The sequence below is a fragment of the Pinus tabuliformis genome, chromosome 4_2, assembly GCF_031772625.1.
Source record: "Pinus tabuliformis cultivar Carrire ecotype Pingquan chromosome 4_2, CPIR1, whole genome shotgun sequence".
NCBI classification, from domain to species: Eukaryota; Viridiplantae; Streptophyta; class Pinopsida; order Pinales; family Pinaceae; genus Pinus; species Pinus tabuliformis.
In genome coordinates this window covers 595,191,193-595,263,281 of record NC_142304.1, presented here as the reverse complement: position 1 = coordinate 595,263,281, position 72,089 = coordinate 595,191,193, and the positions used below count along the sequence as shown (strand labels likewise).

At 40.6% G+C, this 72,089-nt stretch overlaps 2 pseudogenes; both read left to right on the top strand.

Moving 5' to 3' along the window:
* Positions 1–11,986: 11,986 nt before the first annotated feature.
* On the top strand, positions 11,987–63,011 carry LOC149170703 (callose synthase 2-like; annotated as a pseudogene).
* Positions 63,012–64,262: 1,251 nt separating this feature from the next.
* Positions 64,263–65,483, top strand: LOC149170702 (callose synthase 5-like; annotated as a pseudogene).
* The last annotated feature ends 6,606 nt before the right edge of the window (positions 65,484–72,089 follow it).

Here is a 72,089-nt window from a genome sequence, read left to right as displayed (position 1 = left end):
GCCGGACATAAGGCTCAAAGTGAACAAAATCAAGTAATCTGCGCTTAGGCCACACCTCACCCACATTTGGTATCCCTGTAGCCTCTGAGATCACCTCAGGTGTCAATATGAAGTTCACCCCTGCAAGAGTGACATGTCCATCATGGAGGTGTAAGACAAACAAGCGGGCCAACTCTCTATGATGCTGAATCTGAGAGATCCTCTCACAAAACTGATAGCATGACATGTACCCGAAACAATTCACTGCCAAAGGACAAGCCTGTAATTCTGCCAAAGAAGTGGGCTCTTCCCGCTTATGATGGCCTCCCTTACCCCCTCTACGAGGCCTCCTCTGTTCCTCAACCTCTGTAGATGATGAACAATCATCACTTTGCTCATAAGTTTCGGTATCTGACATGGTTTTGGAGCAAAGTGGACAAACTGAAGGACAAATTGAACTGCTGCCTCTGCCTGCAAAAGTACTGAACTCTATGCTGTTTCAAGGGGAAAAAACATGAGGGGAATGTTAGGGGAGGGAACTTCTTAACAAGGAATGGGAATATATGAAAATAACAGGGAATTTCAAGGGAAACTTTACAAATTGTCATGCATATAGGAACACATTTTAACATTGGGAAATCATTTGCAAAGAACATCTCATATGGGACAAAAACATGTATGATAGTGAACATGGAAGGGGCATACATGTATCAATAGGGACATAGGGACACCATACACCAAATTTACTTATAGGAGTTCATGTGTGTCATAAGGCAGATTTTGTTTTTAAAAGGAGTACATGTACATTGTTTTAACATAGAGGGAAGGTTTTCATGTACAAGGGGATGTCAAGGGTATGTAGGGGAGTCAAGGGTATGTAGGGGTTATGTACATGACTCTAGATATACAGCAACATTTATTTTCACATGACTCTTTTCTTTATTTGCAAATACATTTTTTCTTTTTGTTCTATTTTTGCATGTGTATGGTAGAGGGAATTAGGGTTTTGTGTGCTTGGGAGAGGGGTAGGGTTTATAGATTAGGGATGGGAGAAAAGTTTACATTTTATGTACAAATAATATGGGACAGAGATAAAAGCATGACTGTGAATGAAAGGGGAAAAAAGGGAGGGAACCAAATGGGACAAAATCACTTGAAACAGTCACAAAACCCTAGCATTTTACAAACATTAACAAGCAGCCATATAAGTCTTTTCATTCGCTTGATATGAGGTTAGAATCATAGCATACAAGCTTATTTTCATCATCAACCTCCAAAACAATGAGTAAGACCCTACCTCGAGCAATGTAGATGAGTTGAAAGGAGGTTGAGGAAATTTGGTTGAAGTTTGATTGCAGACAGCTGAACGGGTCGCGTAGGCTCCCCAATGGGTCGCGCACAGCCCAACGGGTCGCGCCCGTAGTAAATTTACACTGCTGGAGTGCCCTGGACGGGTCGCGCATCGCCCAACAGGTCGCGCACGGGCTTGAACGGGTCGCGCACCTGCTAACTGCCCGAAATCACTGTGTTTTTGCCTCTTTCGCCTATCACTCTCTCACAACCTCTCTTGCAAGCTTTGAAATGCACAATGAGAGTGAAAGGAGGGAATATTACCTTTTATAATCTTCATTTGAAAAAATTTCATCCATAAACCCACTTTATAAAGTCTATTTTGACACTTTTTTAAAACACTGATTTTTTGGTTTCCTTTATCCTGAAGTTGACTTTTTGAGTGCTTTGACTTGATTCTTTTTGCAGGTAGATCATCTGAAGGACTGTGGCGAGGGGACCAGGGTTGTTGCTGCCTTTTTGAAGACTTTTTGAAAATTTATTTCTTTTTACAAAAATTTATCATGAATTTGGCTTTAAAAACAGAGTTTTTAAATCCAAGTTTAAAAATGAACTGTACATGATGAAAATTTCAAAGGAACATGTTTACCATTCTCCCTCTGGCTTGCTGGGGACTCAAGGATTTTCAGAGACATGACCGTGCAGAGACAAATGACCAAAACCCTAGACCTAGAATTCTGACATTAAGACACATCAAGACAAGCTTGAAAAACTCAATGACTGATATGACCTGATCCAGCAAAGCCAAGAGGGGTATGAATAGACCAGCTCCTCCATCAGGGTTATGGCATGCCTAACGGGATGCAAATTTTGACACTGATGAGACACCTACTAATGCAAATGCAAAGAGCTTTGATCACTGATGGAGGGCTTTCAAGACCGACACTAACATTGGCTCCAATGGGGATGGTAGCTCCTTGGAGGTACCAAGAACCTCAGACCTCTGGGAGAGCAGACCAGTGCCTTATAGTCATTGGGCAATGGAGTCATTATTTCGGCAAACAACACAAGACTTTGACTCATTTATTGACTGAAAACTGACTGAAACTTAACTAGAACTTGACTCAAACCGACTCGATGACAAATTGAAATGATGGAAAAACTTGACTCTAACAAACTAACTCAAGACCTGAACTTAAAATTTAAAACTTGATGGCAGTACATAACCGCCTATGTTTCTTACAAGACAACCTACCATCAAACTATATCATAATGCCAATGTAACCAACCAAGCAGATGCCTTCTTGATTGATTCTTCTTATCAGATCTTCTGGTCAACAGTACAAACCTATAACTGAGCATCCAAAAACATAGCTGACCATGATCTCCTTCATCACTGAACACTGCAATAAACACTATCACTGTTGGCTGCAACAAACTTGCTAGAGGATCGTGAAAAACATGAGGATTTGCCATTGCCACCTCCTGCTGAAAGAACAAGGTTTCCTTTGCTTCAAATTTTGATCTACCTTCATCATGTGCTTCAGTAAAAGTATGCTCATGGGCTTCAAAAATCTCTGAACAAATGGATGAGCAGATCTCTTCTTGGAAAAACATTTCAGCACATGAAACATATGAAGAATCTGAAAGGTAATCCTGTATGCTATGATCTTCGGTAGTCAGACAATATGGTAGGTGATCTTCATATGATATGACAGCGGGATTATCATCTTTGTGAAGGACAACATTATCGGTTTGCTGATCTACAAGACACTCATCTTCTTCAACAAAGGAAGAAGTTTCCCCAACACTTTCCTGACTATGTGTGCATTGCAAATCTGCTGTAGCTTGGGCTGTAACAAGACCTTTCAAAAGCTGATCTATCTCCTCTTCAGACAAAGGAGACAATGCCTTTTGTTTTCTTCTGCTTAAACAATAATTATCTTCATATGACAAGGCATTCAAACTATCATTTATTACTGAGCTATTGAAAGGAGATTCATCACTTACTTGCACAAAGGTCTCACCTTGCTTTTCATGAGCTGGCTGAATTACCTCCTCATGCAGGCTCTGTTCTGATGGCATAAGGACATTTGGATCAAGAACTTTGTCTATGATCTCAACAACAAAACTCTCCTTTTCAGGATTCGGCACAAGGTATGCTTGGTTATCACAATCTACAATCTGGTCTTCTTCTGTGGGCAGATCTGAAACAAGCTCTTCTCTTTCATCAATTACAGCCATATGACCATCTTCAACCTGCTGATCTTGACAAATATCCTCTAAGATTTCTGTGTGCTGCTGAAATGGATTCTCATACAAAGCCTCCATGATCTCAACATCCATAAAATTATCATCTTCATAATATTTTTCAAGGCTTTCAATAAAACCATAAGCATGCTGGCAACAGTCTTGAACCAAATTTAATGATGGATAAGATGCTAGATATCTTTCAATGAACATAGCATGAAAATCCTTTAAACAGTAAATACAAGCAGGCGGCAAACTTTCATACCATGATTGGGCTTTACCTTCCAGAGTGGCCAAGAATATCTTCATCAAGCAATCTTCAGGAAAATCCACCTTCAACTTGCGAATATGCATGTGAAATCTAACTAGATGTAAAGCAGCATCCTTCTTACCATCATCATTAAATATAGGCAAATTCCTTGACCAATCTACCTTTGGAATTTTATTTGGAAAACCAGGGATGTGATCTCGGCTCAAGGGAGCATATCTTCTTGCAATCCGATCCATCTTGAAAATCTCACAGCTACTGATCTCTCTGCAGTGAAGTCACCATGAAGCATTGATCTCTGAAGTTTTCAGTGAAGGAGTCGCCAGTGAATGATTTCAGCCTTGTCAGTGTCTGATCGTTGTCCACTATCAACAATCAGATCTGAACTTGATACATGTACTGGGGTGAAATGCAAACGAAGTGCTGTATTCACAAGCTCACGGAGATTGACTGAAGCAGCGTTTATCTACTTGCGCTGATGTAAAACAAGAGCGTTTTCGAAGGCTACCTGGCATAACTTCAGGCTCCGTCTAAGACTTATGAAACAAACACATCAACCCACAAACAAGTTTGTTCTCCCCAGTATGGTCGCCAGTATGTTAGCACTTGAAATTTCACCTCAGGCTGAAAAGGCAAATCTCAAAGCTACATCAAACCATTCAGCCTCGTAGCTAGCCCTACGGGGCAGGAGAAGGCTCTCTCCGGTCAATCTCGGTAAATTTTCAATAGGAAGAGATGACCAATCAAGGTAACACTGATATTAGGCTAGTAAACTGATTTGAAGGTTTATTTGGGGGTTTTTTTGGGTTTTTGGTGGCAATTTGAGGAACTGCAATTTAGGGTGCGGGGATTGGACACAGTTTCTACAGGGGGGTCTTTGGGGCAAGGTAGGAACCTGTATTGATGTCTTTAGCTGAAGTGAATGATTAGGAAGAAAGAAAAGAAGGCTAAAGAGAGCAAACAATGGATTTGAATTCTCTTTAGACAGCAGAAAACATAGAAATTAAACAAATTTAAAAGTAGAGCATGGCAATCATGAATTCTGACTTTATCACTTCATTTGTTTAATATGCAGCAGTATAGAAAGGAAATGAATCACATAACAAAGCTTACAATAACATGAAGAAACACACCATCAACACCTGAGTCCACAAGAATCCCAAAGATGACTGCAAAACCCTGGTCTTCCTTAGCCAAAAATTGCAGAGATACAAGTGAAATATACAATGATAGCTCCTCCCTCAAGAGTCCAACCATGAAAATGAGCAAGAAAGTACATAATATAGATGATCTAACCTCTTTCCCTGCCTCCATGGGTCGAGCTCACTATCCTAGGAGCTGTTTGAACAACTTCTAAACTAAGCACTACAAAATAGGCAGTCAAAACAACTTGCCTCTATAAACTTGGAAACCAGTTCATACAACCAATTTTTACCCTTTACATGAGAGAAACTTCTAGAAGAGTAAAACAAGAGTAAAAGTATCCAAAAAGTGCCACAAGTACAGTCAAGAGGACCACCATCGACCTCAGAAAGTCAAACTGGAGCTAAACTGCAATTTCTGGGCTGAACTGGTCAAATCTGGCACAAATTCCTCAACGAGTCGCGCACATCTTCCTCAACGGGTCGCGCACTTTGGAGCCCTGTTTGGAGGCCTTCCCGGTGTTAGAATGAGGTGCAGGATAGCTCGTTGGAAAGGTCTCTGAGTCTACTTTCCAACCCAACTAGAATTTTTGGATTTGGATGTCATTTTCCTAGTCAAAAGCCAATTCTCCCAAGACTACGTCTGCAGCTCCAAAAAGGGGCAGAAAGTCAAAATTTGGTTGTATTTTGACCTTTTGGAGGCCCAAAACTCCATGAAAACTCAAATCCATCCATAGGCATGTGTAACTTTGCATGAAAAATCTAGCAATGCTGAGTTTTCACAAAACGGAGCTACGATGACAAAGGGTCTCACCGGGGGTGAGACCCGTTGAGAAGCCAAAACCTGTAAATTTCCCAAAAATGCCAAAAATGAGCCAAAACTTCCAAATTTTTTTGTGCTTGGTGCTGTGAAGAGGCTAGTGGGTGTCATGATCCTTGAGGGATGCCTCAGCCAAGATACGGAGGGGGTTGGTCTTCTTCTTCCGCCTAAGAGCCTCGGACAACCTCCTTTGGAACATTTTCATTTTTGCCTTGCAAACATGCATCCTCGCCCAATAGTGATTCTTCATGTTCCTTAGCAGCTTTTTCTCTTGGTTGGCCTTAGCCAACAGCCTCTCCAAGTGGGCATTCTCCTGAATGAGCAGTGACTCTCGGTCAGCAGGCAATGGATCACCGGGCCTCCTACGGTTTAGGACTCGGTCACTACGAATCCTCCAAATCTCATCAAGCGCCTTCTCCTCCTCCAGCTGTGTGTTCCGCTGCTCTAGATAGGTGATGGTCCATTGGGCACCCTCAAGTCTCCGCTGCAAAACATCATTCTCGGCCCTGAGCTGCTGAATGATCTCCTTTGCCTCTTGGCTAGGAGAACTGACCTCGAGATCAATCACCGGATCCGCATGAACCATGGGCTCTTTGCCCCTCTGCAATACCTGTGCTGGTGAAGAAAGCGAGGCCCCTTCCACCTGGTGTGGAGATAACACTCGCTGATCTGAAGAAAACGAGACCCCTTCCACCTGCTGTGGAGATAGTACTCGCCTAGCTGCTGCAAATAAGGCCCTTGGGCCTTTCTGATAGGTGACCAAAGGAGTGGAGCTGACATGTCGGGTGATGGGAGCATCAGGCTGCTGAGATGGTCCTCCCTCCTCATGAATGGCCTCCTGATGTGGCTGAGGTGGCACTGTGAAAAACTCACGGGAGATGAACTCCTCCCATGAGATACCCTGCTGAGTCAACTGATGAGAGACTATGAGCTGGATCAAACCATAATGGCAAAGGCTCCTGTACTGCTGGGCCGGGGTCTTCCTCTGCAACATGGGCACCATCCTCTGAATGTTATGAAACAAGAAGACCGGGAGGTTCATCATCCTCACCCGGGTGAAATGCATCAACAGGCGAATGTGATATGAATACACCTGTGAAAATCTGCCCTCACATGTAAAATAATGCATGATAAGTCTCATGAGGGGAGCATACTCACTCTGAAGAAATCTGAATGGGAAAACACCCGTCAACAGTCTCACAAATGATGGTCGGACATAAGGCTCAAAGTGAACAAAATCAAGTAATCTGCGCTTAGGCCACACCTCACCCACATTTGGTATCCCTGTAGCCTCTGAGATCACCTCAGGTGTCAATATGAAGTTCACCCCTGCAAGAGTGACATGTCCATCATGGAGGTGTAAGACAAACAAGCGGGCCAACTCTCTATGATGCTGAATCTGAGAGATCCTCTCACAAAACTGATAGCATGACATGTACCCGAAACAATTCACTGCCAAAGGACAAGCCTGTAATTCTGCCAAAGAAGTGGGCTCTTCCCGCTTATGATGGCCTCCCTTACCCCCTCTACGAGGCCTCCTCTGTTCCTCAACCTCTGTAGATGATGAACGGTCATCACTTTGCTCATAAGTTTCGGTATCTGACATGGTTTTGGAGCAAAGTGGACAAACTGAAGGACAAATTGAACTGCTGCCTCTGCCTGCAAAAGTACTGAACTCTATGCTGTTTCAAGGGGAAAAAACATGAGGGGAATGTTAGGGGAGGGAACTTCTTAACAAGGAATGGGAATATATGAAAATAACAGGGAATTTCAAGGGAAACTTTACAAATTGTCATGCATATAGGAACACATTTTAACATTGGGAAATCATTTGCAAAGAACATCTCATATGGGACAAAAACATGTATGATAGTGAACATGGAAGGGGCATACATGTATCAATAGGGACATAGGGACACCATACACCAAATTTACTTATAGGAGTTCATGTGTGTCATAAGGCAGATTTTGTTTTTAAAAGGAGTACATGTACATTGTTTTAACATAGAGGGAAGGTTTTCATGTACAAGGGGATGTCAAGGGTATGTAGGGGTTATGTACATGACTCTAGATATACAACAACATTTATTTTCACATGACTCTTTTCTTTATTTGCAAATGCATTTTTTCTTTTTGTTCTATTTTTGCATGTGTATGGTAGAGGGAATTAGGGTTTTGTGTGCTTGGGAGAGGGGTAGGGTTTATAGATTAGGGATGGGAGAAAAGTTTACATTTTATGTACAAATAATATGGGACAGAGATAAAAGCATGACTGTGAATGAAAGGGGAAAAAAGGGAGGGAACCAAATGGGACAAAATCACTTGAAACAGTCACAAAACCCTAGCATTTTACAAACATTAACAAGCAGCCATATAAGTCTTTTCATTCGCTTGATATGAGGTTAGAATCATAGCATACAAGCTTATTTTCATCATCAACCTCCAAAACAATGAGTAAGACCCTACCTCGAGCAATGTAGATGAGTTGAAAGGAGGTTGAGGAAATTTGGTTGAAGTTTGATTGCAAACAGCTGAACGGGTCGCGTAGGCTCCCCAACGGGTCGCGCACAGCCCAACGGGTCGCGCCCGTAGTAAATTTACACTGCTGGAGTGCCCTGGACGGGTCGCGCACCGCCCAACAGGTCGCGCACAGGCTTGAACGGGTCGCGCACCTGCTAACTGCCCGAAATCACTGTGTTTTTGCCTCTTTCGCCTATCACTCTCTCACAACCTCTCTTGCAAGCTTTGAAATGCACAATGAGAGTGAAAGGAGGGAATATTACCTTTTATAATCTTCATTTGAAAAAATTTCATCCATAAACCCACTTTATAAAGTCTATTTTGACACTTTTTTAAAACACTGATTTTTTGGTTTCCTTTATCCTGAAGTTGACTTTTTGAGTGCTTTGACTTGATTCTTTTTGCAGGTAGATCATCTGAAGGACTGTGGCAAGGGGACCAGGGTTGTTGCTGCCTTTTTGAAGACTTTTTGAAAATTTATTTCTTTTTACAAAAATTTATCATGAATTTGGCTTTAAAAACAGAGTTTTTAAATCCAAGTTTAAAAATGAACTGTACATGATGAAAATTTCAAAGGAACATGTTTACCATTCTCCCTCTGGCTTGCTGGGGACTCAAGGATTTTCAGAGACATGACCGTGCAGAGACAAATGACCAAAACCCTAGACCTAGAATTCTGACATTAAGACACATCAAGACAAGCTTGAAAAACTCAATGACTGATATGACCTGATCCAGCAAAGCCAAGAGGGGTATGAATAGACCAGCTCCTCCATCAGGGTTATGGCATGCCTAACGGGATGCAAATTTTGACACTGATGAGACACCTACTAATGCAAATGCAAAGAGCTTTGATCACTGATGGAGGGCTTTCAAGACCGACACTAACAGGTTGCACAATTTCGGCCGGGAGGTCGACTGCCAAGACTGCACAAGGCACAGTCTGGGCTACTGGGAGATTGAATACCTACTGAAACTGCACAATTCACAATCCAGTCTAGCTGCTGACTGCTCGGATTGCACAATGCTCAATTCCATCTTGGAAGGACTGCTGGGCTAGGGACAAATTTGCGCAATTTCTTGGGCCAAACAACCACTGTCCCCCATAAATGCGCAAAATAGTTGTGGAGGCCAGTGTTGGGTAGGAATGCGCAAATCTAGAGAGCAAGGTGAGCCTTCCTTCCCTAGATTGCGCAATGTAGCTGTTATCACTGAAAATGCTGTAGTTAAAATTTTTTAGCCTGGCTTAAAGAGTGGGTGTTTTCGCAGCGCCTGAATTCTTTTCAGCAGTTTCGCAGCGCTACCTGTTTGAGTGGTTTCGTAGCGTGCTACGAAACTGGGGATTTGTTCGAGTTTTCATTGAAGGCTCAGACTTCAGGGGTTAAACCTTGTATTCAAATGCATGAGAAGCATGGAAGCGAATGATTAAAGTGAATTATTAACTGGAACTACATCAGCAATATAAATCAAGGTGGTAATGGAGAAGTGGCTCAAGGCTTTGCTGCCTTTTCTAATACACCGGTTGCTTATTCTGTTTCCTCTTAGTCTATCATTTCAATGTTCACATAATGGTTGAAGAATGATTTGTCACCTTAAATACTGGTATCTGTGAGATCGCTTTGGAGATTACAAATTGGGTTGTCATTAATTGTCTTCCTAATGAAAGAGTTCTTTAATTCATGGAGAATTCATTAGAGGGCCAGATGCTGCCAGCAGACTCAAAGCGGTTGTTTGAAAAGCATGTTGTTTCTTTAGTTCCTTTCATTCCAAATCTCATACTGAATGTATTCGTAGATTGGAAAGAAAGGCTATTGAAGGCTTTTACACGAGCATTTGCAGAGTGTAACTCAAGTTCGACAATGAAGCTCTTATACCTCTCGTCAATTGAAAACATGTTTTTTCATGATGTACGAGATAAGTCTTCTTCTAGTGTTTCTAAGAGAAATGGTCAATTTGTTTCCGAAGCTATTATGGAAGCTGAGGCATGACAAACCCAACGCATCCAATGCTGTATTAAGGGTTCTTCTTCATATTGGTCGTTCTGCTCCTGTAGATTCTATGCTGCTTGCAGAATATACGAAATTACAGCCAGTGTTACAAATAGGCAGCGTTGTGTTTATTTTTGCAGGGGATCACGTTTTTTTTTAAACTGAGATACACAGTACCTCCTTAATGCACGTTGGTTCATTATTAATGCACATATTGAAGACATGAAAGTGTTCTTTTGAAATGCGGTGATCAATGCCAGGTGTCAAGTAGTTTTATAATAGTTTGATTGCTACAAGACCGCCATTATTAGTGGCACAAGAGCTGGTATTAGATTAACTGGTGCCGTTAAAAGATAAGTGCGCATTAAACAAAAACAAAAGAAGGATGATGCCATTCCTAGAAAGAGAGGAGAAATCGTTGTCGTAAAGACAAGGAAGCACATGGCAGAGCTCGAAATAGAAGAATTTCCTTTGTCAAGGTGGATGGTATTATTTAGATATTGTCTTCTACAAACGTGGTAACGTGCCGGTTACATGCTCCAGCTGGCGACCAAGAAACTTCTCAAGCTCCACAGAAGTTTTGGAGTTTAAAGAATTACCAAAGCACAAGTTAAATTCAGAGGGAGATTGTAAATATTTCAAGAACCATGGCTCTCAGAAGATTTGCGCTACATTAGATTACATTCATCACACTTTTGATAAGTATGCTATTAGTTCTGCACTCTGTAGCGGAAGTGTTAGGAGGGCGATGTGTATTTTGTGGATCAGGGTGCTCACATTGCATTAGATAATGGAATTGTGCGAGTCACCATATCAAAACCAGCGGGGATAATTACAGGCATACGTTATGGAGGGCTTGACAATTTGCTCGAAATTCTCAACAAAGAAACGAACAGAGGGGATCATGTTTTGTAGTGAAGCGACCCTTCATCTCCAACCCAATGGTCAGATTGTGGATAGTCTAGTCGTGGGTTGGTTGATCAGTGGTATCTTGGAGCGCAATCTAGAGCAGTGTATCACAGAACTTGTGCAATCACGGCAAGCAAATAACAATGAAAACAAATGTAAACTAATCTCATACTGACAGTGCGATTAATGGAGCATGTTGAAGTTTCTCAGATTTTGTACTGATGTGCCAGTAATTGAGTCATAGTGATAAAGTATGCATTAAAAAAAAGTGTGACTTGATAACAGAGATCGATATATGTTGTGCATTGCAGCGAGTGGAGCTCCCTCATAAACCTGTAATATGGTGCATCTTCTCTGCAGGGAATGAGTCTATGCACATAGATAAGAGCGATTAGACTGAAGACTGAGTTCTGAGCTATCAAGGGCCGAGTTCATTACAGATTTGAGTGGCTGGGGTATCATCTTTGTGTGGCTACCCGGAGGAGATGGTCTTCACTCTGACCCTGAGTCTACACATTGTTGGTGTTGCGGCCATTTTCTGGGCTGAATGCAGCTCTGAAATCAAGCTCTGTAACCAAGGACTGAAAATACAGTTATGTTCTCTCGGAAAAATATTGATATTTAGAGAGTAAGAGCTACCAATTTTGGAGTCAAGCTGATGAGAATGGGCTTTTCTCTATAGAAAATGTTTACCCTGGTACCTACAATTTCTATGGTTGGGTGCCGGGTGTTCTTGGTGATTATATGAAAGAAGGCTTGATTAACATATATTCAGGTTCGATTCAATGATGCAAATATATATAAACCACATTTTGATACCATGCAATTTGGGAAAGATAATGCCATTGCTCGTCATGGCAACCATGGTTTGTACCATCTGTTTAACATTGATGTTTCTGGAAATTGGATCTGTCAACTTATTTGTCTTGTACCCATCCAAATAGCCCGGGCTGAAAACAATGGATTACATCCTTTGCTTAATGGGTTTCAGATACCTCCCCATCACACTTATGCAGATAGCATATCTCTAGCAAACTTGCTCTGTTTTGGCTTATATGACGCTGTGTTGAGTCAGTGGGATGGTAAAATCATGGTGGTCTCATCAATTGCAGTTGGTTCATCTGATGAAGGTTCATGTTACAGGGAATGTGATTCTGAATCTCAGCATAGCAAAGGTGAAACCGAAGATTGGCAACATCAGCTATTCAATTTTGTGAGAAGTTTAAAGGAGGACTGTGTTTTTTAAATCACACAGCAGTTTCGTAGCGCGCTACGAAACTGCTGTAGGTGATGATTTAAAGCGCAGGGCAGCTAGTGTGATACTGTGAGCAGCTAGTTTGACACGGTGAGCGGGAGTTGAGGAAGAGGAACAGCTGTCTATCAAATACCACCTACAGCACATCAGAAACCTGGCATCATTCCATACTTGGGGTTATTAAAAGATTTGGGAGCAGGCTGCTATATTTTAGGAGAATGTTGGGAGACAGAAACCGATAAATAGGAGCACACCTTCTGGTCATTAAATGAGCCATCAGCGCTTTCAAGCATCCCAAGTCAGCATTCATCGCATCTGTAAGCTCAACCATCTCAACTTAACTAAAGGAGGACAGCTGTCACAGCATTCAAGAAAGCATCAAGCCTGCGAGGAGAAAGGAATTAATGTTTTAGTTTGATTAGGATTGTGTGCAATTACATTTCAGCACTTTGTAATAAATACATTAATTAAATAGCATGTAGGAATAGTTAATAGCCACCTTCGAGGCTCCCCTCATGCTGGAGGAGGAAGCTCGAGGTGGTTTAGTTTGCTTGCCTATATAGGGATCAATGTAGGATGTAATAGGGGTTGGATACTTTATAGAAAAACAGTGTTGTTTTGGGCCATTGTAAGACCTTTTTTGACAGTAATAGTAAAACAGAGTTATTCTCTTCTCAAGATTCTCGAAGGATTGTCATGTTCAAATGTAGTGATGGTGTTTTATACTTTATGTTCTTTTATAGTCTTGTTGTAATGCAATCACTCAGAATTCATAATTATATGCTCTGACTTCCTGTGTATTCAGCAAGCTATGTTTTGGTGGAGTATGTTTGACATGTAATGCTAAGAGCCTTGATTTCCATGAGATCACTGTGTTTTCCTTGTTTACTTAATATTATAGACTCCATAGCCCAATGAGAGCCAGTTTGATGTGTTTCCAACCAGTTATGCTTTCATAAGTGAATAAAGAGTTAGCCATCTAGTGTTTGAAGGATTTTATCAAGAGTTGTGAGAGAGCCCTCTCTGATCAAAGAGGCTAATCTTTGGTCTAAAGATAGGTTGAAATAGTTACATGAAATCTTGCTTGGTTGCAGCCCTCAATAGTGATTTTGTGATAACAGTAGCCTTGGTGAAGGCAGAGTCTGTGCCAAGTTTGGCCCGACTTGCCAATGGGCAACTAAAAGCAACTAAGACAATAAATGCATGGAAACACTAAATGATAGCAGAAGTGATTGATAGTGCATGCAAAACATGAATGAAAGATTCAACAAATAGATCAACATGCATGTCGGTGAGGTAGTTCATCGGTTGGGAGAAGGTTCATGTAAAATAGTTTCATGCATGCGACAACAGTGAGAAAGCAACGAAAACTGAAACAGAGCTAGGACAAGCTAATATACATGTAAACGATAGAAAGCGCTCAAAGAAATCAAGCAAACAGTACTCCCACAAGTGAAAACACAAAAAGCGACAAAAATGCAGCATAAGGCATGGGGAGCGGGCTTACCCAAAAACAGCTAAGCTGAATGTGCTGATTGCTCCTAGATGTGAAGTGGGATGTTAGAGCTGCAAGGTTGATGTGAGGAATGAGCTCTGCAGCGTCCAGTTGATGAGTTTTTATAACATCGAGGTTGTGACGCACATGCCACAAATCCAGGGGAAGCGACACTTGGTGTGAGGTTTCAGAATTGCTCCTTGCATGTAACCTCCAACTGCTAAACATAGATCCCTGAAACAAGGGATGCCTTTGCATGCTGCCTTAGGAGAAGCAACCCATGCATGCAAGTCTGTTTTGCTCAGTCCTGGAGGGAACCGATCAACTCAACTGCACATGCAAGAGACTGCTCGATTGCTGGAGAAAAATGCGCATTTCTAGCTGGGAGCTGGACTAGTTGCCAAGAAGATTTACGTAATTATTGGGCAGAGCAGCTAACTACCGCACAGATTTGTGCAAATTCTGGGCTAAGCAGCCTTACTGGGGAAATTTGCACAAATCCCGCTGGGAGTGTTGGCAGGCAAGATTATGCAATCCTGGAGCCCAACAGGCTGCTAGAGAGGATTGCATAATTTATGGAGGGAAGGTTGGTTTCCCTCCAGAAATGCGCAATTTTTAAGGGGAAGTTGCTAAGCTTGCAACTGGACCAAGTCTGGGTGAACAGCCTGTGAGGGGTATGGATCAAGCTGTGATCGACAGGCTGCCTTTGTGCAATAAAGACATTAAATCTTGTGAACTTGACGATGCAATGCAAGCTGTTGTGAAGGTTGGAACTTGGAAGGGAGGCTCCAAAATGAGGCTAAGAAAAAATTTTGGAGGGTGGTTGTAGTCGCTACAACACTTGGCGACACACTGGTAGAACTTCAGCTCTCTAAATGGACCTTGTTCGTGAAAAGCAAGTCTAACACGTTCGGAAGTATTGTTCAGTTTTCAACTCATCTTGGTTTCACACTAACTTGATTGTAAGATGTAGCATCTTCCAAACCCTTGGTCGACTGACACACATTCCAAGCCAAGCCAACACAGTTGTTTCGATTGGGGTTGAGGGGTATATAGGTGCACAAGCACTATAGTCGTCAGAGTCTTAGTTTCATCTCTGGTGTTGCTCCACTGCTAGCAGGCTTGAATAGTACCCCGGTGGAGTCACATAGGAACACAAGCATGGCTCCGCTACTAGCGAGACTGGTCAGTACCCCGACGGAGTTACTTGCATCACCTCCCTGCACAAGAAGCCTTTCTCTTCTTTTTCCTTATTCATTTTTCATTTTTCATTTTTGACTTTTCATTTTTTCATTTTTCACTGTGCATAGCACTTATTCATTTCAGAGGCAGAAGAGGGATCCTGACTTATTGAGAGCAGAAGAGGTTGTTCCAGTAGAGAAGTAGTTTATTGTATCTTTGACGTGCCTGTTAAGGTTTCCCCCCTTACCTTACTCTACTTGACTGAGCTGACAAGGGTTAACCCAAAAACAATCGACTAGAGAAGGTGACACTAGTTAGCGCACAAGCATTGTGTTTACACCAAGGTTCACTTCGAATAATACATATTTTCCTTCGACGTATCATGGACTAAAAGTAACAATCTCATCGCACAGAGGCAAGATGATAGATAACCAACTAGTGATAGTTGTACAAGCCCACTTGTACTTTAGCGAGCTCGCTTCAAGAGTCATACATGGTTTCATGCAAAACTAACCTATGAACGAAACAAGCGAACGAACTAACAATCAACAAAGCAAAGCAAGAGCAGAAGCAAAAATGAAAGCAAAGCAAGTAAACAAACAAGAAAACAAAGCATGTAAGCAAACAAGCATGCAAGCAAACAACTGAAAGCAAACACTACTCCTACTCCTACACTAACGATACATGGGCTTGATCACATGAAGTGATACTTCCAATGTATCCACCGATGCATTGGTAGACCCATGTTGGTGAAGGCTTGGTCTGCGAGCAACCCAGTTGTGTGAACCAGCAAGTAAGAAAGATATAACAATGAAGACAACCACACTTCGTGATTCAAAGTGCCCATGGGACATAAGTGAGTGCATGTGCAGGACGGACTTATCATGGTGTTGTGACACTACGTGCAACTTTGAAACATAAGCACACTCTTTATTATGACATGCAAGCAAGCGAAAGAAACAAAGATAACTTGCATCGCGCACGAGTGCTTGCAATGTAAGGCTCCTCCAATGCATGAGCAATGGGATCATGTAGTTCGAGTGGAGGAAGTAAAATCTGAGTGTTAGATTGATCTTGAATGCATACATATGAGTGATGAGGAGCCTTGAGCGTTTGAACAATTTCCTGATCGGAAGCGAAACCAACCTCAGGACAATGAGGGCCTGACATAACCATCAACTCGGGCTGAAGTGCCTCGACGATTTGTGGGGTTTCGACTTCGTTGACAGATGGATCTTTGTAGACCAGTGGCTTAGACAGATTAACAACGAGTGAATCAACATTGTGGTCGGATGATGAGTTGAAGAGATCATGACAACCAAGATAAAAAAATTGAGGATGTTGGTCAGCATCCTAATGGTTTGATGAATCACACAGAGGGGTAGATGAGGAGGAGGGATGTTCACCCAATGAATGATTGATCCTCTCCGTTTTTTGATGATGGGCTAACATACGGTGTGTCTTGCAAAAGATCAACAATGGGTGCATCCATGGATGAAGACACACATGTGAAATCCTGGATGGCAGGTTCACCAATGATGTTAGGAAAGAATGGAGGGGCTCGGACGGAAGGGAGTCATCCTTCGCTGGGTGTTGATGCACAAGATCGCACTCATACTCTTCATGAATGACAGTGCATGTTGGTTGTGCAACACCAACTCCATCATTGGGTTGTTCCTCGTTCACAAGAAGTGAAGAGTCCAGGATGGATGAACACAAGACAACATCATCCGGAGGAACACCAAGGTGCGAAGACAGAGGTCGCAGAAAACAATGCATATGAGGACTCGAAGGTCTCACAGCCAAATCTATGCGAAAATTGAGTGAAGTGATGGTGGGAGCGTGTGAAGGATGAACAGGTGTGTGAGCATGATCCTCAACATCACTGGGCAGTAGTGGAGCCATTGAATAAGAGGAAGACGGACAGTCATTCGAGACAGTGCCCGCTTCCACATGGGATTACGCAGCTCCATCAACGAAGAATGTTGAGCGAGTCTTGATCTCAAACTTTCTCTTGGGACGGAAATACTTCTTAAGGTGGTACTCGAACCGGTCCCAAAGATAAGCAAATTTCATTTGGCTCCTCGGAGCTTGAAACTGCAAGTCATGGAAGCACTGGCAAAAATAAATAATGGATTCATGCAGAGCCCTCCATTGTTGTAACAGTTCCCGGTCAAGATGGTCTGGATCAAAATGATAGAACATGTCTTCAATAAGATCAAAAAAGTGCTCAAATGAGTGCACGGTGTCAGTCAATAGGTTGAGCACCCAATGAAATGGGGATTCGCGAAGTGTGTATGCAAGCAACAAATCAGCCTGTTCGTCAGAAAAGTCATCTTCCTGATGAATCATGGAAAGAAAGTTATGTAAGTGCTCAGGCTAGGCCACTTCACCTTCACCATCATACGTGTGAGTGGACAAGAGATCGAAAAGTTTCTCCAAGATGGAAACATCTTCACGATTCTAAAAATACCTCGGGGGAAGAAGAGTACAAGACTCCATGAAAGATATGCAAAGGTTCAAAACTGGATGAGAGGACACATGTTGTCATTAGGCCCTCCTTCTAGCACCATAAATGTTGACGATGTTGGACCCACCAACATGTCAAGGGGATCTCCTCGGTAAGAAGTCCCAATTAGACCTTAGACCATTTGGTGTAGGAGTCCCAACATTGGGTCATAAGGTAATGCCTTGACCGCGATGTCGCACAAATGCAAGTAAGACAAATCTGATAGTAACAAGGGTGTGACTGATGTAGTGAGTCAAGGAAGGTGTATGAGAGGTTCTAAGACGTCGAAGGGAGAAGGAGGTGAAGGTGATTTCCAGGTTGAAAGGGATCAGTCCCAACTTGGCTAGGAACACACAACACAAAAGGACATTCACAACTTCTGGTGGAGCAGTCCAATTGGATGCGACAGTCACATCATACAAGGTAAGATAACATGTACAACACTCACAGATCAGTCCAAGATGAGTGCGACAGTTGTTACAAAGGTTCATGTGAAAGGTCTGTCTAATGTTAGGCAGAGCTGTTGATACGAACGTTGACAACATTAAAAACTTATGCAACACATTAACAACATGATTCATATAATTGCATACAAATCAATTTATACACAAGTATGTAAGATAAAAAAACATATATCATCAAGGCAACCAAAGCAATCCAACTACAATAACAACATATGCATGAAAATGTGCTCGCTCTTATTATATAAAGAAGTGGAAGTCTCAATCATATAATACATCCATGTAAACCTGCTAGCCCCAATAGTGGAACGTTATAGCCACATCCGCCTGCTCCTGCAAAGAGGTGTACTAGCTCCGTGCAGTGGAGAAGCCAAGGCGCGTTACAATACTCCAAGATTTCTTGAAGATAATCTTAGTAGAAGCTTGGTTGACCAAAAGCCTCTACAATGAGTTATGAAGGACTATTTATAGCAAAGGGTGGGGTGACCCTTGACATTCCCCTTTGTGACAATTCAACTACCCTCATGACTCTTCACCTACTCTATGACTGTTATATCCAACTGTTGACACTTGACTTACACTTGACATGGCTCAACATTACAATGCACATGTACTCATGTGAGACAACATGGCTCGAGCAAGCCTTGCAAGACATCACTGACACTCGGTCCGTTGTGGTGAGACCAACTCTTTGACATGCTTGTGATGGTGAAGCTGGTGAGCTGATGCCAAGCTTGGTCATTCGTGATGGTGTGCATGCACCTCATGGTGCCATCTTGCTGAAGCGAACTCTTACTTCCGTTGCAACAGATGCATTGGTTCAGGCCCCTCATCCAACTCGTCTGCTAACACGCGCATGGTCTTCTTGGGTGCGGCTGAACCGACAAGACATTGATGCACAGTGTCCATGTTGATCTTCAAGTGTGTGTTGGTGGTCATGTGCATCAACTTGCCGAAGTACCCGTTCAACTCTAGTTAGACTTGCTTCTTGTCTTCGCCTAGGTGAGTGTGTTGAATGGGGTTGGATTGCATGTGTGCGCACAATGACATGCATGCTACTGAATCGCTTGCATGCGATCAACCACACTACTCACCATGTCTGCTCCATGTTAGTTGCCGGGATGGATCTTTAACTTGTACGGGTGTAGTTTCATCCGTGAGTGCATGTTGCTCCCACTGTTGTTCTTGATCCTACTGCAACTCATTTGTCTGTCTATGCAGCTTCATGTTCTTCCTTGAGTTACTGCTTCAGTACATGCAACTCCTTCTTTGTTCCATTCTTTTCCTTCGGGCGACCTTCATGTCGCGTCGTCACCTCATAGCCTGTGTCTCCAAAGTTTCTTTCATTAACAGTGGATCTGCTTGATCTTGCAACTTTGTTCCGCCTCTGTGTTGTCAACAACCTTCCTCTTGCATTCGTTTCATTCTTTGCGTTCGCTGCATTTGGTATGCTGCCTTTAGCTGTTGATCATGATGTTGCTCGCTGTGATGCTGCTGATTGATGTCCTTTTCTACGAAAAACTTGATGGCTTCGCTAGTAGGCAAGCTCATGAACACTTGATCAACTACATCTCCAAGTGTGCTCTAAATGGTGTCTTCGACTCTTCTCTCTTTGAAACCATTGTACCTGCACTACTGAGAGGCAGATGAGCACCTACAATACCTGGGGAGATGGCAACACTCATGGCAAGCAATTTGTTAGTCGAAAACCAAAATGAACTTTAAGAACAGACTTGCAACATGCTTATGTGACTGATGATGAAGGTTGCGCAATTTCGGCCAGGAGGTCGGGAGACCAACTTCCAACACTGCACAAGGCAAAGTCTGGGCTGCTGGGAGACTGACTGACTGCTGGAACTGCGTAATGCATAGTCTAGTCTAGTTGCTGACTACTCGGATTGTGCAATGAGAAATTCCATCTTAGAAGGACTGCTGGCCTAGGGACAGAGTTGCGCAATTTCTTGGGCCAAGTAGCCACTATCATCCAGAAATGTGAAAAATAGTCCTCGAGGCCAGTGTTGGGTAGGAATGTACAAATCTGGAGAGGAAGGTGAGCCTTCCTTCCCCAGATTACGCGATGCAGCCTTGATGAAGACAGAGTCCGGGCCAAGGTTGACCCGACTCACCGATGGGCAACTGAAAGAAACTAAGACAGTAAATGCATGGCAACACTAAGTGATAGTAGAAGTGATTGACAGTGCATGGAAAAAATGAATGAAAGATTAAGCAAATAGATCAACATGCATGTGGGTGAGGTAGTTCGTCAGTTGGGCGAATGTCCGTGAAAAACAACTTCATGCATGCGATAATAGTGAGAAAGCAACGAAAATTGAAATAGAGCTAGGACAAACTAATATACATGTAAACGACAGTAAGCGCTCAAAGAAATCAAGCAAACAATACTCCCATAAGCGAAAACACAAAAAGCGACAGAAATACAACACAAGGCATGGGGAGCGGGCTTATCCCAAAACAGCTGAGCTGAATGTGCCGATTACTCCTAGATGTGAAGTGGGATGTTAGAGTTGCAAGGTTGATGTGAGGAATGAGCTCTGCAACTTCTGGTTGATGAGTTTTGATAACATTGAGGTTGTGACGCGCATGCCACGAATCTAGGGGAAGCAACACTTGGTGGGAGGTTTCAAAATCACTCCTTGCATGTAACCTCCAACTGCTAAACATATATCCCTGAAACAAGGGATGCCTTTGCATGCTACCTTGGGAGAAGCAACCCATGCATGCAAGTCTGTTTTGCTCAATCCCAGAGGGAACTGGTCAACTCAACTGCACATGCAAGAGACTGCTCGACTGCTGGAGAAAAATGTGAATTTATGGCTGGGAGCTAGGCTAGATGCCCATGAGATTTTCACAATTTTTGGGTAGAGCAGCTGACTGCTGCTGTATTTGCACAGATTCTAGGCTGAGTAGCCTTGCTGGGGAAATTTGCGCAAATCCTGTTGGGAGTGTTAGCAGGCAGGATTGCGTAATCCAGGAGCCTAGCAGGCTGCCAGAGAGGATTCCGCAATTTATGGAGGTAAGGTTGGTTGCCCTCCAGAAATGTGTAATTTTCAAGGGGAAGATTCTCAGCCTGTAGCTAGACCAAGTCTGGGGGAACAGCCTGTGAGGGGAACAGATCAAGCTATGGACGACAGGCTGCCTTTGTGCAAGAAAGACATTGAAGCTTGTGAACTTGACGAAGTAAGGAAAACTGCTGTGAAGGTTGGAAGGGAGGCTCCAAAACGAGGCTAAGACAAAATTTTGGAGGGTGGTAGTAGCTGCTACAACACTTGGCGACACACTGGTAGAACTCCAGCTCTCTGAATGGACCTTGTTCGTAAAAGCAAGTCTAACTCCTCTGGAAGTATTTTTCAGTTTTCAACTCATCTTGGTTTCACACTAACTTGATTGTAAGATGTAGCATCTACCAAAACCCTGGTCTATTGACACACATTCTAAGCTAATGCAACACATTTGTTTCGATTGGGGTTGAGGGGTATATAGGTGCACAAGCACTATAGTCATCAGAGTCTTAGTTTCATCTCTGGTGTTGCTCGACTGGCAACATGCCTGGACAGTACCCTATTGGAGTCACATAGGAACACAAGCATGGCTCTACTGCCAACGAGCCTGGTCAGTACCCTGGGGGAGTTACTTGCATCACCTCCTTGTGCAGGAAGTCTTTCTCTTCTTTCACCTTATTCATTTTGAATTTTTGACTTTTCATTTTTTCATTTTTCACTGTGCATAACACTTATTCATTTCAGAGGCGAAAGAGGGATCTCGAATTATTAAGAGCAGAAGAGGTTGTTCCAGCAGAGAAGTAGTTTATTGTATCTTTGACATGCCTATTAAGGTTTCCCCCTTACCTTATTCTACTTGACTAAGCTGACAAGGGTTAACCCAAAAGCAATCGACTAGAGAAGGTGAAACTAGTTAGCGCGCAAGCGTTGTGTTTACACCAAGGTTCACTTCGTACAATACGTATTTTCCTTCGACGTATCATGGACTAAAAGTAACAAGCTCATCATATAGATGCAGTATGACAGATAAGCAAGTAGTGATAGCTATACAAGTTCTCTTGTACTTTACCCAACTTGCTTCAAGAGTCATACATGGTTTCATGCAAAACTAACCTATGAACGAAACAAGCGAACAAACTAATAATCAACAAAGCAAAGCAAGAGCAGAAGAAAAAAATGAAAGTGAAGCAAGTAAACAAACAAGCAAACAAAGCACGTAAGCAAACAAGCATTCAAGCAAACAACTGAAAGAAAACACTACTCCTACTACTACTCTAACGGTACATGGGCCTCATCATGTGAAGTGATACTTCCAACGAAACCATCGACGCATTGGTAGACCCATGTTGGTGAAGGCTTGGTCCACAAGCAACCCAGTTGTGTGAACCAACAAGCAAGAAAGATATAACATTTAAGACAACCACACTTTGTGATTGAAAGTTCCCACGGGACATAACTGAGTGCATGTGTAGGACAGGTAGTCCGCGGACTTATCATGGTGCTGTGTGACACTACGTGCAACTTTGAAGCATAAGCACACTCTTGACTGTGACATGCACACAAGCGAAAGAAACAAAGATAACTTGCATCACGCACGAGTGCTTGCAATGTAAGACTCCTCCAATGCATGAGAAATGGGAGCGTGTAGTTCAAGTGGAGGAAGTAAAATCTGAGTGTTATATTGATCTTGAGCGCACACATATGAGTGATGAGGAGACTTGAGTGTTTGAACAATCTCTTGATCAGAAGCGAAACCAACCTCAGGACAACGAGGGCCTGACATAACCATCAGCTCGCGCTGAAGTGCCTCGATGGTCTGTGGGGTTTCGACTTCGTTGAGAGACAAATCTTTGTAGCCCAGTGGCTTAGACGACTTAACAATGAGTGAATCAAGATTGTTATAAGATGATGAGGTGAAGAGATCCCGAAAACCAAGAACAGAAAATTCAGGATGTTGGTCGGCATCCTCATGGTTTGATGAATCACATAAAGGGGTAGATGAGGAGGAAGGATGTTCACCCTCTACGTTTCCGGAAAAATCAGATGAAAGATCAAGTGGATTCCTAATGAATCATTGATCCTCTCTGTTGGTGGATGATGGGATAACATACGGTGTGTCATGCGAAAGATCAACAATGGGTGCATCCGTGGATGAAGACACACATGCGAAATTCTGGATGGAAAGTTCACCAACGATGTTAGGAAAGAACAGAGGGGGCTCAGACGGAATGGAGTCATCCTTCGCCGAGTGTTGATGCTCAAGCTCCCACTCATACTCTTCATGAATGATAGCGCATGTTGGTTGTGCAACACCAACTCCGTAAGTGGGTTGTTCTTCGTTCACAACAAGTGAAGAGTTCGGGATGGATGAACACAAGATAACATCATCCAGAGGAAAACTAATCTAGACTTAAACATGAACGCAAAAGATTACAGAGATAACCATAAACACATACATGCAGTGGAAATAATACTTCATTTCATTAATGTAAAATACTGAAATATCCTTACAAACAGTAATGGAAATAAACTAGCTAGGGTGATGGTAGCTTATCTCTGAGAAGAGATGTGGTGGCTACATGCCTATGAACTCTGTTACAATGAGGCTCTAAGGCTTATTTATTGTTGAGAAACAATGGAAAACCCTTCACATCCCAAAACCTAAACCTAGAAGATGAAACGCCAAATTGTGGGCCCCGTTTGGGTAAATTGGTACATCAATTTCCCAGGGTCGTAACTTTGGCATACGATCTCTGTTTAACGCGTACAATAGCTCGTTAGAAAGATCTATCTGAGCTCTACTACTTTGGGAAGGGAAACATCGGTCCATGGACCCATGTTGCCCCCAGATTTCCGAAAAAAAAACGTCGTTTAGGGCCTCAAAACGGCTCCGGAAGTTTAGGACCCGAAAAACTGCTAAAAATAGTAAACTGTGCTACAATTTATGAAACTGAAAAAGCTGAAAGAGATAGTTGTGGGGGACCAAATGGGATAGGTGGGTGGCCACCAACATCCACCTAGATCATTCCTCCCCCTTTAGGAAGCAATGGTCCCCATTGCGTTGAGTTCCTCCATTTGCTGAACTTGGTCCCTGGTGCGTTGTTCTGCAATCTCGGATGTGTCCAGTAATGGTGGGAAGCATGGTTGACGACGGTCCACGTTGAAGACTTGGTGCAGGTGAAGGAATGGAGGAATGTTGTGCTCCAAAGCATTGTTCCTCACAACCATGGTACTGCTGTAAGGACCATGTTGGCGTGGTCGAAGCTTCTGATGGGCTCTTGTAAGGCGTTCTTTCTGCAAATGTAACCAAACTTTATTGCCCACATGAAGCTTGTGTGGTACCCCTATAGGTGAGGAGAAGTTGTTCCTGTGTTCTTTCATGACCGTATCCCTCTGTTGCTGCTGCTGCGTGGAGGAACCCTTCGCTGGGGTCATGGATGTGGCGACAATCTTCCCCTTACTTTGCGAGCGAACCAGACATACAATAAATTTCCTAGTCTGTGAGATGAGCTTGCTGCCTTTCTTAGCAGTGATCAAAGAGGTGGTGGTAGGTGGGGCTACCTCCGTATCCTATATAATGAATCACCCAAAGAAATAATGACAGTGCGAGGCCTTGACTCATACACAGCATGTCACCTCCACAAGTATGGCTGGCCTAATAGTACATCACAAACATCCAGAGGTGTAACATCACACAATACCTCGTCTGTGAAGGGCTTGATGCTGTAGGGAAGGTGGCAATGCTGGCGAACTTTGAGATCACGTCCTTCATGAAGCCACCTGATACTGTACGACTGTGGGTGTGGTGTAGTCGGTAAGCCCAACCGCTTCACGACCTCTACTGAAACGAGGTTCTTTTGGCTGCCACTGTGGACAATGAATTGCAGCGGCGAACCCTTCACCCACATCTGTGAGTGGAAAAGACGCTCCCCCTCCTCTAGGTCTTCGAGCACATTCTTCTGGATCTTGGCGGTAGCAACAATGGCGCTGGGATCCGCATCAATGATCTGCTTCCCTTTGCCATTTCCCTTGTCGGGTTCTGGCTAAGGGTCGGAACATGCATCTGATTCGGAAGCCTTCAACTCGGCCACCAGCAACTGCTTGGTCCGACACTCACTTGTGTTATGAGTGGGACTCTTGTGGAACTCACACCACTTTCTTGTGTCCTTCTTCGGCTTCATGGTGTTGTTCTTTTCTTGCGGCTTCGACGGGTTTTCTTGGGTCACCCTGCCTTGGCTTTGTCCTTTGGGCTTCGGATTTTCAGATCCAAAGTCTCGCTTCTTCTGTTTGAACTTTTGCTCGATTTTGATAGCGTATCGGTACGCTGTTCTGAGCGAGGAGATGTTCAGGAACTCCATCTCTTCCTGGATGTATCTGTGTAGGCAGCCGCGATATTTGAGTACTAGATGCAGCTCAGAATCTTTGATACCCAACTGTGTGCGAAGGGTATGAAAAATGTTTGTGAACTCTGGCACATCTTGGTCCCTTCCCTGCCGCAGTGTGGTCCACTTTATGTATTTGTCCTCGTAGCTTTTGACAGTGTAGTACTGCTCCTTGATGGCATCCCGGAATGAATCCCAAGCGGGTGCGGTCGAAAATAGTGAACCTAAGCTTTCTTCCTTCTGCTCGTAGTAGGTTTCCCACCAGTTCTTGACGTGGGGGGCTGCTTTGAGAAAAGCAAAAACAATCTTTTCTTGACTCGAAAATTCATAAACAAAAAAATACCCATCTAGCAAATTTAACCATTTATTTACGGCATCTACGTCTATTTGACCCTCAAATATGGGGATTTCAAAATTAACTTGTACCTTAAACAGTGTGGCATTTCCAGAGCACCTGTTGGAAGCCGATGCGTCGCCTCTGGGTAGCCGCTGAAGGATCTGCGCAAAGCTATCCATCATTGCGTTCCTTTGCCGCTCGAGGGCTTCTTCGAGCAAGATTTTGATAGGATCTCCTGCCCCCTCGTCTTTCTTCTCATCCGCCATGGGAGGCCGTTGGGATTTGCGGGGTTGGTCTTGCAAAGGTTCAACCAGTTCAATCCCTAACTCCTTATATCTCGACCTCGTTGGGGACATGCAAAGAAAAACAGAGAAAAAGCAAACCGCTCTGATACCACTGATTCGGATTTAAACAGGAATGCAACAAATTATAGAGATAACCATAAACACATACATGCAGTGGAAATAATACTTCATTGCATTAATGTAAAATACTGAAATATGCTTACAAACAGTAATGGAAATAAACCAGCTAGGGCGGTGGTAGCTTATCTCTAAGAAGAGATGTGGTGGCTACATGCCTCTGAACTGTGTTACAATGAGGCTCGAAGGCCTATTTATTGTTGAGAAACAATGGGAAACTCTACACATCCCAAAACCTAACCCTAGAAGATGAAAGGCCAAATTGTGGGCCCCGTTTGGATAAATTGGTACATCAATTTCCCAGGGTCGTAACTTTGGCATACGATATCCGTTTGACGCGTACAATAGCTCGTTAGAAAGATCTATCCGAGCACTACCACTTTGGAAAGGGCAACATCAGTCCATGGACCCATGTTTCCCCCAGATTTCCGAAAAAAAAAAAAAAAACGTCGTTTAGGGCCTCAAAACAGCTCCAGAAGTTCAGGACCCGAAAAAACTGCTAAAAATAGTAAACTGTGCTACAATTTAGGAAACTGAAAAAGCTGAAAGAGATAGTTGTGGGGGTCCAAATGGGATAGGTGGGTGGCCACCAACATCCACCTGGATCATTCCTCCCGTCTTAGGAAGCTATGGTCCCCGTTGCATTGACTTCCTCCATCTGATGAACTTGGTCCCTGGTGCATTGTTTTGCAATCTCGGATGTGTCCAGTAATGGTGGGAAGCATGGTTGACGACGGTCCACATTGAAGACTTGGTGCAGGTGAAGGAATGGAGGAATGTTGTGCTCCAAAGCATTGTTCCCCACAACCTTGGTACTGTTGTAAGGACCATGTTAGCGTGGTCGAAGCTTCTGATGGGCTCTTGTAAGGCATTCTTTCTACAGATGTAACCAAACTTTATTGCCCACCTGGAGCTTGTGTGGTACCCTTGTATGTGAGGAGAAATTGTTCCTATGTTCTTTCATCACCGTCTCCCTCTGTTGCTACTGCTGCGTGGTGGAACCCTTCGTGGGGGTCATGGATGTGGCGACAATCTTCCCCTTACTTCGGGAGCGAACCAGACAGACAATAAATCTCCTAGTCTGTGAGATGAGCTTGCTGCTTTTCTTAGCAGTGATCAAAGAGGTGGCGCTAGGTGGGGCTACCTCCGGTATCCTATATAATGAATCACCCAAAGAAATAATGACAGCGCGAGGTCTTGACTCATACACAGCATGTCGCCTCCACAAGTATGGCTGGCCTAATAGTACATCAAAAACATCCAGAGGTGTAATATCACACAATACCTCGCCTGTGAAGGGCTTGATGCTGTAGGGAGAGCGGCACTGCTGGAGAACTTTGAGATCTCGTCCTTCATGAAGCCACCCGATATTGTACGACTGTGGGTGTGTTGTAGTCAATAGGCCCAACCGCTTCATGACCTCTACTAAAACGAGGTTCTTTTGGCTGCCACTGTCGACAACGAATTGCAGTGGCGAACCCTTCACCCACATATGTGAGTGGAAAAGACGCTCCCCCTCCTCTGGGTCTTCGGGCTCATTCTTCTGGCCTTGGCGGTAGCATTAGTGGCGCTGGGATTCGCATCAACGATCTGCTTCCCTTTTCCATTTCCCTTGTCAGGTTCTGGCTCAGGGTCGGAACATGCATCTGATTCGGAAGCCTTCAACTTAGCCACAAGCGACTGCTTGGTCCGACACTCACTTGTGTTATGAGTGGGACTCTTGTGGAACTCACACCACTTTCTTGTGTCCTTCTTCAGCTTCATGGTGTTGTTCTTTTTTTGCGGCTTTGACAAGTTGTCTTGGGTCACCCCGCCTTGGCTTTGTCCTTTGGGCTTCGGATTTGCAAATCCAAAGTCTCGCTTCTTCTGTTTGAACTTTTGCTTGATTTTGACAGCGTATCGATACGCTGTGCCGAGCGAGGAGATGTTCAGGAACTCCATCTCTTCCTGGATGTATCTGTGTAGGCAGCCGTAGTATTTGAGTACCAGATGCAGCTCAGAATCTTTGATACCCAACTGTGTGCGAAGGGTATGAAAAATGTTTGTGAACTCTGTCACATCTTGGTCCCTTCCCTGCCGCAACGTGGTCCACTTTATGTATTTGTCCTCGTAGCTTTTGACAGGGTAGTATTGCTCCTTGATGGCATCCCGGAATGAATCCCAAGTGGGTGCAGTTGAAAATAGTGAGCCTGTGCTTTCATCCTTCTGCTCGCAGTAGGTTTCCCACCAATCCTTGACGTGGGGGGTTGCTTTGAGAAGAGCGAAAACAATCTTTTCCTGACTCGAAAATTCATGAACAGAAAAATACCCATTTAGTAGATTTAACCATTTATCTACGACATCTGCATCTATTTGACCCTCGAAGATGGGGATTTCAAAATTAACTTGTACCTTAAACGATGTGGTGTTTCTAGAGCAGCTGTTGGAAGCTGATGCGTCGCCTCTGGGTAGCCGCTGAACGATCTACGCAAAGCTATCCATCATCGCGTTCCTTTGCCGCTTGAGGGCTTCTTCGAGCGAAATTTTGATAGGATCTCCTTCCCCCTCGTCTTTCTTTTCATTCGCCATGGGAGGCCGTCGGGATTTGAGGGGCTGGTCTTGCAAAGGTTCGACCAGTTCAAGCCCTAACTCCTTATATCCCGACCTCGTTGGGGACATGCAAAGAAAAACAGAGAAAAAGCAGACCGCTCTGATACCACTGATCCGGATTTAAACAGGAACGCAACAAATTACAGAGATAACCATAAACACATACATGCAGTGGAAATAATACTTCATTTCATTAATGTAAAATACTGAAATATGCTTACAAACAGTAATGGAAATAAACCAGCTAGGGCGATGGTAGCTTATCTCTGAGAAGAGATGTGGTGGCTACATGCCTCTGAACTGTGTTACAATGAGGCTCGAAGGCCTATTTATTGTTGAGAAACAATGGAAAACCCTTCACATACCAAAACCTAACCCTAGAAGATGAAACGCCAAATTGTGGGCCCCGTTTGGGTAAATTGGTACATCAATTTCCCAAGGTCGTAACTTTGGCATACGATCTCCGTTTGATGCATACAATAGCTGGTTAGAAAGATCTATTCGAGCACTACCACTTCGGGAAGGGAAACATCGGTCAATGGACCCATGTTGACCCCATATTTCCGAAAAAAAAACCTCGTTTAGGGCCTCAAAATGGCTCTGGAAGTTCAGGACCCGAAAAACAGCTAAAAATAGTAAACTGTGCTACAATTTAGGAAACTGAAAAAGCTAAAAGAGATAGTTGTGGGGGTCGAAATGGGATAGGTGGGTGGCCACCAACATCCACCTGTATCATTCCTCCCCGCTTAGGAAGCAATGGTCCCCGTTGCGTTGACTTCCTCCATCTGCTGAACTTGGTCCTTGGTGCGTTGTTCTGCAATCTCGGATGTGTCCAGTAATGGTGGGAAGCATGGTTGACGACGTTCCACATTGAAGACTTGGTGCAGGCGAAGGAATGGAGGAATTCTGTGCTCCAAATCATTGTTACCCACAACCTTGGAACTGCTGTAAAGACCATGTAGGTGTGGTCGATGCTTCTGATGGGCTCTTGTAAGGCGTTCTTTCTACAGATGTAACCAAACTTTATTGCCCACCTGAAGCTTGTGTGGTACCCTTGTAGGTGAGGAGAAGTTGTTCCTGTGTTCTTTCATGACCGTATCCCTCTGTTGCTGCTGCTGCATGGAGGAACCCTTCGCGGGGGTCATGGATGTGGCGAGAATTTTCCCCTTACTTTGGGAGCGAATCAGACAGACAATAAATTTCCTAGTCTGTGAGATGAGCTTGCTACCTTTCTTAGCAGTGATCAAAGAGGTGGCGCTAGGTGGGGCTACCTTCGATATCCTATATAATGAATCACCCAAAGAAATAATGACAGCGCGAGGCCTTGACTCATACACCGCATGTCGCCTCCACAAGTATGGCTGGCCTAATAGTACATCACAAACATCCAGAGGTGTAACATCACACAATACCTCGTCTGTGAAGGGCTTGATGCTGTAGGGGCAGCGGCACTGCTGGCGAACTTTGAGATCTCGTCCTTCATGAAGCCACCCGATACTGTACGACTGTGGGTGTGGTGTAGTCAGTAGGCCCAACCGCTTCACGACCTCTACTGAAACGAGGTTCTTTTGGCTGCCGCTGTCGACAACGAATTGCAGCGGCGAACCCTTCACCCACATCTGTGAGTGGAAAAGATGCTCCCCCTCCTCTGGGTCTTCGGGCTCATTCTTCTAGATCTTGGCGGTAGCAACAATGGCGCTGGGATCTGCATCAATGATCTGCTTCCCTTTGCGATTTCCCTTGTCGGGTTCTGGCTCAGGGTCGGAACATGCATCTGATTCGGAAGCCTTCAAATCGGGCACCAACGACTGCTTGGTCGAACACTCACTTGTGTTATGAGTGGGACTCTTGTGGAACTCACACCACTTTCCTGTGTCCTTCTTCGGCTTCATGGTGTTGTTCTTTGCTTCCGGCTTCGACGGGTTGTATTGGTCACCCCGCCTTGGCTTTGTCCTTTGGGCTTCGGATTTGCAGATCCAAAGTCTCGCTTCTTCTGTTTGAACTTTTGCTCGATTTTGACAACGTATCGGTACGCTGTGCCGAGTGAGGAGATGTTCAGGAACTCCATCTCTTCCTGGATGTATCTGTGTAGGCAGCCGTGGTATTTGAGTACTAGATGCAGCTCAGAATCTTTGATACCCAACTGTGTGTGAAGGGTATGAAAAATGTTTGTGAACTCTGGCACATCTTGGTCCCTTCCCTGCTGCAACGTGGTCCACTTTATGTATTTGTCCTCATAACTTTTGACAGGGTAGTACTGCTCTTTGATGGCATCCCGGAATGAATCCCAAGTGGGTGTGGTTGAAAATAGTGAGCTTGTGCTTTCATCCTTCTACTCACAGTAGGTTTCCCACTAGTCCTTGACGTGGGGGGCTGCTTTGAGAAGAGCGAAAACAATCTTTTTCCCACTCGAAAATTCATGAATAGAAATATACCCATCTAGTAGATTTAACCATTTATCTACGGCATATGCGTCTATTTGACCCTCGAAGATGGGGATTTCAAAATTAACTTGTACCTTAAACGGTGTGGCGTTTCCAGAGCAGCTGTTGGAAGCCGATGAGTCGCCTCTAGGTAGCCGCTGAAGGATCTGTGCAAAGCTACCCATCATCGCGTTCGTTTGCCGCTCGAGGGCTTCTTCGAGCAAGATTTTGATAGGATCTCCTGCGCCCTCGTCTTTCTTCTCATCTGCCATGGGAGGCCGTCGAGATTTGCGGGCTGGCGTTGCAAAGGTTCGACCAGTTCAAGCCCTAACTCCTTATATCCCGACCACGTTTTGGACATGCAAAGAAAAACAGAGAAAAAACAGACCGCTCTGATACTACTGATCTAGATTTAAACAGGAACGCAACAAATTACAGAGATAACCATAAACACATACATGCAATGGAAATAATACTTCATTTCATTAATGTAAAATACTGAAATATGCTTACAAACAGTAATGGAAATAAACCAGCCAGGGCGATGGTAGCTTATCTCTAAGAAGAGATGTGGTGGCTACATGGCTCTGAACTGTGTTACAATGAGGCTCGAAGGCCTATTTATTGTTGAGAAACAATGGGAAACCCTTCACATCCCAAAACCTAACCCTAGAAGATGAAACGCCAAATTGTGGGCCCCGTTTGGGTAAATTGGTACATCAATTTCCCGGGGTCGTAACTTTGGCATACGATCTCCGTTTGACGCGTACAATAACTGGTTAGAAAGATCTATTTGAGCACTACCACTTTAGGAAGGGAAACATCGGTCAATAGACCCATGTTGCCCCCAGATTTCCGAAAAAAACCTCGTTTACGGCCTCAAAACGGCTCCTGAAGTTCAGGACCCGAAAAACTGCTAAAAATAGTAAACTATGCTACAATTTAGGAAACTGAAAAAGCTAAAAGAGATAGTTGTGGGGGTCCAAATGGGATAGGTGGGTGGCCACCAACATCCACCTGGATCATTCCTTCCCCCTTAGGAAGCAATGGTCCCCATTGCGTTGAGTTCCTCCATCTGCTGAACTTGGTCCCTGGTGCGTTGTTCTGCAATCTCAGATGTGTCCAGTAATGGTGGGAAGCATGGTTGACGATGGTCCACATTGAAGACTTGGTGCAGGCGAAGGAACGGAGGAATGCTGTGCTCCAAATCATTGTTCCCCACAACCTTGGTACTGCTGTAAGGACCATGTCGGCGTGGTCGAAGCTTCTCACGGGCTCTTGTAAGGCGTTCTTTCTGCATATGTAACCAAACTTTATTGTCCACCTGAAGCTTGTGTGGTATGCCTGTAGGTGAGGAGAAGTTGTTCCCGTGTTCTTTCATGACCGTATCCCTCTGTTGCTGCTGCTGCATTGAGGAACCCTTCGTGGGGGTCATGGATGTGGCGACAATCTTCCCCTTACTTTGGGAGCGAACGAGACAGACAATAAATTTCCTAGTCTGTGAGATGAGCTTGCTGCCTTTCTTAGCAGTGATCAAAGAGGTGGCGCTAGGTGGGGCTACCTTCGGTATCCTATATAATGAATCATCCAAAGAAATAATGACAGCGCGAGGCCTTGACTCATACACAGTATGTCGCCTCCACAAGTATGGCTGGCCTAATAGTACATCACAAACATCCAGAGGTGAAACATCACACAATACCTCGTTTGTGAAGGGCTTGATGCTGTAGGGAAGGCGGCCCTGCCGGTGAACTTTGAGATCTCGTCCCTCATGAAGCCACCCGATACTGTACGACTGTGGGTGTGGTGTAGTCGGTAGGCCCAACCGCTTCACGACCTCTACTGAAACGAGGTTCTTTTGGCTGCCACTGTCGACAATGAATTGCAGCAGCGGACCCTTCACCCACATCTGTGAGTGGAAAAGATGCTCCCCCTCCTCTGGGTCTTCAAGCTCATTCTTCTGGATCTTGGTGGTAGCAACAGTGGCACTGGGATCCGCATCAATGATCTGCTTCCCTTTGCCATTTCCCTTGTCAGGTTCTGGCTCAGGGTCAGAACATGCGTCTGATTCGGAAGCCTTCATCTCGGCCACCAGCGACTGCTTGGTCTGACACTCACTTGTGTTATGAGTGGGACTCTTGTGGAACTCACACCACTTTCCTGTGTCCTTCTTCGGCTTCATGGTGTTGTTCTTTTCTTGTGGCTTCGACGGGTTGTCTTGGGTCACTCTACCTTGGCTTTGTCCTTTGGGCTTCGGCTTTGCAGATCCAAAGTCTCACTTCTTTTGTTTGAACTTTTGCTCGATTTTGACAGTGTATCGGTATGCTGTGCCGAGTGAGGAGATGTTCAGGAACTCCATCTCTTCCTGGATGTATCTGTGTAGGCAGTTGCGGTATTTGAGTACTAGATGCAGCTCAAAATCTTTGATACCCAACTGTGTGCAAAGGGTATGAAAAATGTTTGTGAACTCTGGCACATCTTGGTCCCTTCCCTACCGCAACGTGGTCCACTTTATATATTTGTCCTCGTAGCTTTTGACAGGGTAGTACTGCTCCTTGATGTCATCCCGGAATGAATCCCAAGTGGGTGCGGTTGAAAATAGTGAGCCTGTGCTTTCATCCTTTTGCTCACAGTAGGTTTCCCACTAGTCCTTGACGTGGGGGGCTGCTTTGAGAAGAGCGAAAACAATCTTTTCCCGACTCGAAAATTCATGAATAGAAAAATACCCATCTAGCAGATTTAACCATTTATCTACGGCATATGCATCTATTTGACCCTCGAAGATGGGTATTTCAAAATTAACTTGTACCTTAAACGGTGTGGCGTTCCCAGAGCAGCTGTTGGAATCCGATGTGTCACCTCTAGGTAGCCGCTGAAGGATCTGCGTAAAGCTATCCATCATCGCGTTCCTTTGCTGCTCGAGGGCTTCTTCAAGAAAGATTTTGATAGGATCTCCTGCCCCCTCGTCTTTCTTCTCATTCGCCATGGGAGGCCGTCGGGATTTGCGGGGCTGGTCTTGCAAATGTTCGACCAGTTCAAGCCCTAACTCCTTATATCCCGACCTCGTTGGGGACATGAAAAGAAAAACAGGGAAAAAGTAGACCACTTTGATACCACTGATCTAGATTTAAACAGGAACGCAACAAATTACAAAGATAACCATAAACAGATACATGCAGTGGAAATAATACATCATTTCAATAATGTAAAATACTAAAATATGCTTACAAACAGTAATGGAAATAAACCAGCTAGGGCGATGGTAGCTTATCTATGAGAAGAGATGTGGTGGTTACATGCCTCTGAACTGTGTTACAATGAGGCTCGAAGGCCTATTTATTGTTGAAAAACAATGGAAAACCCTTCACATCCCAAAACCTAGCCCTAGAAGATGAAATGCCAAATTGTCGGCCCCGTTTGGGTAAATTGGTACAGCAATTTCATGGGGTCGTAACTTTGGCATACGATCTCCGTTTGACGCGTACAATAGCTGGTTAGAAAGATTTATCTGAGCACTACCACTTTGGGAAGAGAAACATAGGTCCATGGACCCATGTTTCTCCCAGATTTCCGAAAAAAACCTCGTTTAGGGCCTCAAAACGGCTCCGTAAGTTCAGGACCCGAAAAACTGCTAAAAATAGTAAACTGTGCTATAATTTAGGAAACTGAAAAAGCTGAAAGAGATAGTTGTGGGGGTCCAAATGGGATAGGTGGGTGGCCACCAACATCCAAATGGATCATTCCTCCCCCCTTAGGAAGCAATGGTCCCCATTGCGTTGAGTTCCTCCATCTGCTGAACTTGGTCCCTGGTGCGTTGTTCTGCAATCTCGAATGTGTCCAGTAATGGTGGGAAGCATGGTTGACGACGGTCCACATTGAAGACTTGGTGCAGGCGAAGGAATGGAGGAATGTTGCGCTCCAAAGCATTGTTCCCCACAACCTTGGTACCGCTGTAAGGACCATGTCGGCGTGGTCGAAGCTTCTGATGGGCTGTTGTAAGGCGTTCTTTTTGTAGATGTAACCAAACTTTATTGCCCACCTGAAGCTTGTGTGGTACTCCTATAGGTGAGGAGAATTTGTTCATGTGTTCTTTCATGACCATATCCCTCTATTTCTGCTACTGCATGGAGGAACTCTTCGCGGGGGTCATGGATGTGGCGACAATCTTCCCCTTACTTTGGGAGCGAACCAGACAGACAATAAATTTCCTAGTTTGTGAGATGAGCTTGCTGCCTTTCTTAGCAGTGATCAAAGAGGTGGCGCTATGTGGGGATACCTCAGGTATCCTATATAATGAATCATCCAAAGAAATAATGACAGCGCGAGGCCTTGACTCATACACAGTATGTCGCCTCCACAAGTATGGCTGGCTTAATAGTACATCACAAACATCCAGAGGTGTAACATCACACAATACCTCGTCTGTGAAGGGCTTGATGCTGTAGGGAAGGTGGCACTGCTGGCGAACTTTGAGATCTCTTCCTTCATGAAGCCACCCAATACTGTATGGCTGTGGGTGTGGTGTAGTCGGTAGGCCCAACCGCTTCACGACTTCTACTGAATCGAGGTTCTTTTGGCTGCCACTGTTGACAATGAATTGCAGCGGCGAACCCTTCACCCACATCTGTGAGTGGAAAATACGCTCCCCCTCCTCTGGGTCTTCGGGCTCATTCTTCTGGATCTTGGCGGCAGTAACAGTGGCGCTGGGATCCGCCTCAATGATCTGCTTCCCTTTGCCATTTCCCTTGTCGGGTTCTGGCTCAGGATCGGAACATGCATCTGATTCGGAAGCCTTCAACTCGGCCACCAGTGACTGCTTGGTCCGACACTCACTTGTGTTATGAGCGGGTCTCTTGTGGTACTCACACCACTTTCCTATGTCCTTCTTCGGCTTCATGGTGTTGTTCTTTTCTTGCGGCTTCAACAGGTTGTCTTGGGTCACCCTGCCTTGGCTTTGTCCTTTGGGCTTCGGATTTGCAGATCCAAAGTCTCGCTTCTTCTGTTTGAACTTTTGCTCGATTTTGACATCGTATCGGTACGCTGTGCCGAGCGAGGAGATGTTTAGGAACTCCATATATTCCTGGATGTATCTGTGTAGGCAGCTGCGGTATTTGAGTACTAGATGCAACTCAGAATATTTGATACCCAACTGTGTGCGAAGGGTATGAAAAATGTTTGTGAATTCTGGCACATCTTGGTCCCTTTCCTACCGCAGCGTGGTGTTGAGTCTTCAAAATGTCATTCATTTCCATTACACTTTCACTATTATGTCCATTATATCACCTCTATTTCAGTACTATGTCACCACATTCATCCCAATTTCATTATCATTGGGCCACATTTATGCTTTTCCAAACTTTATTTATTCGAAGCTTTTTAAGTGAATTTGTGGTTAAAAATTAGAAAATAATGTGCATATGCTTATACCTAACAAATGGGTTGAGATTGTTGACATGTGTAGGTTGAAAGGAGGCTTTTAGAAGACCCTTATGTGGCACTCTAAGGCCAAATTTGAATTTGAGTGGAAAGAATCATGGGATCATGAGGATATGTGTCACATCTCATAATTATATTGTAACTCTAAGAAGACATGTGTCTTATCAGTTCCTATTTTGATTAGGACTCTAGAGGTAGAGGGAGAGATTCGTGGACACTCATTAATGAGATGGATTCTCATCTTTTTGTATAAATAGGAGATCTCTCTCCTTCATTTGTTAGTTCTTAAGTCTTAGCTTGTTAGTTCTTAATCTTGTTAGTTTGTTAGATGGCTTTGGAAAGCTTTGGAGAGCTTTGTTGTACTTTGTAATTTTGAAGAATTTGAATAAAGCTTTGATGTTCTCAACATGGAAGGAGATGTGAAGTAGATGTCATGGAGCATATTAGAATATAAGGTAGAGTAGATTTCATTTTGTAATTTTGCTTTGATTTTTTTATGTCATTTGATTACTTTCAAGTTTGATAGATTAGATTTTTTATTCATGCAATTTTAATTCATGCAAGTGTGTTCAATCGGTTGATTGTAGATTAGTTTTTCTTTACCTATTTTTTCATCAACTAGTGACATGAGATTAACCTCTCTGCTGAATTTGCTTTTCTTAGTTTTTTTAATTCCAGTTCTGTTTTGATTTCAGTCTTCTTTACTTGCTTTGTTAGTTAGTTTAGAAATCAACTTGCTCATGTCATTGATGATTACCTCCGAAAGCTATAGCTAGACTAACTGGCGAGGGATCGAATTATGAATGTGTAATTTGATTTTAGTTTTACTTTTCTGCAATTAGATATTAAATTGCTCATATCATTGTCGGTTACCTCCGAAAGCCATAGTTGGACTACTGGCGAGGGATCGAATTATGAATGTGTAATTTGATTTTAGTTTTACTTTTCTGCAATTATATATCAGATTGCTCATGACATTGATGATTACCTCCGAAAGCCATAGCTAGACTACTGGTGAGGGATTGAATTATGAATGTGTAATTTGATTTTAGTTTTACTTTCCTTGCAATTTTTGATTTCTTTTGAGTGCAGTAGCTTAAATCGGTTTTCTGTATTTAGACAACAGCAGAGATAATAGTTCCATGATCAGTAGTTCATTATTTACTTGTTTAAATAGGAGCACATTTTCCATTCTTGTTCAAGCATTACTGTCATCACTAGTACATTCTAAGACCTTCTTAAGTATTAAGTTATGGAAATCATTATAGAGGACATAATTGCCTTAAAATCTGTATCCATACTTGCCTTCTAGTGACTTAGGAATATGATTTCCATTTGCATTAGACACTTAGGAGATCAACAAGAACAAAACCCCAAAACAAAACAAAAACTATAAAACAACCAAATAAGAAAAAGGTTACCTGAGCACATATGGTGCACCACACTTCATTAGTTTACGATACCCAGATTGATAATTTATGTAGAGCAATTGAAGAAGTTAAATTGACTAGACATTTTGGCGTCGTTACCGGAGAAGTGTAATTAGGAGACCTTATTTCTTACATCTAATTTTTTTTTTAATAATTCTTGAGTATGCTCTCCTCCTGCACTTTGTGTAATCTGGAGGGTCAGAAAAAAGGATTATTATGTAAAAAAAAAAAAAAAAAAAAAAAAACTAATAATTCTTGAGTATGCTCTCCTCCTGCACTTTGTGTGATCTGGAGGATCAGAAAAAGAATTGTTATGTTAAAAAAAAAAATTCAAAAAAATAAATAAAAATGAGACAAAATAAACTTCATCATTTCAATTGATTCAAAAAAATAAATAAATAATGAAACCCAACTGCTTTGATAGGTTCAACTGTCCAAGATTGACTGGTTATGGTTTGTAGTGGTCCTCAAAACACTGTATCCTGTTTTAATAAGGTTTTGCAACTTAGCTGCAGAATGTAGCTTGATTCCGCAACTAGTTGAGAATTCCACAGCTGATTTCAAGGTTTAGCAGGTTACAGGCGTGCAATGAAAAAACCGACCACATGGGAATCTCCAGAATTGTTTTGACATGGATCCTATCCTAGTCACCCAGCTCAGATCGATAAAAAACCAACCTAAGACCTCAGTCAAAGTCCTGTTTTTAGCATATTTTTCTTGAAGCCTTTGCTACTTGAAATTGAGAATCATTAATCCTTCTTATAAAAATTTACAATTTCAGATAAAAAAAAGAAGAAAAACAATCTATGGCTATCTTCAATCCAAGCTTTCACTGTGGTCTCAGTGGAAAATCTGCATTCCTGCTTGAGCTTTGGTTTTGAAACAACCCTGCAAAAACATTTAAAAAATCAAAAGCGCAAATTCAACATATCAAATTGCATGGACTGTTGTAAAGAAAATAATATGAGGCCAATTGAAAAAAAAACCCTTGTGTGGCTTTCAAAAGAGTGAATGTGGCATCCAATTTATGTGGAATTTTTTTTTGAAACCTCCCAATGTCAAAAGCTGAAAAATCTGCATACACATTGATTTGATATTTTGGCCTCTTCATAATTTCGTTTCAGTGCATCCTCAGTCTTTTGTAAGCAATCCATTTGCATTCATTTGGACTATGCATCTTACTCATATAGGAAGCTTTTGGTTTTGGAAAGTTTTTGGAAATCCAACATAGGAAATTTCTCGATAATAATAGAATCTACAACCTATGGATGACCTACATAAACTATGCAAATGGATTAAAAACAAAGGCTTAAGGTGTGTCGCGGTTACCAATAATCCTAGAGAAAATGTTGAGATCATGATCTCTATTGAAGGCCTCATAGACTTCTTTGAGTTCTGGTTATTGGCAATTTGCTCACCATATTTGCTGTTGATGGCATCTGAAAACAATCTTTCTTTGAAATCGATTTTACAGAGAATTCCACTTCACAAATTTCATTTATATCCCTGAGGCTAAAACCAAATTACGTGTTTCAACATTGTGCATATTGCCGCTGGCAAATAAAGATGTATCGTCCTACCTCTGAATTCGAAAATTTTACAGATGAATGCAACAAATTCATAGAATGCAGAACAGTAAAAACATTAACTCAAAAAAACGTAAACAAAGAAAAACGTCAAACTTTGAGAGCACTATTTGGCCAAACGGAGGCGAATTTGGAAAAACTAAAACATGGGTTTTTTTTCCAGTAGGGCCAGTTAGATAACCTAGAAATGGTTTTTAGAAATTCGTGGCGGTTTGGGAGATATCCTCAGTTCTTTGGAGCGCATTTTTGCCTGCCGCGTGCAAAAAAAAAAAAAAAAAAACGGAATTTCAATTGATGAACTGATAGTTTGATGTTTGATTTAATTCAGCTGTCTGGGGTAGGGGATTCCAATTTGGGTATCAACTGTGCGGTGGCATTCAACTCCTGGTTACACGCCTCCCATCCTTAATGAAATCATACTTCATCACACGCCTGTTAACAACAATCCCAATTGAAGACGGCTCTGTTTAGTGAGTAACTCCATTACGTGAATTGGTTGGATACGGCTCTTCACAACCGATTGATAGACGTGGCGTGGAGCTTTTTAGAAATTAATTTTGACTTTAATGTATAACAACACTTCGCCAAGAACCCATCTAACAACTATTCCTATGGCTCGACGTTTTACTTGCTAAAATATCGGCACAGGTGTAGATACTCATGGATTTTGTCTCCATTGACAAGTTCTGTGTACATGTTTAACTTTATTGTGACGTGCTTGGCAATCTGACCATACTTTCAGCCAAAAACTCTGCAATAAAACAACCTCTGTCAACCCGTAATCCCATGAAAAGCATCGATCAAGCTCATCTTTATCAAACTGCGCTTACAATGAGGGTGGATTATATGCTCTGGTTTTAAGTAATTTGAGTAAATCAATAATTAGCATATGGTTGAATCCAGTTTCTAGAATTCCTTTAATCAGTGGCCTTGAGAACTATGCCTTGGTACCAATTGATCTTGCTACTGATCATAGAAAAATTGGAGGATTGTGTGCTGAATTTGAAAACTGATGGTTGACTGTCTTTTAGCTGCGGAATGCAGCGACTTTCCGCAGCTGATTCAACTTTCCGCAGCTGCTTTTGTTAAACTCTAGGTTGCAGGTGTCATCAAGCAAAACAAGCCACATGGGTAGCTGTGAAAATGTTAGTATATGGATGGTGTCCTATTCATTTGATCCAATTCGATGAAAAAGACCCCGGTCAAAAGGAAGTCAAGTTGTGTGTTATCACTAAGTCGCTGCATGTCAAGAAAAAATAATAATTTTGAATCAATGAAATGAATAAGTTATTTGCTCACTTTTCTGAAGGTATTGATTAATTTTGGACTGATGATGAAAGATGAATGGCTAATTTTGTATTCAAGATTTTTAGCTACAGAAACCGTGCACATTCTGCAGCGGAAGTCCAATTCCGCAGCTAAAAAAAAAAAAAAAAAAAAACCTTATTGTTCAAATCAGCCTAACTTTTTCATACGAAATCATATTTTGATGATTTAAGTACCGTTGGAAAGATCTCAACAATATCTACACAATTAGAAATCCATCATTAGAGTTTGAAATGGAAAATAATGAAATAAATTGCTGAAAAGAAACAACATTCAACTTGGGGCGCCAATTCCAAAGCAGGTATAAATTCTTTTGATTTTTCCTTTGAAGACTTGTTTCATTAATACAAATTCTTAGTTTTGTGTGTAAATATCACAACTAGAGAGATTGATCACCTCTCTCCTTTGATAACCTTACATTCCATTGTAGAAGAAGTATTAGTTTTTTTTTGCAGGTTCCAGGAGGAGGGACAAATGACTACAAGAGAATGGTGTTTCTCTAAGAGACCAATTTGTTTCATAAGAGGATGATCAACAACAAAGAGAAAATATGCTGATGTAAAATCAGATCCAAACACTTGAAAAAATTTCAGATACTATTGTCTCCATCACATCCATACCTCATAATAAACCATTCATCTCATTTTCCTCCATATTTTCCATTTACATTCACATACACTTTCCATCTCTTTTTGTCCATTAAGAACCCACAAATAAAAGCAAGAGGCTCATTCACATGCTTATTGCCCATTGCCATTTTTGTTCTCCATTGCCATCTTCCATTTTCATCTTCCATTTCCTGTCATTTTCATTTCGCAAATAGGCCCTGCTTCAATGCAAATTATTGAGTCCATAGTCCTTTGAGTCTAAGTTCTTTGTAAAAACACTTTGAGGCTTGCATGCCTTAATGGAAAGTCCTCATGCTGACAAAAAATGGGAATACATTAATGTCCCTTGTTCGTCAGATCTTCTAGGTGACTCGACATCGGCAAAATCATTCGTACCTAGCAAGATGTGTTTGGGCATCTTGATTCTCATTGTCATCAATGGTGAGAGTTCTCGTGTTGACTAGTGGCATCCATTAATGGCCACTAAGTCAACAATTTCCTACTATGTTTGACATCAGAACATCTTTTCACATAGTAGGAATTGTGCCAATGAATTTTGAAGACATGAAGATTATTATTTTCAGCATTTTGGAGCAGATTCAGTAAGTTTTAGTAGAAGCAATAAAAAGTAATCTTAACTCTTTATCCATGACTCCTCTTGTTCAGCCACTTGAAGAAGAATATAATCAGAATTTTACAGCCACCACACATACAACTCATCCATTCCAAAGGGTAAGTTAAGGTACGTCATTTTCTAACTTTTGACCATATAATTCCATAAAAAGCTAGAATAATAATTGTTGGAAAAACATTTCTCTTCTTCATTTCATAAAATTGCCAATACTATCAGTTGTGGGGGGGAATACATTCATATTTATATCTTGTTATGTCCATACCATACTCAGGAACCCACACACTTCCAACATATATTAACTATTACATTGTTATTATGAGCATACAATGGCTTCTGAAAAAGTGCTTAAAAGATAAATTGGATACAAACAAAATCATGGTTGTCACACAAGAACCAACCATCATGCAATCCAATAAAGATATACTTTGCAAAAATAATCAAAATATCATTATGCAAAATTCAAAAATCAAAATAGAATGCAACAACAACAACAAAAAAATTGGTTGTAACACAAAAGCCAACTATTTTGCAATTCAAGTAAAACACTTTGAAAAAATATAAAATTATCAAATGATATCATGCAAAGTTAAGCCAAAGCTCAAGGATCAAAAGAGTTAATGTAATATATATTGCATGAGGACATGCAATAGCTTCAGTTGGGAGGTATGTTGAGTCTTGAAAATGTCATTCATTTCCATTACACTTTCACTATTATGTCCATTATATCACCTCCATTTCACTACTATGTTACCACATTCATCCCACTTTCATTATCATTGGGCCACATTTATGTTTTTCCCAACTTTATTAATTCTAAGCTTTTTAAGTGAATTTGTGGTTAAAAATTAGAAAATAATGTGCATATGGTTATACCTAACAAATGGGTTGAGATTGTTGACATGTGTAGGTTGAAAGGAGGCTTTTAGAAGACCCTTATGTGGCACTCTAAGACCAAATTCGAATTTGAGTGGAAAGAATCATGGGATCATGAGGATATGTGTCACATCTCCTAATTATATTGTAACTCTAAGAAGACATGTGTCTTATCAGTTCCTATTTTGATTAGGACTCTAGAGGTAGAGGGAGAGATTCGTGGACTCTCATTAATGAGATGGCTTCTCATCTTTTTGTATAAATAGGAGACCTCTCTCCTTCATTTGTTAGTTCTTAAGTCTTAGCTTGTTAGTTCTTAAGATTGTTAGCTTGTGAGATGGCTTTGGAAAGCTTTGGAGAGCTTTGTTGTACTTTGTAATTTTGAAGAATTTGAATAAAGCTTTGATGTTCTCAACATGGAAGGAGATGTGAAGTAGATGTCATGGAGCATATTAGAATGTAAGGTAGAGTAGATTTCATTTTGTAATTTTTTATTTTATTTCATTATGTCATTTGAATACTTTCAAGTTTGATAGATTAGATTTTTCATTCATGCAATTTTAATTCATGCAAGTGTGTTCAACCAATTGATTGTAGATTAGTTTTTCTTTACATGCTTTTGCATCAACTAGTGACATGAGATTAACTTCTCTGTTGACTTTGATTTTCTTAGTTTTTTTAAATCCAGTTCTATTTTGATTTCAGCCTTCTTTACTTGCTTTGTTAGTTAGTTTAGAAATCAACTTGCTCATGTCATTGATGATTACCTCCAAAAGCTATAGCTAGACTAACTGGCGAGGGATCAAATTATGAATTTGATTTTAGATTTACTTTTCTGCAATTAGATATTAAATTGCTCATATCATTGACGGTTACCTCCGAAAGCCATAGCTAGACTACTGGGGAGGGATCGAATTATGAATGTGTAATTTGATTTTAATTTTACTTTTCTGCAATTAGATATTAAATTGCTCATATCATTGTCGGTTACCTCCGAAAGCCATAGCTGGACTACTGGTGAGGGATCGAATTATGAATGTGTAATTTGATTTTAGTTTTAATTTTCTGCAATTAGATATCAGATTACTCATGACATTGATGATTACCTCCGAAAGATATAGCTAGACTAATTGGCGAGGGATCGAATTATGAATGTGTGATTTGATTTTACTTTTACTTTTCTGCAATTAGATATTAAATTGTTCATATCATTAACGGTTACCTCTGAAAGCCATAACTGGACTACTTGCGAGGGATCGAATTATGAATGTGTAATTTGATTTTAGTTTTACTTTTCTGCAATTAGATATCAGATTGCTCATGACATTGATGATTACCTCCAAAAGCCATAGCTGGACTACTGGTGAGGAATCGAATTATGAATGTGTAATTTGATTTTAGTTCTACTTTCCTTGCAATTTTTGATTTCTTTAAGTGCAGTAGCTTAAATCTCTTTTCTGTATTTAGACAGCAGTAGAGATAATAGTTTCATGATCAGTAGTTCATTATTTACTTGTTTAAATAGGAGCACATTTTCCATTCTTGTTCAAGCATTTCTGTCATCACTAGTACATTCTAAGACCTTCTAAAGTGTTAAGTTATGGAAATGATTATAGAGGACATAATTGCCTTAAAATCTGTATCCATACTTGCCTTTTAGAGACTTAGGAATAGGATTTCCATTTGCATTAGACACTTTAGAAGATCAACAAGAACAAAACCCCAAAACAAAACAAAAACTATAAAACAACGAAGTAAGAAAAAGGTCAACTAAACACATATGGTGCACCACACTTCATCAGTTTACGATACCCGGATTGATAATTTATGTAGAGAAATTTAAGACGTTAAATTGAATAGACACATGGTCCACTTTATGTATTTGTCCTCGTAGCTTTTGACAGGGTAGTACTGCTCCTTGATGGCATCCCGGAATGAATCCCAAGAGGGTGCGGTTGAAAATAGTGAGCCTGTGCTTTCATCCTTCTGCTCGCAGTAGGTTTCCCACCAGTCCTTCACATGGGGTGCTGCTTTGAGAAGAGCGAAAACAATCTTTTCCCGACTCGAAAATTCATGAACAGAAAAATACCCATCTAGCAAATTTAACCATTTATCTACGACATTTGCATCTATTTGACCCCTCAAAGATGGGGATTTCAAAATTAACTTGTACCTTAAACGGTGTGGTGTTTCCAGAGCAACTGTTGGAAGCCGATGCGTCGCCTCTGGGTAGCCGCTGAAGGATCTGCGCAAAGCTATCCATAATCGCGTTCCTTTGCCGCTCGAGGGCTTCTTCGAGCAAGATTTTGATAGGATCTCCTGCCCTCTCATCTTTCTTCTCATACGCCATGGGAGGCCGTCGAGATTTGCGGGGTTGGTCTTGCAAAGGTTTGACCAGTTCACACCCTAACTCCTTATATCCCGACCTCATTGGGGACATGCAAAGAAAAACAGAAAAAAAAAAGCAGACCGCTCTGATACCACTGATCCGGATTTAAACACGAATGCAACAAATTACAGAGATAACCATAAACACATAAATGCAGTGGAAATAATACTTCATTTCATTAATGTAAAATACTGAAATATGCTTACAAACAGTAATGGAAATAAACCAGCTAGGGTGATGGTAGCTTATCTCTGAGAAGAGATGTGGTGGCTACATGCCTCTGAATTGTGTTACAATGAGGCTCGAAGGCCTATTTATTGTTGAGAAACAATGGAAAACCCTTCACATCCCAAAACCTAACCCTAGAAGATGAAACGCCAAATTGTGGGCCCCGTTTGGGTAAATTGGTACATCAATTTCCTGGGGTCGTAACTTTGGCATAGATATCCGTTTGACGCGTACAATAGCTGGTTAGAAAGATCTATCCGAGCACTACCACTTTGGTAAGGGCAACATCGGTCCATGGACCCATGTTGCCCCCAGATTTCCGAAAAAAAAACTTCGTTTAGGGCCTCAAAACGGCTCCGGAAGTTCAGAACCCGAAAAACTACTAAAAATAGTAAATTGTTCTACAATTTAGGAAACTGAAAAAGCTAAAAGAGATAGTTGTGGGGGTCCAAATGGGATAGGTGGGTGGCCACCAACATCCACTTGGATCATTCCTCCCCCCTTAGGAAGCAATGGTCCCCATTGCGTTGAGTTCCTCTATCTGCTGAACTTGGTCCCTGGTGCGTTGTTCTGCAATCTCGTATGTGTCCAGTAATGGTGGGAAGCATGGTTGACGACGGTCCACATTGAAGACTTGGTGCAGGCGAAGGAATGGAGGGATGCTGTGCTCCAAATCATTGTTCCCCACTGATCCGGATTTAAACAGGAACGCAACAAAATACAGAGATAACCATATACACAAAGATACAGTGGAAATAATAGTTCATTTCATTAATGGAAAATACTGAAATATGCTTACAACCAGAAATGGAAATAAACCAGCTAGGGCGATGGTAGCTTATCTCTGAGAAGAGATGTGGCGGCTACATGCCTCTGAACTGTGTTACAATGAGGCTCGAAGGCCTATTTATTGTTGAGAAACAATGGAAAACCATTAACATTCCAAAACCTAACCCTAGAAGATGAAACGCCAAACTGTGGGCCCTGTTTGGGTAAATTGGTACCCCAACTTCCCGGGGTCGTAACTTTGGCATACGATCTCCATTTGACGCGTACAATAGCTCGTTAGAAAGATCTATCCGAGCACTACCACTTTGGGAGGCAACATCGGTCCATGGACCCATTTTGCCCCAGATTTCCCAAAAAACGTCGTTTAGGGCCTCAAAACGGCTCCGGAAGTTTATGACTCGAAAAACTGCTAAAAATAGTAAGTTGTGCTACAATTAAGGAAACTGAAAAGACTGAAAGAGACAGTTGTGGGGGTCCAAATGGGATAGGTGGGTGGCCACCAACATCCACCTGGATCACCCACAACCTTGGTACTGCTGTAAGGACCATGTCAGCGTGGTCAAAGCTTCTGATGGGCTCTTGTAAGGCGTTCTTTCTGCAGATGTAACCAAACTTTATTGCCTACCTTAAGCTTGTGTGGTACTCCTGTAGGTGAGGAGAAGTTGTTCCTGTGTTATTTCATGATCGTATCCCTCTGTTGCTACTGCTGCATGGAGGAACCCTTCACGGGGGTCATGGATGTGGCGACAATATTCCCCTTAATTTAGGAGCGAACCAGACAGACAATAAATTTCCTAGTCTGTGAGATGAGCGTGCTGCCTTTCTTAGCAATGATCAAAGAGATGGCGGTAGGTGGGGCTACCTCCGGTATCCTATATAATGAATCATTCAAAGAAATAATGACAGCGCGAGGCCTTGACTCATACACAGCGTTTTGCCTCCACAAGTATGGCTGGCCTAATAGTACATCACAAACATCCAGAGGTGTAACATCACACAATACCTCATCTGTGAAGGGCTTGATGCTGTAGGGAAGGCGGCACTGCTGGTGAACTTTGAGATCTCGTCCTTCATGAAGCCACCCGATACTGTACGGCTGTGGGTGTGGTGTAGTTGGTAGGCCCAACCGCTTCACGACCTCTACTGAAACGAGGTTCTTTTGGCTGCCACTGTCGACAATGAATTGCAGCGGCGAACCCTTCACCCACATCTGTGAGTGGAAAAGGCGCTCCCCCTCCTCTGGGTCTTCAGGCTCATTCTTCTGCATCTTGGCGGTAGCAACAGTGGCACTGGGATCCGCATCAATGATCTGCTTCCCTTTGCCATTCCCCTTGTTGGATTCTGGCTTAGGGTTGGAACATGCATCTGATTCGGAAGCCTTCAACTCGGCCACCAGCGACTGCTTGGTCTGACACTCACTTGTGTTATGAGTGGGACTCTTGTGGAACTCACACCACTTTCTTGTGTCCTTCTTCGGCTTCATGGTGTTGTTCTTTTCTTGCGGCTTCGGCGGGTTGTCTTGGGTCACCTTGCCTTGGCTTTGTCTTTTGGGCTTTAGATTTGCAGATCCAAAGTATCGCTTCTTCTGTTTGAACTTTTACTCGTTTTTTACAGTGTATCGGTACGCTGTGCCGAGTGAGGAGATGTTCAGGAACTCCATCTCTTCCTGGATGTATCTGTGTAGGCAGCCACGATATTTGAGTACCATATGCAACTCAGAATCTTTGATACCCAACTGTGTGCGAAGGGTATGAAAAATTTTTGTGAACTCTGGCACATCTTGGTCCCTTCCCTGCCGCAGCGTGGTCCACTTTATGTATTTGTCCTCGTAGCTTTTGACAGGGTAGTACTGCTCCTTGATGGCATCCCGGAATGAATCCCAAGTGGGTGCGGTTGAAAATAGTGAGCCTGTGCTTTCATCCTTCTGCTCGTAGTAGGTTTCCCACCAGTCCTTGACGTGGGGGGTTGCTTTGAGAAGAGCGAAAACAATCTTTTCCAGACTAGAAAATTCATGAATAGAAAAATACCCATCTATCAGATTTAACCATTTATCTACGACATTTGCGTCTATTTGACCCTCGAAGATGGGGATTTCAAAATTAACTTGTACCTTAAACAGTGTGGCGTTTCAAGAGCAGCTGTTGGAAGTCGATGCGTTGCCTCTGGGTAGCAGCTGAAGGATCTACGCAAAGCTATCCATCATTACGTTCCTTTGCCGCTAGAGGCCTTCTTCGAGCAAGATTTTGATAGGATCTCTTGCCCCCTCATCTTTCTTCTCATTCGCCATGGGAGGCCGTCGGGATTTGCGGGGCTGGTCTTGCAAAGGTTCGACCAGTTCAAGCCCTAACTCCTTATATCCCGACCTCGTTGGGGACATGCAAAGAAAAAAAGCAGATCACTCTAATACCACTGATCCGGATTTACATAGGAACGCAACAAATTACAGAGATAACCATAAACACATACATGCAGTGGAAATAATACTTCATTTCATTAATGTAAAATACTGAAATATGCTTACAAACAGTAATGGAAATAAACCAGCTAGGGCGATGGTAGCTTATCTCTGAGAAGAGATGTGGTGGCTACATGCCTATGAACTATGTTACAATGAGGCTCGAAGGCTTATTTATTGTTGAGAAACAATGGAAAACCCTTCACATCCCAAAACCTAACCCTAGAAGATGAAACACCAAATTGTGGGCCTCGTTTGGGTAAATTGGTACATCAATTTCCTGGGGTCGTAACTTTGGCATACAATCTCATTTTGACGCGTACAATAGCTGGTTAGAAAGATCTATCCGAGCACTACCACTTTGGGAAGCGAAACATTGGTCCATGGACCCTGGACCAATGTTGCCCCCAGATTTTCGAAAAAAGCGTCGTTTAGGGCCTCAAAACGACTCCAGAAGTTCATGACCCGAAAAACTGCTAAAAATAGTAAACTGTGCTACAATGTAGGAAACTGGAAAAGCTGAAAGAGATAGTTGTGGCGGTCCAAATGGGATGGGTGGGTGGCCACCAACATCCACCTGGATCAAAAACCCAGGTGCGAAGACGGAGGTCGATGCGTCGCCTCTGGGTAGCAGCTGAAGGATCTACGCAAAGCTATCCATCATTACGTTCCTTTGCCGCTAGAGGCCTTCTTCGAGCAAGATTTTGATAGGATCTCTTGCCCCCTCATCTTTCTTCTCATCCGCCATGGGAGGCCGTCGGGATTTGCGGGGCTGGTCTTGCAAAGGTTCGACCAGTTCAAGCCCTAACTCCTTATATCCCGACCTCGTTGGGGACATGCAAAGAAAAAAAGCAGATCGCTCTAATACCACTGATCCGGATTTACATAGGAACGCAACAAATTACAGAGATAACCATAAACACATACATGCAGTGGAAATAATACTTCATTTCATTAATGTAAAATACTGAAATATGCTTACAAACAGTAATGGAAATAAACCAGCTAGGGCGATGGTAGCTTATCTCTGAGAAGAGATGTGGTGGCTACATGCCTATGAACTGTGTTACAATGAGGCTCGAAGGCTTATTTATTGTTGAGAAACAATGGAAAACCCTTCACATCCCAAAACCTAACCCTAGAAGATGAAACACCAAATTGTGGGCCTCGTTTGGGTAAATTGGTACATCAATTTCCTGGGGTCGTAACTTTGGCATACAATCTCATTTTGACGCGTACAATAGCTGGTTAGAAAGATCTATCCGAGCACTACCACTTTGGGAAGGGAAACATTGGTCCATGGACCCTGGACCAATGTTGCCCCCAGATTTTCGAAAAAAGCGTCGTTTAGGGCCTCAAAACGACTCCAGAAGTTCATGACCCGAAAAACTGCTAAAAATAGTAAACTGTGCTACAATGTAGGAAACTGGAAAAGCTGAAAGAGATAGTTGTGGGGGTCCAAATGGGATGGGTGGGTGGCCACCAACATCCACCTGGATCAAAAACCCAGGTGCGAAGACGGAGGTCGCAGAAAAGAATGCATATGAGGACTAGAAGGCCTCACAACCAAATTTGCACGAAAACTGAGTGAAGTGTTGTTGGGAGGGTGTGAAGGATGAAAAGGTGTGTGAGCATGATCCTCAACATCACTGGGAAGTGGTGGAGCTGTTGAATAAGAGGAAGGCGGACAATCAGTTGAGACAATGCCCACTTCCACATGAGATTGCGCAACTCCATCAACGAAGAATGGTTAGCGAGGCTTGATCTCAAACTTTCTCTTGGGAGGGAAAATTTCTGCAATACTCGAAATGGTCCCAAAGATAAGAAAATTTCATCTGGCTCCTCAAAGCTTGAAACTACATATCACAGAAGCGCTGCCAAAAATCAATAACGGATTCATGCAGAGCCCTCCATTGCTATAACAATTCCCGATCAAGATGGTCTGGATCAAAATGAAAGAACGTGTCTTCAATAAGATCATAGAAGTGCTGAAATGAGTGCATGATGTCAGCCAGTAGGCTGAACACCCAACGAAATGGAGATTCGCGAAGTGTGTATGCAAGCAAAAAACCAACCTGTTCGTCAGAAAACTCATCTTCCACATGAATCATGGAAAAAAAGTTATGTAAGTGCTCAAGCCAGGCCACTTCGCCTTCACTCTAATACGTGTGAGTGGATAAGAGATTAAAATGCTTCCTCGAGATGGAGACATCTTCATGATTCGAAAAACACCTCGGGGGAAGAAGAGTGCAAGACTCTAGGAAAGATATGCAAAGGTTCAAAACTGGATGAGAGGACACAGCTTGTCATCAGGCCCTCCTTCTAGCGCCAGAAGTGTTGACGATGTTAGACCCGCAAACATGTCAAGGGGACCTCCCCGGTAAGAAGTCCCAATTAGAACTCAGACCGTTTGGTGTAGGAGTCCTAGCAGTGGGTTGTAAGGTAATGTCTTGATCGCGATGTCGCATAGAGGCATGTAAGATAACTTTGTCAGTAGTAAGGGTGTGATTGATGTAGTGAGTCAAGGAAGGTGTATGAGAGGTTCTAACACTTTGAAGTCAGAAGGAGGTGAAGGTGAAATCCAGGTTGAAAGGGATCAGTCCGAACTTGGCTAGGAACACACAAAACAAAAAAACATGCACGGCTTCCGGTGGAGCAGTCCACTCGGATGCGGCAATCACATCATACAAGGTAATATAACACGTACAACACTCATGGATCAATCCGAGACGAGTGTGACAGTTGTTATAGCAAGGTTCATGTGAAAGGCCTGTCTAATGTTCGACAGAGAAGTAGACACAGATGGTGACATAGTTAACAACATATGAAACACATTAACAACATGATTCATATAATTGCATACAAATCAGTTTATACACAAGTACGTAAGTTAAAAAACATATATCATCAAGGCAACCGGAGTAGTCCAACTACGATAACAACATATGCATGAAAATGTGTTCGCTCTTATTATATAAATAAGTGGAAGTCTCAATCATACAATATATCCATGTAAACCTGCTAGCCCCAACAATGGAACATTATAGTCACATCTGCCGTCTCCCCCAAAGAGATGTATTAGCTCTGTGCAGTGGAGAAGCCAAGGCATGTTACAATACTGTCCAAACCTTATTCAAGATAATCCTAGTAGAAGCTTGGCTGACCAAAAGCCTCTACAATGAGTTATGAGGGAGTATTTATAGCAAAGTGTTGGGTGACCCTTGACATTGCCCTTTGTGACAGTTCAACTACCGTCATGACTCTTCACCTACTCTATGATTGTTACATCCAACTGTTGACACTTGAATTATACTTGACATGGCTCAACATTACAATGCACTTGTACTCATGTGAGACAACATGGCTTGAGAAATCCTTGCAAGATATAACTAGGACTCGGTCCGCTGTGGTGAGACCAACTCTTTAACATGCTTGTGATTGTGAAGCTGATGAGCTGATGCCAATCTTGGTCATCCGTGATGGTGTGCATGCACCTCATTATGACATCTTTCTTAAGCGAACTCTTGCTTCTGTTGCAACCGATGCATTGGTTCGGTCCCTTCATCCAACTCGTCTGCTAACATGCGCATGGTCTTCTTGGGTGCAACTGAACTGACAACACACTAATGCATAGTGTCCGTGCTGATCTTCAAGCGTGTGTTGGTGGTCATGCACATCAACTTGATGAAGTACCCATTCAAGTCCAGTCGGACTTGCTTCTTGTCTTCACTCAGGTGAGTGTGTTGAATGGGTTGGATTGCATGCTTGTGCACAATGACATGCATGCTACTGAATCCCTTTCATGCGATCAACCACACTTCTCATCATGTCTGCTCCGTGTTAGCCGCTGGGATGGATCTTTAACTTTTATGGGCGCAGTTCATCCGTTAGTGAACATTGCACCCACTGTTGTTCCTGATCCTACTGCAACTCATTCGTTTGTCTGTGCAACTTCATTTTCTTCCTTGAGTTGTTGCTTCGGTACATGCAACTCTTTGTTCCATTCTCTCTCTTTGCACGACCTTCATGTCGCCATCACCTCATATCCTGAGTCTCCAAAGCTGATTTCATTATCAGTGGATCTGCTTGATCTTGCAACTTTGTTGCGCCTCTGTGTTGTTAAAAACATTCCTCTTGCATTCGCTGGGTTTGCTGCATTCGATATGCTGCCTTCAACTGTTGTTCATGATGCTGCTCGCTGTGATGCTGCTGCTTGATGTCCTTGTCTACGAACAACTTGATGTCATCACGAGTAGGCAAGCTCATAAACACTCGATTGACTGCATCTCCAGGTGTGCTCTGAACGGTGTCTTCGACTCTGCTCTTTTGGAAACCATTGTACCTTCACTACTGAGAGGCAGATGAGCACCTGCAATACTTGGGGATATGGAAACACTAATGGCAAGCAATTTGTCAGTCGAAAACCAAAATGAACTTTGAGAACTGATTTGCAACATACTTGTGTGACTGATCATGAAGGTTGCGCAATTTCGACCGAGAGGTCGGGAGACCGACTGCCAAGACTACACAAGGCACAGTCTAGGCTGTTGGCACAGTGTAACCTATTTCGCAACCCATTGCATCGAGTGATGTTCAGAAAGGTGAATAATCACTATGTAACATATGTGGATATAGAATATAGCTTGGTTGTAGGTTAAATAGACACATATTACATCATGGTACATATCCCATGAGTGTTGTTTAATAATGATCAATTGTTGTGAAAATGAATAGCCCACCCAATAATCAAGAATTATTGTGACCCATTTTCAGATTATTATCAATAATGACCAATTTTCCACGAATTTGAATGACTCACTTACCACACATTGTATTAAAGAATATTCACAAGGATGAGAAACTATATTGAAATTAATGAAATGAATCGCATAACTTCAATCATCTCCTTCAAAACTTAAGCCCAATAATAAAAAATTTCAGAAAAATTACATCCTATATAACTAAAGATAATTAAAATTGAAGTTTTTTTTTCCATAATCCTATAAATTTTAATAAATCTTTTCCATTTTCAATATTAAATATATAATAAAAAAATTGGTTTATTGTAGTTAACTATTGTTAGATAGATTGAATGTATCATATTTTTAATATTTATGATGGTTAACATTTTGTTGAAAAGTGTGCAACAAGAAATGCTTGTTGAGAATACAACAAGATGATGGAGCTTAGTGAAAAGAGTCGCCTTCACTAAGTGGGCCCGCAGGCTATTTTTGGCGCAAGTCTATTTTTAGACTATGTCTATTTTTAGACATATGGATCATGTCTATGGATTGCAGGTTGCTGTTTATGGATGATTGGTCAAGTTGGGAAAAATAGATGGACTTCTATTTTTGATCAAAATGTGAATGATCACAGTGTGAGTGATCAAAGTCTATTTTTAGACTGGCTGTCAAAAATAGAAAAGTCAAATATTATTGTCTCATAATAATATTTGGACTATAAACTTGATCTTATTCTCTTGGAGCACTTCAGAATGAGCTACGGATGTGGTACATGCAGATCCCACAAGGAAATACGTGGTTACCTATGGGATGACTAATATTTGCATGCAGGACTTCAGTTAGAACTCAAGTGAGTTGAGTTTAGTGGACTGGAGGTGCAGTTGATGGAGTTGTGTTCAGTTTAGCTTTGTTAAACTGGTTGTATTTAGTCTAACTGATCAATAGACTAGAGATGAGTTGGGTGAATTAGTTATTAATTAATTCACAAGTTATTAACTCATAATACAACTAATGAATACATCAGTTAACTCAGTTGCATGTCAGTGCATGTTCAGTTCAACAGGGACAAGTGGTAGAGAATCAGATTGCTATCAGTTGTGACTATAGTTGTGCACCAGATCTTGCACAATCAAAGGATTGAGTATGCCAATGAGTTTGCTCACGTATTTGGCCCACATTTTAGCCTTTGCTCACGTCCACAAAGAGTGAGTGACTATTTTGCAGGTGAAAAACGAGTTTGGGAAGCTATTCTCATCAGTTCTTGAGCAGTGGAGGCAGGCAAGCAGTGGAATAGATTTGGAGATCAGATCTGAGCTGTATTGTGTGTAACAGGTGGAGCTGGTACTGGATTGCTTGTGATAAGCATTGTACTTTGTAATGTTACATGATTCAATCAATATAATATACAGATAGTTGGGGTTTTTAGCGAGATGCTTTCCCCGGGATACATACTGTGTTTATGAGTTTGATTGATGCCTTCTATGTGCGCCTGTGAATGTTTCTGCTTCTGTAAATTGATGATCAACGTAGAGGAGATTATGTATTATACATGTTCCACTTATAATTGTATGATCAGGATAATCTCTGTGAATATGTGTTAAATTATTCAAAATTTCTACACATTTTGACTAAGTCAAATTAAATGATAAAAATTAAAATAAATTAAAATAAAAAAATTAAGGTAATGTAATGTAAACATTTAACTTGGTAAAAAAAGAAAAACCCTATAAAAATCAAATAAAATTAAAAATAAAAATGACTCATGGTATTCGTGTTGAATATAGCCTATTTAAAGGGGGAAATTAAATTAACCTAAATCCATCTTAACTTTAGATCTACCAACACTTTAGAGGGATTAAATCTCTTGATATGCAAACCTTTTGTAGAGTGAAAAGAGATGTGATCCCTCTCAATGCTTGGTAGATCTGAAGCTAAGATGGATCGAGGTTGTTTATAAACCAACCTAGATCCATCTTAACTCTGGATCTATCAAGCGCCGAGAGGGATCAAATCTCTCTTTCTCCCTTCTCGCATCTTATCTCTCTTCCTTCCTCTCTCCCTCTCCAACTCTTTTACTATATCCCTCCCTCTCTCTTCTCTCCTTATCTCCCCCTTTCTCTCGTTCTTTGTCTCTTTATCTTACCCACAAACACACACACTATCTCTCCATCTCTCCCTTGTCACTCCCTCTCTCTCTCCACTTCTCACTCTCTATGTATTTCTAGTTTATTTTATGATCTAATTTGTCTAGAATTCAACAGGGATTCATTGGAATCACAAGTTTTATAGGTCAACTCTTCACAATCAAAGTGCCCCACAAGTTTTTAAGGGTGTTGAATCCATATATGCAGTCAAAAAACTAGTTTAAACAACACAAATAAAGATTTGGACACAAAATTTTTCATCAGATTCTAACCAAAAACTCCAAAAAAGTACAATTAAAGGCTATTCTGAAAAATATTGAATTTTTAATCATGAAATTTTCAGTTAAAAAATAATGAATTAAATATAATATTAAAAAAACCCCAATTGGGGTGCGAGCGGGAAAAATCTCGACCATCTCAACATGTAATGGGTGTTCTATGGATCCCAAGGTGCCCCTATGCCACCCTCCACATGCACGAAGCACATGGAGGGGTGGCAGATCGCATGATCACAATCAATGCAAGGTGGGAAGGTGGTAATAGAATGGAAACATGGCAAGCTCCTGGCTTTTTTCGTTAATGAGATTGGTAAGTACTTCTTCTGCGATTTGTTTTGGCATAGTATTGGAGTAGAGCAGTTTGACAGTTGAAGAATTATGTATTTCGAAGGGCTTGGGTTCTCTCGCAGTGGGTTCAAGTCATCGACCTCAGGTATGTTCTCTGACTTTTCACATATCTCTTTGTCACGACTCATCTTTCTTGTTTGCGGGGTTCATGGAAGAAGGGATGTGCTGTGAATAGGTCGATCTAGAAGATGTATTCCTTGGAAGAGGGTCTTATTGTTACTGAATTTTGTGAAGGTTTTCCTGGTTTTTTATATTCATGTGTCTGTGTTTTTTGGAGTTATGTTGGCTCTCATGAGCATGTTGTTTGTAAGGCCTATGGGTCGCCCATGGTCTCTCTGGTTCACGGAGGCTTCATTAAGGGAGCAATATCATACCATGTGGGTTCATATTGGGGGACATATATTGAGGAAAAAATGACATAATATATTGGGGGATATATAGTGGGCAAATGGTTTTTCTATTAGAAAATATAAAAAATGGAGCTTAAAGTTAATGAAAAAATATAAAGGGGTATAAAAAATGTTAATGAAAAATCGATACCTACAATATCTAGTGAAATTAGGCATTTTTTAAATTGGGAAGCTGTATTGGGTTCATATTGGTAGGGGGTTAAATTATGTGGTTTTTAGAGGGATTTTCCAATATGTAGTCAAATTAAGGGCATTGTTTAATATTCCACGAATGCACGTGATATGTCAGAGGTTCATTGAGTGAATCCCCCATGCTCTAGTTATGGCATTGGAACACTCGCTTAATTTTTTCTTTGGTAATATGTGGTTGTGGCCCTGTATTATCAAGGTCTCGACAGGGAAATGAATTGGTTTTTAATGATACCCTCCATTAGTCTGTGTTTGGTTGGACTTATGTATACGAGCATTGGTATTACTTTTGTTTCAGGGGCCAGGGTTGCAAAAAGAGATACCTTTGGGTTTTGTATGGGTTGTGGTTCTCACATTTGATCTCCCTAACATGCCCCCTAGCTAAGTGCGACCCTTGGAAGCTCTCAGCTCCTGGGTTTTGGCTCGCTCTAGGTCGTATTTGTGGTTTTAATTTGGTTGGTTTCAGTCTATCTTGTCAGTCTCTCATCACCAACATTATGGCTAGCAATGCTTCCTAGAGAAGAAAGACCACCAGGGGTTCCCGTGGTCTCGGGAAGCAGATCAAAGCGACCACAATGTCCCATTCTCCTAGTGCTTCTACAAGCAAAAATTGTGGGCGTAAGTCCGCCTTCATGATTATTGATGAAGCAACCACCGCATATCATGTGGGCTCAGCCTCGGTTCGTCAGCTCATTGGTCAATGGGAAGAGGAGTCAAGTAAGAAAGTTGAGCTTCTGGACAATGGCGTGGATGATTGGCAAACCCTGGTGCCTGATCCTGGGCGTTCTTGAGGTTGTACTTCTCAGTACAAGCAAGCAGTTCACTTGTATTGGCTGATGAAGAGCCTTTTGGTCAAGGCCTTGGGGCACATTCCTTCAGGCTCAACCATGGCAGCACAATATTTTCCATATTATAATCAAGATTTTAACCAAATCAAGTTCCAACTTCAGAAGCAAAACGAACACCTCAATCGCATAGAACAACACATCCTATGCATTCTGCAATTTGAATTCTCAGGTCAAGTGCAAAGAACCCAACCCCGATTGACTCAGTTGATGATGAGTAGTCTGGTGTATCACCTTTGTTTTGACTTTTAGTGTATGCAACCGTTTGTCTTTTTAGTACTTTCAATATGTTTATAGATATCTAGATGTTTGGCAATACAAAGACAATCAGATCTTTTTAGCATGGATGGATAGACTTATTCTATTTGTTTCTGAATGACTTATCATCCTGTTAGATAGTCAACAAACCTCGTGTCCCTCAAGGCAGGTTGAGGCCACCTAACCATTTAGCACATGGATGTAACCTACTTGATTTTGAAAGATGATAAAAAGAAAAGTCCTACCTAAATTACAATAAATATATATACAAATATAAAATTGACAAAATTAAGATAATAACATCATTCTTAATTAATTAATCTATATACGAATTCCTAATAATAAAACTTGAAATAAAAGAGAAATGATGTCTTAAAAATGGAAGGTTTTCATTATAGTTAATTATCTCAAAAGGTAAAATATACTCCACAATTCTAACGGTGGATGATATGTATTTTGTAAAGTAATGAAATAACAATAATATAAATAATGAAATTAAAACAAATAAATATGATATGAAGAAAAGTAATATACATGATGAGTGAAATATATTTTTTATTTTGATTTTCATGAATGAGTTATATTAATAAATGATTATATAATATTTAAAATGTAATTATTTGGGTTTATTTTGTATAATTAAGAGGAACGATTGTTATATTTTTCATTTAGGTTTAATATATGCATGAGATATGTTGAACTCATATTGAATATATTGTTGTAATGGTTTCGAGTCTTGTTGTTGTATGACCTTGAGTCTTGAAGAATATTTTACACTTGCCTATGGATTGGAGGGTTGAGTGTTTGGTTACATAATAACTAGTAATTGCATCAAGAGGTGCAAAGGAATGTCAATAGGAGGAGTTGGGGAATGTGGAAGGCAATAATGAAGCAAAATGTATAGACAATGAAATACAATCAAAATTTTCGTTTTTATATATTTTCTAAGGAATGTAGCAAGAGGTTAAATTTAAGAAGAAAGTTACACTAATGTAAATGTCCCAGAACAATGCAATCCTTGCATGCACAAAGTACATAGCAATGAGATTACAAAATTCAAAATACAAATGTAATTTTGGTCTAAGGTACAGTGCCTAGAAGTATTTATATTATAAGACACTTAAAACATCAGCACGAGTTAACTACGCTAAGGGATTTGAATCCGAGACTACAATTTGTATATGTTCCTTTGAGCCTTTAGAAGTTGTTCCTGCCATAGGGGGTATGCCAAGGTGTTGCTCTATTATGTCAAATCTACGGTCCAATTATCTCAAATGGTGATGAAGGTGCTCTAAAGAAAGGACACCCTCTGGGTGTTGCTACCGATCCACTAATGTGGGTCCCAACCATAATTTCATTTGCCAATAAAGGTATATAATTTGCATGTATTAGTTGAAACGACACATGGGTTGCCTTGTTTCTGGGATTTAATCACCCATTCTATTCGTATCTTTGTATTTGAGAGAGGAGTTATATTCATGAAAGCTTCTCCCTTAGCTCGCGCAATATCTTCTTGAACAAGGCCTACAATTAGGGCCCAATATCATCCAACGAAAACCTCCAAACTATAATGCATGCACATGTGCCCCCTTTGGGCTCGTTCTTGATAATAAGTTGCCCCCCTCCAAACCTACGCCCGTTGGCGACACATTGAGGCGAGATAAAGATGTTTGACAATTGATAGTGTAGATAACCATTACTCATTACTAATTGATTTTTTATTATTTATTAAAACCACATCATTAGGTACCCTCTAATAATCCATGATGAGTAGAGTTTTACTATCTATATATATATATATATATATATATATATATTAATAATTGAAAATAAATCTTCTTTTATTACCTATACTTAAGAGTATAGTGTTGAATTTGAAATGAATGATATATGTACATTTAAGCACTAATAAAGCACATTTTTTCCCATTGTTTTTCCTAAGAGGTTAGGTAGGATATTTGAATAAAATTGTCATCTCGTTTAATTTAATATAAATATTAGTGTATATAAAAAAATTAAAATTAGCTTATGATACCGTATTAAGTACTTTTGAAATAATAATTCCATTTGCTTCCATTTGAATCTATCGATCATTATATCAAAGCAATGAGTTGTATTCACAACAACATTAGATATGATTGTAATTCTAATGAATTATTAAATCAAACCTAAAAGCTTTATTCTCAACAACATTATAAATGGTTTTGATTATGGTAATAATTGTATCTTTGAGTTATATTTTTTATTATTAATTAACTAATTATATATAGAACAACAAAGTTAATGATATTCAAATAAACAACCAAATTCGAGACGAATTCAAATATTTAACAACTGAAAATCGCAAAAACAAATTCCAAATGAAAATGATTTCATGTTTCGGATTGGGGTTCACTCTGGGTTGATTACTTGAGTAAGGGGAGGATGGATTTGTGTCGAGATCATTCGGATTCTTCGTGTGACTAATGAGATTGAGCATGACATCCCTCGTGCTGCATATCTCTGTCGGTTCTATGCATTTGAAAAAGTTCATAAACTGGACCCTACATCCAACTACATAGGTGTTCACCAGTTCAAGGAAACTCTCTTACAAAGACTCGAAAGGGATGTTGAGCTGACTTTTCAAGAAGGAATCATAAAAGTGATGCAAGAGAAATGTAGTACTTTTATCGGCAATACAATGAGAACAATGTTAAGGCGCTTGATAATGTGGTTGATCAGGCTGATCGAGCTCAACCAACAAAAGCATACCAAACTGTTGTAGTATTGTTTGAAGTATTGAAGGCAGTCACCCAGACAAAGTCTATTGAAGTTGCTCTGGAGATTATGTATGCTGGTAAAGATGTTGAGAAAAAAGAAGAGCTATATGTGCCCTATAATATTCTTCCTCTTGATCTCGCTGGTGCATATCAATCCATCATGCAACTTCCTGAGATTAAAGCTGCAGTAGAATATATACGTAACATTCGTGGCCTTCCATGGCCTGAACATCATTAGAAAATAGGTGCAGAGCAAGATCTGCTTGATTGGTTCCAAGATATGTTTGGATTTCAGAAAGGCATTGTGCCAAATCAAAGGGAGCACTTAATTTTGTTGTTTGTAAATGTGAACACAAGGAAAATTCCCAATTCGAAGCCAATATCAAAGTTGGATGACAAAAACTAGAAACGCCATGCCCAAAGTCGCCAGGGGACCAGCTGATGACTTATTCATGATAGTTGTGCCAAGCTCCACAAAGCAAAGTATTGAAACTCTAACATAGACAAAATCCATTTTTTTCATTCATAATTTTTCAATTGTGAATTTATCTTATTTAAAATATATTATATTAAAAAAACTTTAATATATAACTCACATTTCCTATTTTAGAAAATATTCACTGAAATTTAAATAAAATCCAATAAAAAATATATTAAAAAAACATCAAACAATTAGTACACTTATTAGAAATACTATTCCTTATCACACTTAACACTAAATAAAAATAGCCCACGGGGTTTTGGATTGACGGTGAATGGGTGCGCTGTTAAGGCACTCCTTGCGATAGGTCACTGGTTCAAATCCCCGTGGGTGCGTAGGTTAGTCTTAGCAAAGAAAAAAAAAAAAACACTAAATAAAAATAATTACAATTTTTAAATATGACAAAAGCAATATATAAGATAAACTAAACACATTACACTCTTTGAAATGTTGAAAACTCAATGCACCGCCTTAATGAACCAATTATTGACTTTGAAAACATTATTGTCCACATGTTTTGACATAGTGTACCAAATGCATATCCATACATTGGATGCACCAACTATTCAACCACTTCATCTTACGCAGTACCACATGTTTCCTAGTCTATAGATAAAAGGTTTGTGAGCTTTTGAGAGCGTTGAAAACCATGGAATGATAAATTTAATTCAACCAAACAATATCTCGCACATCTTTCACACTTCGCTGAAAATTTTCAATAAGGAAATGATTGTTAGGGTTCTTGAATGAAACTTTAAGCCCTTATGCTGCCAATATCAAAGTTGGATGATAGAGCACTCAATTTGGTCATGAAAAAGTTGATTAAAAATTAGAAGTAGTGGTGCAAATATTTAGGTCACCAAAGCAGTCTTTGGTTTCCCACTATACAATAGGAAGTGAAACAACGTAAACTTTTATATATGGGACTCTATCTTCTTATTTGGGGAGCAACTGCAAATCTATGGTTTATGTTAGAATGCCTCTATTATATTTACCCATTATAATGCGTATGAACTCTATAGGATGTTGGCTGGAGAAAAATATAAAGCCAACATATGGTGGTGACGAAGAGTCATTCCTTAGACAAGTTGTGACTCCTATTTATTATATTATTAAAGAGGAAGCAATGAGAAATAGAAGTGGGACAACCAAACAGTCACAGTGGAGGAACTACAATGATCTGAATGAATTCGTCTGGTCAACTGATTGTTTCCGCTGGGGCTGGTTAGTGCATGCAGATGCAATTTTTTTTTGTACCAAAAGAAATTGAAAGGAATCAATCCATAATGAAAGTTGGGAAAAAGCAGGGAAAAATATGGTTGTCAAAGACAAATTTTGTTGAAATTTGTTAGTTTTGGCATTTGTTTAGAAGTTTTGATAAGATGTGGACCTTTTTTTTTATACTGGCACTACAGGTAATGATAATTATAGCATGGCATGGTTCAGGATTGTCAACTGAAATATTATATTGATTTGTCTTTAAGAAGGTTTTAAGTTTCTTTGTAACAACAACTATTCTGAAGTTCTTGCAAGCTATTATTGATATGATTTTTAGCTTCTGAGTATCTTTATAACAATGGTTATTCTGAAGTCCTTGCAAGCTATTCTTAATATAATTTTTAGCTGGAAACAAGACACTTTATGAAATTTAAACATATTCTTAGACATGTATTGTGTAGAAAATCTTATAGATTCACAAGCTCGTGCAATGTACTAAAGCAAAAGACAAGAATCTACTTCTACTCTTTACAGCGGAAGCCCATAAAGATCGATGAAAACAATATGAACAAGAGGAAGATAAATCAATGGCACATAACACAATAAATATATGGGGAAAGCCACAACTCTAAACCCCATTATTTGTATTGCATATATTAGAAATCCAAGATGATAATACAATGCTTGTTCTCACAAGAACAATCCCAACACTCAGTATAAGCAATCTCCCAACTCACAAGAAAGATCAAGCCCAACCTTAGCCTCTTCTGCTGCTCTCCAAGCCCCTGATTCTTTGTGCCCTTGGTCAAAGAATTTGGATGAATACAATATGCTCTACTCAACCTTGAGCTTAACCTGCACAAGTATTTCCTATCCTCCGCTTGATGACTTCCTTTGGCCAATACTTAGACAAATTTCCAAGCCTCCAAGCTTCTAATTCTTTGCACAATTCCTATGGTTGAATAGCCCATATTAATGGAAATCCAGCGCATCTAAAACTGCGCAATCCAAACTAGGTTCAGTTCCTGATTGCATGCATGCATGATCTATACAACTCAGTAAATCATACAACTGATAGTATATTGTCCCTGCACTCTAGTCTCAACTAGGTCTTTCTCAGAATCGACATGCATGAGTTTCTGATGAGGGAATCTTCAGTTAACTAGAGTAGCACTAGTGGATGCATTAGTGCACCAACTCACTGTTAACTCTCTATTAGTTCCAAAAATAGTTTGGAACTAATTTAACTGAACTTAACTTATTAAAATTAGTTATCTAATTACAACTCACAATTAACTCATCCTAGACCCCTAAAATTTAGGGAGAACATATACATGACTTCATAAAGACTTCCAACTCGAAATTCCTAAGCTAATTAAGTTAATTAAACTTAATTAACTATTTACAAGTTGCTATGAGAATAGAATTTGATTTTAATTCACAATTTAATTCAAGGACAAATTAAATTGGAATTTCTCGATTCTATTATTCTAAAGTTCTTGCAAGTTATTCTTAATATAATTTTTAGCTGGAAACAAGACAATTTATGAAATTTAAACATATTCTTAGACATGTATTGAAGGTTATAGTTGCTGATGTGTGGGTCATCATTATTCTCGCTTGTTATGGGCATACCTGGGAGCATCCTACTGGTCTTATAAAATATTTCCAGAGCTGGGCTAGTAGGTGGAATTTCCCTTGTATATCCTAGTTGTTGTGATATATTTGTTGCCTAATGCACTTGCTGCAATTTTTTTCTTATTTCCTTTGCTTAGGTGATATATAGAAAATTTGAATTGGCACAATTTTACTATTTTGACATGGTGGCAACAACCACGACTATATGTTGGAGGGGGAATGCACAAGAGTTTGTTCTCTCTTATCAAGTACACAACGTTTTGGATTCTACTTCTTATAAGCAAGTTAGCATTTAGCTACTATATTGAGATAAGGCCTCTAGTTAAGCCTACAAGGTGATCATGTTTATGATTATTGGGAATTATGCTTAGAATGAGCTTTTCCCACAAGCAAGGAAGAACACTGGGGTGGTTATTTCTATATGGGCTCCAATAATTCTTGTTTATATCATGGACACACAAATTTGGTATGCCATCTTCTCAACTATATTTGAGGGCATCTATGGTGCCTTTCACCATCTTGGTGAGATACAAACATTGGGGATGTTGAGATCTTGATTCCAATCATTGCCAGGAGAATTCAATTCACGCCTTGTGCTGCCAATGTATGAAAGAGTTCCTAAAAAGAGTTGGAAATATCTTTTTGCAAGAGACTTGAGAAGTTCACACTAAGGAGAAGTGTGGATGCAACAATGTTTTCATAGTTATGGAATCAAGTTATCAGTTGTTTGCATCAAGAGGATTTGATGAGCAATCGGGAGATGGAACTCTTGCTTGTACCGAATTCTACATATCCCAGTTTTGGCCACCAGTTTTGTTGGCTAGCAAGATACCTATAGCATTGGACATAGCCAAGGATTTCAGAGGAAAGGATGCAAATTTGATAAAAAGAATCAAAGCTGATGAGTACATGCGATGTGTTGTGGTAGAATACTTTGAATCTTTCAAACATGTTCTTCAAAGCATTGGTTTGGAAAAAACGAGCGAAGTGTCATGGACGATGTTGATGATAATATTGAAAAGGGCACCCAACTAGTTAATTTCAATATGAGTGAGCTTCTTTTGTTGTACCATAAGTTTGTGGAGCTTGTAAAATATTTGTTAAAATTTTGTAATGTAGAAATTCCAGGAGATAAAGCTCTTCCAGGAATTCAGAATGGTCAAGTCCAGGGAAAGTAGGATCAATTTAACAAAGTTCTTCTTCTTCTTCTTCAAGATATGCTAGAGATAATTAGTAAAGATACACAAAATTACAGGCGAGGAAAAATATTTGTCCATTTATAAGTTTCCATCTAATGGAGTGGGGGGAATATTATAGTGATCCCATATTTCATGCTTATGAATTCATGCAAGGGTTGATTGTTTCCCGTCTGTAGTTGTTCCAACATGAGGAATCCATTAAGCCACCATAGTCAGGAATGTGACAAACAATTCAACCTTCTGTAGTATCTTCAACATCTTAGGTTTTTGTCGCCGGTGAGTTCATGACCGGGTCTGGAAACTCCCACGCATTGTGATTCTCTAATTTTTCGTTCAATTTATGAAATTTATAATGATACATGGATTATCCCAGAAGAAAAGCAAACAAAGTTGATCGCAGGTAAAGTAATGATGTTGGTGGAGCGGTGGCAATAGTATAGAGGCGTCTAGTAGAGGTCATGTGGTAAATGGCACAAACTCGACGATGGCAGGTAAAGGCCACGAGGTAAATGGCACAACTCAGTAGTGGCATGAACATTTCTGGTCAGTCAGCAAGTACACGAAGCAAAACCCCCACTCCACTTTTTCCACTCAACTTGTTCCACGTGCCATGTTTTGATTTGACTAAATGACGAAAAATAATGCTTTAGATTGGTTGGGGTGAACATTGTTTCCTCACCCCAAGCCCGCAAAGAAAACACTTATCGACGTAATAAATAACATATAACTGATGATGATGATGATGCTTCAGAAATTTAAGGATTACTTGGTTTGCTTTAGAATTTATTTACATGTTTGAAAAGTTTTAGCATTTCTAGATCAACATAGCTTTAATAAGGTAAAAGGTTGGGAAATTCATATTATAGCAAACATTTTGAAATTGTGAATTAATGTGGATGTGCACAAGACTCTTTTTTTTTTTAATTTTTTATGTTCAATCTCTTAGTGTCACAAAAATGACAAATTCTTTCAAACCATGACATTTTGGAAATCGTCTCAGACCTGTTTCACTATGGAGACGTTGAGGCCTCAATCCCTCCCCTTAACTTTTTCAAAAATTATGGGGCCCTCCATATAAATTTTGTTAATGCCTCTTTTGGATTACTTTATCTTACTTTACTTCGAGTGGTTTTGACTTTCCTAGAATTTTTTTTTGATGGATTCATTGCTTTTGTCTCCTTGACAACTTTCTGATGACAAAAATTTCACTTGATTCTACTCACGTTTGGAAAGTTATAGCCACTTAGACTTGGGTCATTTCTATCACATAAGTATAATAACATATATATATATTTTATAATTTATTTTATACAATTGTATAAAAAAAAAACTCTAATTATAAATTTAATTTATAATATGTAATTATTTATTAATAAACTTTATTTTTAATACTTTATATTTAAAATATAGATTTCAATTATAATAAGTAATTATTGTAAATATATTAATATATTAATATATAAATATTATAAATATTTATAAAAATAAATAAATAAATAAATAAAATTTGTAAACACATCATCAAATTTAATAAAACAAATCCAAATTATGAAATAAAACATAAACAAAGAACCATCGTGGTTGAGTCGTCATAGCCATTACATACACCACATGGATATGACCCTCTCCCTCTTGTAACATATAAACCTTTATGACCAATGTATGAACCCACGGGAGGAATTACATAACTTCAAGCCCATCATGACGATGTAATTTTCAGTTAATTTTGATGTCTCAGAGCGACTGTGGTCAAGGGGGCTATGTGAATTGTTTTAATATATATTTGTGAGTGATAATATCTGGAAATTTATCAGCAAATTCCAGAGTATGTTTTTATAGAGTGATTTGTCCATCTTTAATTGTATGGCCAAGAAACTTGATACTTGTCTGAAATAACTCAATTTTTTTCTTGCTAAGAACCAGTCCATTTGTTTTGACAAGCTGTACAAATTTCTGGATATGCTTAAAGTGATCATGAGAATTTTTAGAAAATATAAGTACATCATCAATGTATACGAGTAACCAATCAAAATATGGCTTGAAAATATTATCCATAACCTTCTGGAATTTGAAGGGGGCATGCTTGAGTCCGAAAGCCATGACATTCCATTCATAGTATCCTGCTAGGACACTGAAAGCTGTCTTAAATTTGTTGTCTTCATTAATTTCCACCTGCCAAAATCCTGATTTCATATCAAATTTAGAAAATACTTTAGCCCCCGCTACTCTTGCTAGAAGATTTCCTTTATGAGGAATGGGGTAAGTATCGTCTGAGAGGACAATATTCAGAGGTTTATATGACCAATCTTGGGATCCCTCTTAATTGTTCTAAATGTTTATTAACATAAAAACCATAGCAGTTCCAAGGAATGCTAGATTCTCTGATCAATCTCCTTTCTAGGAGGCTTTCTATCTCTTTTTGACATAGATCTCTATATTCTTTGTTCATAGGATTTCTCTACTCTTGCAGGGTTTTCCTTCATACTCATCTTTGTAGGGAAATTCTACACAGTGTTGTTTTCTATGCCAAAACACATTTGGTTCTTCAGCACAACGTTCTTTCTCTATCTGTGATCTCAGACTTGAGATCCTTTGTTTAATTATAGGAGTCTGAAGATAATCTCCTATCTTTATGGTGGTCTTTAGCTCTTTGAGCTCTTCAATTTTATTTTTTCCTTTTTCGATCTTCTGCATTGCTTGTACCATGGTAGACACCCTTGGAGTAGAGACAAATGGTAACTTGATTGTTTGTAATTTCCCATCTGAGCCTAGTAAAGATATGAAATAACCAGCCTTGCCATTTTTCAATCTGGCTGATCCATGTGGCTCTACAACAGCGAAAAATACATTCCCCAAAATGCAGTGAATAGGAATGTCTGCAACAAAGAAATTTAATTTGATACAATGTTCTTTAAAGCAATTAGAAGCCCAAGGGACTTCATACAGTAGATCTTTGTTTCCTAACCCAATCACTTGTCTAAAGGATTTTACCCAGTACTTTGAAGGTATTATTTTTGAATTCAAAATATTGACATTTGCTCCGGAATCAATAAGTGTTTTTAGGGAAAACATTTCACCATTTATACAGATATCTAGCATAACATGATGTTGCTGCTACTAGATAGCCATTACTCTCATGTCGGTGAAGCCTATAGTATCATCCTTTTTCCCTTCAAATATTTCAATATTTTGGTTAGTGAAGTATTCATCATATGTATCCTTAAGTTTCTTCCCTTTTTCTAACTCAGAGACCTATGCTTTTAGGGAGATAATTTCTTTTTTGAGATGATGAATCTCTTGGCTGAATTCTCCTACTGTGAGGGATCTGGTCTTAGATTGTTGTTGGCTTCTTTGGAAAGATCTTGTATTTCTTTCAAATGAGGCATCAATGAATAATGCCTTTGGTTCAGTTTTAGAGGCAGTCTTGCTACTGCTTCCCTAATTTTTGTGCATGGCGCTTAGGAAATTTTCTAATAACTTTTCTTTCATCTCCCCTTTTCCTAATGTTCTAATCTGGGCCAGTAGCCTTGTTTCTGCATCGTCCATGGTTTGTATCATGAGAATTTTCTCCTTTGGCTGAGAAACAAAGTCTTCATCAGATGAGATTTCCGATTCAGTGCTTGGTTCACACTGGCAGTTGTCTGAATCAGTACAATCACATTCATTCATGTGCATGTTTAGTTATTCATCAGACCATTTTGAAGAATAAATTTTAGATGGTTCGGATGTTGAATAGAGTTTTCATTGGTGTATTTATTCTTTAAATGAGATGTTTGGATAATTTTCAGATTTGGGATTTTTATAGCTACATTTTTAGCACAGAATTGGCACCATACCTTCTGTTTTTACTGTTCTTTTCTTCTTTGCAGCTTCAAAGGATTTCTTTCCTCTGTTTCTCTTAGATTCTTCTGCTAAAGGACATCGATCTAAGGTATGCTCAGGTTGTCCACAAAGCCAAAAAATCAATTTATTCCACTGATCTTTCTTCTGTGTTTGCAGATGAATATCTTTGGGTTCATAGTAATGTGTTTTTGGCACATATTTATAGTATCCTTTCTTGGCCCCTTTTATTTTCCTCTGTGGATAATCTCTGTACTCTTGTCTTTTTGCTTTCTTAGACTTCTTTTTAGCTTTTCTTCTTTTTACTATGGGGTCATATATAGCAAGGCCATACTTGCTACAGATAGATTTGCTGTCTGGTTGTCTTGAGATTTTCTGCAGAGATTTATTAACTTTCATACTAGTGCATAAATTTACCAGAACTTTTGTTATGATGTTGTATATTCCCCCCAAGTAAAGGATTCAAAAAGCAACTGAAAAGCATCTTGTTGTCGTAGATAATCTACGAATTTTGAAGGCAATGATGCTAAGTAGATTTGCTTCCACAAAATATTTTTGCTATCTTTAACCTCATATATTCTTTGAATCCAGTTCCTATGAAAATCTTCATAATTGGAAATTTTATTGCATTTAATATTCATGAGAATTATCTCATGCTTATTAGCAAGTTCAAGTTCTCCTCCACACCAATGTTCTAAAATAAATGAAGTTAATGCCCCAATCATATTGTTGTGTGGAGCTCCATCAAAATTATGAATGATATCTCCCGCTTCGTCCTTCAGGATCTCATTTTCCATTTTTATCACTAATGCTGGTGATGACTTTGTTTCCCACCATCTCAACAAAGCTCCAGTGAAACACTGAACTATGGATTTACAAGCTTCTATTTCATTTTTTCCTCTTAGGCACATAAGCTTGTACTCTGTAAGCATAAGATCTATCATTTGTCGAATCTAAGCAACACTTAGATTGTCAATATTCCATTCTCTGTGTGATTTAGGATGGAAGTTATGTGTTTCTGGAAGTTTCCATTTTCCACTGAGATCAGGTGTTGGATACCTGGTATATTGGCTTTGGAGAGGCTCATAGATAGGGAACATATGTGGTTATGATCTTTCAGGTTTCTCTGCCTCTTTAAACAGTGAGGAGATAGTCATTGGCTCAGATTTTTCTTCGACCATTTGTTTAGGAAAGAGAGAAGGAAATCTATCTACAGGCTTAACAGGATTCTGAATATTTACAGATCTCTTAAATAGAGAAAAAATAGGAACCGGTTTGTCTTTGGGAGCTATATGCAGTTTATCAAAATTTTCAAACAGTTCTTCAATAGATTCCTGAGTAGATTGTTTTCCCAGATCTACTTTTCTTTCAACATCTTCTATCCTTGTTAAGGATTCTTTAACAAAGACTTTTAGTACATTAGTGGAATAATTCACATCATTTAGAGTTCTGTTAATGTTATTTACAGAGACTTGTATACTGTGTAAACCCTCTTTAACTTCAATATACTTTGCACAACTCATTTCTAGCCCTTTAAATGCTGTATTTGTCCAATTTATTTGTTCATTAGATTTCTGTATTCTACCATCAATGCCAAGGGCACCATCATCCTTTAAGACCAAAGGAATGGCTTTAGCACTGTTATGTGCTTCTCCTAATACAATGCCTTTGTAAGGAGGGAAGGTGGTAGAAGTTTCAATTTTACTGCCATATGTGGCAGTCCACAATGTTTTTCTGAAGATGATTCAACATCTACCATTTGTACATCTATACTTTGTAGCTTCTTCTTCCATTCATAAAAAGACAACTAAATGTTATTCTTTTTCATGTATGCTTTCCATCCATGGGATAATCTGATTTTTTTTTAGTATGGAGTGCTAAGGTAAAAAATTTCAGCCTCAGGATGTGTGTATAAATCCCAATTAAGCATATTTTTCAGCCATTGATGATCAATTGTATGCTTCTTACATCCTTCCATAACTGACCATAGCACGACGTACCAACAGGATGCATTTTTCTAAACATGTCTTTGAGACGGGGATCTTCATTTTACAAAGATGGAAGCTCATGAATCATTAATACATGATCAATATCATGAGGGAATGGTATTTCAGAATACTTTTGATTTGGACACGGAGTGACAGAAGTTGTAGGAGGAGATCTTCCTGTCCTCGGATGGTGGTTCTAATGTATGACAGAATCAGCAAGGCTGCTAAGATTTACCTTTTGATTGCAGCATGGGCAAGTAACTTGCATAGATGGAAAATTTACAATCTGGGCATATTCAAATAAATCTATATGTAGGCAATTTGCAAATGGTGTGAAAGAACTAGCAGTATCTACTATTTGGGATCAATATACATAAACGATGATTTGCAAGCTAAATCAATTCTTCTGCAATCTATTGTAGATCTTATAGGAAAGGAAACTACAATAGATGATGGTCCTTCGTGTATATCGACATAAGTAATCTTTTGCATTGTTGGAGGTTTTGGGTTATCAATAACCCAATGTTTTGGGAAACTTAAGTCTTCCCATTTAATAATCTGATGTTCTAACTTTTGATTCTGGGTATCTGTTAGAACAACCACACTAGATTTGGATTCTTTGCTAGGAGCATGGAGGATTGCAGGGTAGAGGGTATTTGTGTGTCTAAAACAACCACGAGTTTGAATGACAATATTATTTCTCTTTTTATTCATATTAAACCTTGTTGTTTGAATCTGTAGTTGCAGGATATCTTTG